Raw genomic sequence first — 72,089 nt, forward strand, 5'->3', positions numbered from 1 at the left:
GAAGTGGTGACTTAAACTTAAAGCAAGGCAGGTGTAGTTTATTTTTCCCCATCCCAACCCCTCTATTTCTCTCCAAGGCAATCTCAGAAATCTCAGTCCTAAAACTGACAATTTAGGAAGAACATGCTGCCAATTAGGCCAGTCACAGGGAATATTAGTAGAGCAACAAGTCTCTATTACAGAAAAAAGGTATGAATACTCATCTCGAAGAAGTTTAAAATCAAGGGGAAAAAAAGAGAAGTATTTCGCTGTAAGCACTAACTTATACCAGGCCTTTTTTTTTTTTTTTTTTTTAAGACAGAGTCTTGCTCTGTCACCCAGGCTGGAGTGCAATGGTACAACCTCGGCTCACTGCAACCTAGGCCTCCCGGGTTCAAGTGATTCTCACTCCTCAGCCATCTGAGTTGCTGGGATTACAGGCTCACGCCACCATGCCCAGCTAATTTTTATATTTTTGTAGAGATGGGGTTTCACCTTGTTGGCCAGGCTGGTCTTGAACTCCTGACCTCAGGTGATCCACCTGCCTCGGCCTCCTAAAGTGCTGGGATTACAGGGGTGAGCCACTGTACCTGGCCTATACCAAGACTTCTAAAGTTTACCTTCTGTAATTAATAAAAAGCTTTTGATATTTATCACTCAATGCAAAAAAAGGACTGATGCCTGTTAAGTCCTTGATGGTACAATCTGTATAAGAAGTACCTTGAGATGAACTAGAACCTTGAAGAATGATTAACATAAACCTAATTTAAACAAATTCTAATACTTCCTACTGCCACAGAGGACAACACCCTCAGATGGAGGAATTTATTTACTAGAGAATGTATTTTATATTTAACTTAATATTCTATGAGGACTAGCTCTATAGGATCTTCAAAAGACTTTACTTTTAACAGTAACTAAAATGTTTCTTCTGCATTTACATGTGTCAGAGAATATTCTAAGCCCTTACATGCACTGACTCATATGATCCCATAGAAGTTTTTTGAAATACGTCTAGTATAATTCCTGTGTGACAAATCAGAGTGATTAAGTGACTTGCCCAAGGTCACAGCTAGTTAAGAGGCAGGGTTGGGATTCAAACTCAAAGATGAAGTATGACACTGGTGGCCAAAACCTGCCAGCAGACATGCTCTGTTCTGTCAGTTTTGAAAACCAACCATTTCATATAAAATTCTGGATTTCCAGAATCCCTTGAAAAACTGGAGGGTCTGGCAACACAGGCCCCTCCAGAGAGAGCACACACTCCTCCTCAGGTCCACACACCCCCCTCTCCCTCTGATGTAATGCGTGGCCTGCTTGAGTCACATTACCTGGCCCTGCCTTAGCCAAACATTTCAGAAAAGAGTCAACTACACACACCCCCAACCTGGAGCCCACATACCTTTCTCTGGTTTTAAACCACAGTCTAATCTGTGTCCTAAATAATGACCCACAGATGCTTGCTGCAAGTATTTACCTTCAGAGCAGCTGTCCCAGCATACTGTCTGCTAATGGAGTCACCATTATTGGCCCACATTATCTGGTAGATGCGATTACATTTCACAGGTAATGGCTGTTCCGGGGGCATCACACCTAATTTTTTCAGCTAAAATGAACACATTGGTGGATTAACTGTATATGGGCCAGAAAACCATAGCAAAAAATGTGTACTGCAAAAAAAGGAAACATATTCACATACAATTCAGGACCCTTAGATACAAGAAACAGTCTTTCCAGACTCGTTGTTAATGAAGTGGGGCTTGAAGGATGGCTTTATACATTGCTACAAGGTGAATACATATAATGAAATATTTATACTGTTTTGGTACAATTTTTAATGTGCAGAATCATACTATTATATTTTGTCTTTGTTTTAAATTTGCCTATGAAGTGAAACTGAATATCAAAAAAGCACACAGAAACAATACTAATAGTGGCAGAATAGTTAAGTGCCTGGTAAGTGTTAACTCTGTGCCAAGGATAGGGTTCTAAGAGTTTTTTTACACTGTTTTTTCACATTCACTAGTCCTAACAACACTATGTAATCACTACTGTTATCACCTACATTTTACAAATGATGAGACTGAGGTTTGGAGAGGTTAAGTTCTTTGTACGGAGTCAAAACCTTGTATGTGGCAGAGTCAGGGCTTGAACTCAAACCTGGCTTAAACACTACGTAAGATAAACAGATTCATGTCCTCAAAGTACAGTCATAAGGTTATTTTATGTATTTTATTTTATTAATTTTTATTTTAAAGATAGAGTCTTACTCTCTCCCCCAAGCTGGAGTGCAGTAGCACGATCTGGGCTCACTACAACCTCCGCCTCCTGGATTCAAGTGATTTTCATGCCTCAGCCTCCCGAGTAGCTGGGATTACAGATGCCTGCCACCATGCCCGGCTAGTAGGGAAGGGGTTTTAGTAGACAGGGGGTTTTGTCATTTTGGCCAGGCTGGTCTCAAACTCCTGATCTCAGGTGATCCACCTGCCTCAGCCTCCCAAAGTGCTCGGATTATAGGCATGGGCCACTGCGCCCAGCCTACACACCACATTTCTGCTTGGCCTGCTGGATCTGCCAATACGAGGCACTCAAGGAAGCCCATGACACAGGAGGAGGAAAAAGACACAGGTTCCTTCACCTGTGTTCCTCCCATCAGCAGCTCCCTCCCCAATAGCCTGGGCAACACAGCAAGACTCCATCTCAAAAAAGAAAAGAAAAAGAAATGCAGTATCAAGACTCCCAGCCCCAAACACAGAAGGGTGGGCTTGGAGGTGAGAAGGAAAAGGTAAATGACCACACAGTGCCACCCAACGGACTTTAAAATGTTGGTTGTCACATTTTTGAAACGAGTGATTAAGAAAATCTCACTTTATTTAACTTATTTCTAGTGCAGGTTGTGCTTTCCAGTTTTTTTTTTTTTTTTTTTTTTTTTTGAGACGGAGTCTCGCTCTGTCGCCCAGGCTGGAGTGCAGTGGCCGGATCTCAGCTCACTGCAAGCTCCGCCTCCCGGGTTTACGCCATTCTCCTGCCTCAGCCTCCCGAGTAGCTGGGACTACAGGCGCCCGCCACCTCGCCCAGCTAGTTTTTTGTATTTTTTAGTAGAGACGGGGTTTCACCGTGTTAGCCAGGATGGTCTCGATCTCCTGACCTCGTGATCCGCCCGTCTCGGCCTCCCAAAGTGCTGGGATTACAGGCTTGAGCCACCGTGCCCGGCCGCTTTCCAGGTTTTAATGCAACAAGGGTGTTTGGATGCTGTAAGCGTTCTATAGAATATTTGACATTTGAAAAATATTTAGCTATTTACTTACTCATGGAAAAAAAGCATTTCAAAATGAGTATATGCAATCCAACAGACTCCAAATTACCTGCTGTTCCATGACCACTCTCGCGATGGCAGCTTGGACCACGTTGGTGCGATCCAGGCAGTCCATACAATTAACACGAAAAATCCCTTCCTGCTTACATATTACCCCAGCTTCATCAACCCTTTTTAAAAATAATACAGAATTATTTTACAATATAAAATAATAGGGTTTTCAAAAGACACAAGTCTTTAAAGTATAACAATAAAACAGCAGCATTGGCTGTAATTTGCTTGGTATATCTTTATATGCTATGCATTATTGAGTCATTTATAGACATCATTGTTAATTTACACAGTAACATGGCAAGGAAGATATTATCCTCATCTTAAGGGAAAAAAAATTGGGGTGCAAAGTGACTTGCCCCAAGTCCTACAACTACTAGGCAGAGCTGACATCATCCCAAGTTATGTTTTCCTACATGTAAAAAACCAGAAGGCACTTTAAAACACCGTTGTTCCTTTAAAGTAGAAATGCATCTAAACTCTCCAAAACAGACGAAGTTATTTTACCACCCAGTGAGGAGTCATGCAGCATGGCTTGCTCATCTCATTTCTCTGGCCACCCGTGTAGTCTTAACATCTAATCGAATGTTCTGTTCTGTCCTTTAAGCCAATTTAAACTTCCTGTATTCAGAACCATTTTCCGTCTCTGATAATTTTGAAATGCCTGAAAACTGAGACCAACTACCTCTAAGCCTTCCTTCCTGTGTTAGGAACAGTAAGAGGAGAAAGAGAAAATGTAGACCATGGGGCATGAGAAGGAATAAATTCATCTCCTTAAAGAACAGTCAGAGTGTTTCACTTCATTTGGCCTGACCATTTCACACCTTCTCCCTGTTCAAAGCTAACACCACCTGCCTAAGGGTCAACAACATTCTCTTGAAAAGAATAGGAACTGGGAAGCAAAACGAACAACAAAAAAATGAGATCTCTGCATACTGTTATCAGTTTAATGCTCAGTGGCACTATGATTTCACAGATCCCAGAGTTTGTAAAAAGAACTTGTAAAATACCTACCAACACCACTTCATATCAAGAATAATGTCATAAATGGCATCTGTTAGGGTCTGAACATTCTCAAACTTCATTCCTCGGCTAAAATCCATGCCAAAAGAAAGAAAAAATCTTTAATTTAATCATAAATTTTTTTTAAAACTTAAGATATGCTATTTAATGCGGTTTGGAAAACACTGCAACTGATCAACGCTATTCTCAGAAAGCCATCTTACCAGTGCTCATGAAAGTCAAAGGAAACGTAAGTGAGGTGTGAGTTGTTGAAAAGCAACACTTGCTTCAGATAAGCATCGCCAATAATCTTCTCTCTTCCTGCCTGGTCTACCAAGTTAATAATAACCTATAAGAGCAAAGAAACAGAAAAAACTAAGTTTAATTAGATGTTAGAATCATAATGTGGTTTTTAACAATTTGGAATTATGTGTTAGAAATACTTTATAGCCATGCTTAGAAATTAATTCACTCAAACATCAATTTTTTTCCAATTTTTTTCATTTGTTACCTACATGTAAGTTCATGAGAACTGACATCAATGACAGTAATAGCTTTTCTATACATTTGCAATAACCAATTAGAATGAAATAATGAAACCAAGGTCCTTTGTAATAGCAAATATTTCAGATATCTAGATTTAAAAAGAAATAGAGAAAGCCTAAGTACTGAACACGATAAAATGCTGCTGAAGTACATAAAGCATATGATAGAAAACCTGAATAAACAGAAACATATACCATGTTGGTAGGCATCAAGGTTCAATACTGTAAGGATTTCAACTCTCCACCAATTAATCTATACCCTGAACCATCCCAATCAAAATTCCATCAGGATCTGTTAATGAACCTGACAACTCAAAAGTTCATCTGGAAGAGTAAATACGTGGAAAAAATTTGGAAACTAATAATAAAAAAGGGACTTGCCCCATTGGAGAGCAAAACATACTCTAAATCTGTAGCAATTAAAACTGTCATACTAATGTAGAAATAGATAAGTGATTCAACAGAACAGGAGTGACGGCCCAAAGGCAGACCTAGGTAAACACTGAAGAATCTAAGATATGCTCACGATACCACTGTGGGGCAAATATGGACTAGTCTGTAAATGATACTGAGATGTCTATGTGTGGGGTAAGGAGAAACTTACATTAGCTCCCTACCTCATTAATTATACACAAATAAATTCTAGATGCATTAATAATCTAAATAGTATTTCTAGTTATAATAGAGCTAGAAGATAACTTGGAATAATGTTCTATAAATGTAGGTTGGGGCATGACTTTCTAAGCATAACATTAAACAATTTTAAGCCTGTGTACCAAATGACAGTATAAGCAAAGGTAAGAAAGCAAAGTGCTACCTAGGAGAATACACCTGCAACATAAAAACCAATAATGCATAAAGACTCCTAAATACAATAAGGAAAAAAATGGGTAAAGGATACAGAGGAAATCCACATGAGAAAATATACAAATAGCTAATAAACATGAAATTACAATTTCTGAGCCTATACTCAATGAAGAGATGACAACTTTAATACTCAAAGAAATGCAATTTAAAACAGAAAATGAATTCTCACCTATACCTAGGCAAATGTGAATACTAAACACAGACTGCACTGGTCAATATGTGAGGAAATGGGCACTAGCTCCTACTGCTGCTTTAAAACAAAAAACAAAACAAAACAAAACAAAAAACTGGTGTGCTCTTTTCAGAAGCAAAAGAGTGGTGAGCATCAAGTTTAAATATACATACTGTCTGATCCAGCAATTTCATTTCCATAAATTCATTCTATAAAACATACAAGTTCCCAAAATATATAAAATGCTTTCTGTTCCTAGTCCATGGAGTTTTTTTAAAAAGATATATTTTCTGGAGAATTTTTATAATATTAACAGCAAAATAACTAGTATATCCTAAAGGTCCACCAAAAGAGATATGGCTAAACAGCAGCCATGAGATCTTAAATGAAAACAGCGGCACAATAGTATATATGGCATAGTTTTGTTTTGACTCGAGTTTTTAATTATGTATATGCGTGTGTCAAGGTGGTTTTTTTGCTGCGTATGACAAATTTGAGTCAACTGACTCATACCTCAGAACAAATCTGGAAGTAGGACAGTTCCAACATGGCTTAACAGTGATTCCCAATACCATTAAGGACACAGGTTCTTTCCATCCCTTTACTGTGACATTCTTCCCATCTTTTTTATTCCGCCGCATATTGGCTGATCCTGAGGCTGGTTCCTTCACAGTCTTGAGAGAGCTGTAGCAGTTCCACATGAAACCCAGACACAGCAACCACAGGGGGACTACTGGTTCCTGTATCTCTTATTAGAGCAGGAAACCTGTTCCCAGAAGCCTCCCAGGGGACTTACAGGTCCACACCTGAACCAGTCACTGGTGAGAGCAATGGGACCACCATGACTGAGTCAGACCGACCATGGGCCCATCGCCCTGGAAAGCAATTACCCAGGAAAAGGTGGCTAAATGAACACTGTTGGGGTACTGTTAGAAATCAGGAAGTGTCTGTTCAATACACACACCTAGAAAATTGATGTGAAAGTCAACAGGGAGCATGGATGTGGGGGGGAAACGGTTATTTCCTCTGCTTACACACCTTAATATTGTGTTATTTTATAATTGCATGTTACATTTAAAATGTGGTTTATTCGTTATTGTATTTTTATTTTTTAATTTTACTTATTTACTTATTTATTTTGGAGACAGAGTCTCACTCCATCACCCAGGCTGGAGTGCAGTGTTACAATCATGGCTCACTGCAGCCTTCACCTCCTGGGCTCAAGTGACCCTCCCACTTTGGCCTTCTGTGTAGCTGGGACTACAGCCATATGCCACCAGGCCTGGCTAATTTTTAATTTTTTTGTAGAGACAGCCTCTATTCTTTATAGCTACTTATAATTATACATATTGCTAATTCATGAATTTATTCACATTGAAAGAAATTCAAATGTAAAATAAGGTCAAATCCTTCCTGACCACAACCCAATCCCATGGCCCTCCCTGGAGGTAACCTCTGTTATCAGTTGGGTGTGTCCCCATTCAGCCCACATAAATGCATTTCTGTACAAATATGCATGTCATATGTGTGTGGATAGAATAGATGGAAGAGAACCGCCTGTATGTAAATGACCTAATTTTGTTTTGTGGGATTTTTTAAATGGCTAACATACCATATGCTGTTAAAGTTTTCTCTTCTTACTCCACAAGGTGATTTTAAGATCTTCCCATGTTAGTACACGTAGATTTACCTCATTCTTTTCCACCATTTATATTCAATACTTTAGATGCACCATGCTTGATTTTCCCACCCACTGTCCTCCTGATGAACAGTTAGGTTGTTTCTACACTGCAATGAGTGTCCGTGTTCATGCCTCCTTGACTGAATATGTTTCTCTCAGACAGATTTAACAATTTTTTCTATTACAGTTCTAGTTGCTCCACGCCCTTGTCAAAATTTGGTATTCCCTCCACCTTCTTTTTTTTTTTTTTTTTTTTTTTTTTTTGGAGACAGAGTCTTGCTCTGTCACCCAGGCTGGAGCACAGTAGTATAACTTTGGCTCACTGCAACCTCCACCTCCTGGGCTCAAGTGATTCTCCCACTTCAGCCTCCTGAGTAGCTGGGACTGCAGGTGCATCCCACTGTGCCCAGCTAATTTTTGTATTTTTGGTAGAGAAAGGATTTCTCCATGTTGCCTAGGCTTCCTGACTTTATGTTAGCCATTCTGGTGTGTTGAGTAGTGGCTTTAATTTGCATTTTCCTGACAGTTAACAAAACGGAGCCCTTTTGCATACATCTGTTGACTTTCTGGATATCCTCTTTTGTTCAGCTCTCTTTTGGGTTGTACATCCTTTTGAATAAATTTATAGGCTTTTTTTTTTTTTTTGAGACGGAGTCTCACTCTTGTCGCCCAGGCTGGAGTGCGGTGGCACAATCTCGGCTCACTGCAACATCTGCCTTCTAGGTTCAAGCAATTCTCCTGCCTCAGTCTCCCGAGTAGCTGGGATTATAGGCACAAGCCACCATGTCCGGTTAATTATTTTATTTTATTTTATTTCATTTTATTTTTATTTTTACTTTAGTAGAGACAGGGTTTCACCATGCTGGCCAGGGTGGTCTCAAACTCCTGACCTCATGATCCGTCCACCTCAGCCTCCCAAAGTGCTGGGATTACAGGCATGAGCCACCGCACCTGGCCGGCATTTTAAAATATACTCTAGATGTGAGACCTTTGTCATACATACACTGAAAAATCTTAAATATCTTCTACCACTTTGTGAACTGCCTTTCCATTCCCGTTTTTTTTTTTTTTTTTTTTATTGAGACAGAGCCTTGCTCTGGCGCCCAGGCTGAAGTGCAGTGGCGTGATCTCAGCTCATTACAAGCTCTGCCTCCTGGGTTCAAGCCATTCTCCTGCCTCAGCCTCCCGAGTAGCTGGGACTACAGGCGCCCACCACCATGCCCGGCTAATTTTTTGTTAGAAACGGGGTTTCACTGTGTTAGCCAGGATGACTCGATCTCCTGACCTCGTGATCCACCTGCCTCGGTCTCCCAAAGTGCTGGGATAACAGGCAAGAGCCACTGCGCCCGGCCTCTCTTATGCCTTAACAAACAGAAGTTTTTTATTTTAATAAAGTCAAATTTACCATTTATTTTTCACTTGGTGTTTTCTAAAGTCATATATAATTTTAATACAATCTGAATAATATTTACAGTAGTATTTTAATATTTATAATTTAGTAAAGTTGTAATAAAAACAAATTTAAAGTCTATTTGTCAATTTTTTCATTAGAGTGTTTTTTTAAAATAAAACTATTTCCTAGATGGGCACTACCTCTTATTAAATAACTAATAAAATATGTGATACATAATAATACATTGAAAACATGGGAAGATAATAGTTAGTGCTTTTAAAGTCCTATTTAAGATACCAGGTCAAAAGATGTTCTGTTTTTTCTTCTAAAAGCTTTATTGCTTAACCTTTCACATTTAGGTTCATAATCCATTTCAACTGATTTTTGTATAGGGTATATAGGATAGATATCAAAAATTAAAATTACTGGGTTAAGCAATGTATTAATTTAATTACTAATTTAATTGCTAATACCTTCAAAATGGCTGTACCAACTTATTTATGCTCCTTCAACCAGTGTGTGACAGTTATTTCAAAACCTAAATACTCACCCCTTTTAACTCTTATCATCAAACCTCATAATTTTTTCAATCTGAGGGTTTGCTATTTCCCTGCTGAGACTTTGTGATTGCCCAGAATTTATATATTAATTTAGGAAGAACTGAAATCTATTTAATATTGAAATTTCCCTTCCAGGAACATGGTATTTTCTCTCCACTTAAGTCAGGTTTTCTGTTGTGTTCTTCAGTAGTTTTTTCTTTTTTTTCTCCATACACATGCTATCTTTTTGTATGTTCTTTTAGGTTGTTCCTTCCTATTTCATTTTTGTTGCTGAAAAAAACGCATTTACCTATTCATTACACATTACACGGCATTACTCATTCACACTGGTCATTGCTAATGGATAATAGCATTACTATTATATATTCGTCTTGTATCAAAATCATTGAACTTGCATCTCACCTACCAGTTTTCAGCTGATTTTGGTTTATACACTTGCATTCCTATATGGGAGTGCATATGAAGGTGAGCAGAGAAAAAAAGTTACTGAAAAATACATAACAAGTTATCTCTAGGAGGTGGAACTGTAGGTGGTACTGAGACATGACTTTCATTCCTTGGTCTAGATGCTTCTTAGATTGTTATAATTAATTGATAGTCTAATCTCTTCACGCTATCCAAACACAGTCTAAAGTAGCGGACTCAGCTGGGCACAGTGGCACGTGACTGTAGTCCCAGCTGCTAGGAAGGCTGAGGAGAGAAGATTGCTTGAGCTCAGGAGTTTGAGTACAGCCTGGGCAACATAGTAAGGCAGAATCTCTTTAAAAAAAAAAAAAAAGGTAGCTGACTCAATGATTATTCTTAAAGAATATTAAGAAAACTCTTAGCTTAAATGTGTTTAACATCATGACAAATGCTTTAATTTTGAATAGTACAATGTTATTTTTATGAAATTTAAAGAAAAGATAGTTATTTCTAAAGATGAAGGAACATTTTACTACTGTAGATCAAAGCCCACCTGTTTTTTGTAAATGTTCAGTTGTTCTTCGAAATGGGCACAGAAATAGGCAACAGTTTCCTTTTCACCTACAAAGAAGTGATACAAAATCTTTTTTTCCTTCCCATGTTTAAGACATATTAGTGTCTACTCCATCTTTATTTCTTACTTTTAAATTAATTATTTGACAGCCCAAATGACTAAGATTGCCTAAAACCATCATTTAAAACTGAATGCCCTAAGTCAAAGATCTGATTCTTTTTTCCAATTACACTATACAAACAATATATCTGAAAGTGCCAAAACTAGACATATAGATTACTCTATATATGCCGCCACTTCTCCAGAAACGCTTCACGTAGTTTAAAAGAGAATAAAAACGCCTCTCAAAACAATATTTTAAAAACCAAAGCTATACATGAATTCTCATGAATATCCAACTAAGTTGTGAGAGAGTAAAATTATACTTTAACAATTCGTTAAAAGATCCTAGGCCTCATTTCTAATAATTTAGATTTATATATGACGTCTATGCTATTCCAGACTCACTAAAGACAACGAACACAAATCGACCCACTGGAAGAACAAACACTACTAAAAATTAAAAAAAAAAACTTTCAGAGAAAATATTGGAGTAAAGGCATCTTACTGATTTTTGGTAGATTCCATCTTAAGCTATTTCCTGCTTCTACAAATATTGGCTAGAATTGCTCCTTTCCAAAGTTAAACATTCAATACAGTACTCTTCAAAGCAATAGCAATTTAAAATCTCTGAAGAAAGCTGTTTTGCTCTACTGTTAGAGAAATTTTGTACTGTTAAATGACTTAGTCAACTATTTTTATTCCTATGATTATTACACCACTTTCTATTACATTTTTCAAATACAAGTTATTGTTTTGAATGAAGTATCTGGCAAAGCAAATCCAAACCTAACAGGTATCTAATTTCTTAAAAACTATTCTCTCTGAAATCATCATTTGCAAACAACATAATTGACCTGCTTACTTTTGTCCAGCCGCGGTCTTGGATTATATCGATACCCAACCTGGCTCCAAAAGACAGGCACAGAGCCTCGTGTTTGAACAAATGACAGGGTATGATTATGAACATGAATTAACTGCTCAGTCTCCACATAATTTGCAACATTTCCATTTTTATCCACTCCTCTTCGTTTATAGCGCATTCCTGAAAGAAAATTAAAACAGAAAACGGCAACGTTTTTAAAAATTTATTTAGTCTGACTAGATTATGCTTCCTAATCAAATGTATATCTTCCCGGATAGTCTTGGGGATTCAGTGTGCAACTGCCAAGAAGAACAGTATCAACTTACCCCAAATCTTAACTGTATGCATCATTGTTTTTAACAAGTTGAAGCTCAGTTCTTCTGAACTGAAAGAGAAAGGTTTTCCCAAAGGCACTAGCACACAGGAAGGATTTATCACGGTGGTACAGGCTGTCAGTGGAGTGCCAGTATTCTGAAGCACATCTCAAGTGACTTTCTCTCTTCTCTCTATATATGTACCTCCTTTTCATCTTGCTAACTCTTATTCACCCCTCTTCAAAAATTTGTCTCCAATTATATCACAGTATTTAGAGTCCCCAAGCACTTTGAAGCCAACTGTTTCCAAATCCATTATTGTCATTAGCATTTCAACACATCTGCAGCTTTTCCATTCTCGCCTGGATTTGATTTGCATGCTATTAGAGCCCTCCACTCACCTGCTCTGTGCCTACTTCGGCGTGAAATGAGAGCCACTAGAAATCGTGGGTGAATATCATCTACACAGGTGGACTCCTGAGCGGGGGTCTCCGGGCTGCTTTTCTCATCATCAGATGATTCGGTATAATTAACCACAAGTTCTTCAATCTGTACAAAACCTTGGATCATGGGGATAATCCAAAAGTTCACATCTGGTGTCTGAAAACAAAATGAACATCATATTGTTTCTATTCTGTACAGCACTGCTACTTTCTTAAACCCAAACAGTAGTCGGCACATATTTCTCAGTTTATTAGAAGCAGAAACCTTCCATTATTCAACTATATTTTCTGCTTATTGAAGAACACCACGGAAGGAAGGGACAGAGGAGGTCTTTCCTTTTCTTTCTGGTGAATGCAGCCTAAGAGCCAGGCTGCCTGGGTACAAATCCAAGCCACCATTTATTAACTCACTGAGGGGAGTCACCCTCACCATCGCTGTCCTTCTCCGTGAAACAGTAACAACTACTTCATGAAAATGTGAAGATTAAATGGATAATACACATAAAGTGTTCAGCACAGTGCCTGCCATATAGGAAGTATTTAACAAATGTTTATGATTATGATTCTCAACTCCCAATTGTATTAAGGCTTTAATAAAATAAAACCAACTCTGATCACTTTATTATGAAACACATAGGTCTACTTTATTTTTTTTTTTTTTTTTTTTTTTTTTGAGATGGAGTCCTTGGCTCTGTCGCCCAGGCTGGAGTGCGGTGGCCGGATCTCAGCTCACTGCAAGCTCCGCCTCCCCAGGTCTTATGCCATTCCTCCTGCCTCAGCCTCCGAGTAGCTGGGACTAAGGCGCCGCCACTCGCTCCGGCTAGTTTTTTTGTATTCTTTTAGTAGAGACGGGGTTTCCCCACCGTATTAGCGCAGGTGGTCTCGATCTCCTGACCTTGTGATCCGCCCGTCTCCGGCCTCCCAAAGTGCTGGGATTACAGGCTTGAGCCACCGCCGCCCGGCCATAGGTCCTACTTATTCTCTGACTTAGAAAAAAAAAATTTTGCTTCCTCAAGCAAATCCTAAGTCACAAATGAAACAAAAAAAAAAAAACCCCATTTCATAAATGTCTTATTTTAAAATGTCATCCAACATAATTAGGACAGTATTGATTAAAGATTTCTTCTTCTGGTCAGTTGCAGTGGATCAACGTTGTAATCCCAGCACTTTAGGAGGCTGAGGCAGGTGATTCACTTGAGGTCAGGAGTTTGAGACCAGCCTGGGCAACATGGTGAAACCTCGTCTCTATTAAAAATACAAAAAATTAGCCGGGCATGGTGGCGCAAGCTATAATCCCAGCTACTTGGGAGGCTGAGGCAGGAGAATCGCTTGAACCTGGGAGGTGGAGGTTGCAGTGAGCTGAGATCATGCCACTGCACTCCAGCCTGGGTGACAGAGCGAGATTCTGTCAAAAAAACAAATAAATAAAAAAGATTTCTTCTTCTGTTCCTTTCAGTTAGACTAAGAAGACAGATTTCTCAACTTATTGTCTGCAGAGACAGTAAAGGATAAAAATGCTCCAGAAAGTTGTTCTTCGTCCTACTTTCTCTCTTATCTCCATAAGTGTACCCAGGCTTAATCTCAGCATCCACTTCAAATCCACCTCTTCTTCCATCACCAAACACTCCAGATCCTATCTCGCGGTTTTGTTTTGTTTTATGGGGCCTGCAGATAGGATGTTAGGAAAGTGGTAAAAATCGAAAATGGTGAGGTAAAGGATCTATCTGCATTCTTATCACCATTCCCATCATTTATATTTCTGTTCTAGCAATAAATGCAAAACTCTTGACAGACATAGAGAAATTTATGCTGCCAAATGTCACCTTTGAATATGACAACTTCAAGTCGTCAGTTTTAAATGGTAATGTAAAAGCATTCTGACAAAAACTCAGCAAAAACAATTAGAGCTCGATCTTGTCAGCACACAGGACAAATGCTCATTACAGATGCCCCTGCTTTTCTCCTCTACCACTGGGTTTTGGTGGTCACAGTTTGATCAGCATTGCAAACAGAGGTAAGAATAATCTCAGGCCTCATTCTCCATAGAGGCAATTGATGGATATCTAGCGAAGACACCATAGAGTATGGGAAAATCACTGATACTAACCACCAGTAAGGGGGATAAACCAAAAGGAAAAGGTCTGAAATTTCTGAAAGGTTAAAAGATAATATATGACTTTATTCACCTATTTGCCTGCTTTGTTTAGTGTTGAAAAGACAAGTGGCACATAACAGGCCTTCCATAAATATTTGTTGATTGAATGAATTGTCTTCAGACAGTCAATTTTCCAACATACATGACCAAGAAAAGGAAGAAAGTAATCATCAAACCAGAGGAACTTCATGCAATAATCTGATCATATTCTGTATTTTCCCTCAATCAAATACCAGTAGTACAGCAATGGCCTTAGAGATTTGTCTATTCCAATTCCCAGATGGGAAAACAGAGGTGCGGCGAAAGTAAAAATAATTGGTACCATTACAGGAAAACTGGGCTTCAACTTTCCCAATAGGTAGAAAGAAAATACCTCTTTTGGCCGGGTGTGGTGGCTCCCATCTGTAATCCCAGCTCTTTGGGAGGCCAAGGTGGGCGGATCACGAGGTCAGGAGATCGAGACCATCCTTGCTAATACAGTGAAACCTGGTCTCTACTAAAAATACAAAAAACTAGCCGGGCGAGGTGGCGGGCACCTGTAGTCCCAGCTACTCAGGAGGCTGAGGCAGGAGAATGGCATGAACCCGGGAGGCGGAGCTTGCAGTGAGCCGAGATCGTGCCACTGCACTCCAGTCTGGGCAACAGAGCAAGACTCCATCTCAAAAAAAAAAAAAAGAAAAGAAAAAAGAAAATACCTCTTTTGCAGGACCTCTACGAACATGAGTTCCACAGCCTTAACTTACCACCATCCTATGGGAATCTGCTAAAAAGACAGGCCTGTGACGAGGCAGTGGAATTGTAAACTGCCTTAAAATAATGCCTTGGTTTTCCTACCTAAATGATTCCCATTCCATAGGAGAAAACATAGTGATCTTTAAAAATGTATCTTAATTAAAAAACATTTGCTTAACAATTATATCCAGATGTTTTAGAAACAAATACACCAATCTCAGTAGGGTTAGAATATTTTAGAAACAACTACTCACACCAATCTCAGTAAGATCTTGTAGCATGTATTTATTCCAAAAAAATCGGTCATCAACCTAGAAAAGGTGCAGAAACAACAGTTCAGAAACACATTATTTCAGTTTTCCTACAAAAGCCAAAACAGGCCATCACTTGTTCCCAAGGGCAAACCCTGCTCTATGAGCTGTGAGTGGTACCTTCTGCCAGAGGGGCCGACTATCCCTCTCCCCAGTGCTCTGCCTCTGCACCGAATTGGTCAGGTCATAGGTCAAGCTATAATAAAAGGATTCCGAGTCCATGAACATCTTCAGCAACTCTTCAAGCAATCTCCTCTCCAACTTCTCCTTCTCTTTACTTTCCTTAACCTATAAGAAATTAATGTACTATTACTACAGAAATTAAATGTAAAGTAGTCTGAGGATAACACATAAATTCCTAAGAGAGAAGTGAAAATAATCCCAAGGACATAAGCAGACAGTGCTTCAATATAACAAATGGTTTGAAAATAAATTTTCTGAGTAGATAATTATCTCTCCATTTAAAAATAATCAAAGATGAATTCAAAGCCCATATCAATTAAACTCTTACTTTCTTTTTATTAGGAGCAGACACATTGGATTTAATATGAGTAAAGGTCTTCAGTAGAAACTTTGAGTCATCAGGAGATGGTATAATCTTCTCTGGTTTGTTAATACCAAAATGATGCTTCTTACAGAGCTAAATAGGAAGAGAAAGATTATTTGTTATTATTAATATCTGCTTGTTAAGTGTTCGAGTGCAAAATTAAATGCTACTGCTCAGGCATTCTGATTAACAGTAAACCTCAAGACTTAGAAAAATTATCAAGTAGACAATTGATGGCACACACAGCTGTGAGTCCCATGATGAGAAAGCTACAGCAGAGGATAAAACACAAAGAATACAGGGCAGGATAGACTTAGGATTTAGAGGTAGAAATTCAGGTTAGGCTCATAATGAGTTCTCCTCTAACGTAACTGAAGAACGAAATGTTCTGGCTGAGGTTATTAATGCTTTGGAAATTAGTATCTAAGAATATAAAAATTGCAAAATGCACATTTGCTATGCTTCAGGATTATGATTTTACAGGTATCCGTGCTAAACACCGATGCTAATTGAGTGTTTTGGCTGAGAAGATGGCTTAAGAGCCTGCTCTAGTGGGAGCCCTAAAAGCTGGACATTTCAACCACTCCCTCTCCTCCTATGCTCACATGCACTAATGAAATCAGCTTAATAACATACGCTTTGGGTCCAGAGATTAGTTAAACTTGAAGAAGCTGTAATTAGGGGCTGCAGGAGAAGTGCTGCACAACTGACAAGGGTAAGGAAGGGCATGGGAGCGTGAATACAGCTGTGTAAAGATAAGAGTAGGCACAGAAGGTTCTAAAGAAGGCTACCTGGTTAAAGTTGAGGGTTTTACATATAATTTCATGTAGCTCAGCAAACAAAGCAAATATTCTGAAATGTACACACAAATTCTGTTAACAATATGCAGACCAATTCCATTTTTTCAACAAACTAGTTTCATTGCTACACTAAGTAGGAGACTCTTAATAAGAACTAATACTTAATAAATGCTTATTATCATCAGTGTGTTACAAAATAACTATTAACATAAAATGAGAAGAAAGGCGAATTTAAACTTTGATTATCTAAGAAAAGGGGGAGAGAGAGAGCGCGTCCCTGTTTTATTAAATTTGGAAGTAGAAACTAATAACCGGACTAAATTTTCATGTGCAATGGAATCTCCAGATGATTTCAAGCCTTTTCAAAATTATGGCTATCAAAAACTGTCCACACGGGTTTCACACCATGATTACAGCTTTAAGCTGCTCCTGCCCTACCATTAAAGACAAGGGAACTAAAGATGAGGCAGAAAAGCTTTATATTCCTTCTGCCAGAACAGCTCACTTTATTTCCCTTCAAATAAAACTAGCAAGAACTCCAGGTGACAGTGAAGGAGAGAAGACAGAACCAAGTGTATGGATATAGCACCCCTCTTTCTGTGATGGTTTCTGTTAGCACACAGGCCCATCCTCCTGTGCCCCTCTGCTCTGCACACGCCCGCTCGACTCCTCTTCCTCAAACACTGCTGTCCTCTCACTCTGCACTCCTCACTGCCTCCAGCTCCAGTCCTCCCATTCTCTCCCCAACCCACCCCTCCACCCCACTTTCACCCCTACCACTCTCCCAAGCTGCTGTCTCCAGCATGATCAATGACCTCCACTTTGCTAAATCCAATGCTCTTGGTTCTTAACCTCTCAGTAGCATCTGAGTCACTCCCTCATCCTACAATACACGGCTTCACCTGGCTCCCACTGGTCACTCCTCCTCTACCGCTTTGACTGGTTCCTTTCCAGCCTCCTGCTTGATGTCTAGGTGCCCCAAGCTTCAGTCCCTGATCCCCTTCTCATCTGCATTCACTCCCTCAGTGATTTCATCCAGACTCATGGATTCCAGTACCATCCACATGCCAACCCAACTTCCCAAATGTTTATTTCCAGCCCAGCTCTCTCCCAAAACTCCAGCCTCACATATCCCAACATTTCCACTGGGATGTCTACCAGACATCTCAAACTTAACACGTCCAAAACCAGACCCTCCCCTCCCCTCCACCAGCTTCACCTCCTAGTCCTCTCTGCCCCCTGCTCACCCCACTCCACCCACATTGGCTTCCTTGCTATTCCTCAACACAGCTGTCCTCTCTGCCCGGACACCCCCTCCCCAGATATCTTACCTCCATCTTCACTCCTGGGCACTCCCTCCACCACACTTACTGTGCTCAACTTTCATTTCCATCAGCGTTTATTACTTTCCAACATACTATAGTTATTGTGCTGATGTTTATCATCTGTCTCCTCCTTCTATAATGTAAGCTCCTTCAAGGCAGGATCTTTGTCTTGTTGACTCCTACCTCTAGTGCCTTAGCAGTGGCTGCCATTGGAGCTTTCAGAGCCATCACTCCCTTCTCCCATGAACATGTCGCACACACCCCACCCTCCTTGATACAGCATCACTGGGGCAGCAGAGCAGCAGTTTTAAACAGATGTTCCCCTTTGGTCTCCAGCTACTGCTTTGCTTGTGGCACCAGGCCACTGTTGGCTAGCAATTTTTATATAAAATGTTAATGATTAGGCCTATGAATAACGCTTAAAAACCTGAAAACATGCTTACTTGCTCAAGACCGAGCTACAGATTGTTACAATTTTAGTATTCAAAACGGGATACACAGACACAGTCATCCTTTTTTTTTTTTTTTTTTGAGACGGAATTTCGCTCTTGTTGCCCAGGCTGGAGTGCAATGGTGCGGTTTCGGCTCACCACAACCTCCACTTCCTGGGTTCAAGCAATTCTCCTGCCTCAGCCTCCCGAGTAGCTGGGATTACAGGCATGCACCACCATGCCCGGCTAATATTGTATTTTTAGTAGAAACGAGGTTTCCCCATGTTGGTCAGGCTGGTCTCAAACTCCCGACCTCATGTGATCTGCCCGCCTCAGCCTCCCAAAGTGCTGGGATTATAGGCGTGAGCCACCACGCCCGGCCAACACAGTCATTCCTTAAGAGCACTCAAGCCAGCAAAATCCTCCCCCTGGGAATCTATCAAAGGTCTGGCTATTTCAAGTAAATGTGCAACAGCACACCTAGTCTGCACCCAGGTTTTCCTCACTCAGGAAGACGGAGTCCATTTTTCTCTTCAAGGTTAGTTTCTGGGATTACGACCTGGGCTCATCATTCACCCCTTTCCTTTGTCCCAACCTCTAACAGCCCCTTTCCTAGCACCTTGGGACATGTTTGTTTACACATGTGAGAATCTTCTTTTAAATCCATTCCTCAAACCTGGAATCCACTCTGAGAGCCAGCAGGGGACAGTGTCCCAGCCACTGGAACTGCCACGACTATAATCTGATTGGGGCAGGTCAAGGAGTAAAGGCTCCAATGACACTGCTTAGGCCTCCTAACTGTCTCTCGGAATGTGGCGCTCATGAACACTCCCTGCTGTCTCTTCCTCTGATCCCCATGACAACAATCTCCCTGGGTCCTTCCCCACCTCTGGCTGTTTCTTCTCAGTCTCCTTTGTGGGTCTATCTTTCTTCTCTAAAACTGATGGTATTCCCAGTGTTCTACCCTTAACTCTCTTCTCAGTCTTCATGCTCCATCTAGAAAATGTCACCCTCTTTCCTCATTTTAACTACTACTACGTTTGCTAACGCCACTCCTTCACCCTAATCTCAAGACTGATACGTGACGTCTCCCCTACACTGAGACACACTGTGACGTCTCCCCTACACTGAGACACACTAGACTCTCAAACTCAGCATCTCTAGAACTGAGCAACATCTGCTCCCCAAATATTGTTCCTTCTCTGGTATGTCCTATTTCAGGTAATGATGGCACCAACCACAGGATCATTTAAGCAAGAAACCTTGGAATCATCTTCCATCATTCTCCTTCTCTAAGTCTCTCCTATCAACCCCAACCACTTCATCCTCATTGCTATGGTGTTGATTCAGATCCCTATCTTTTGTCCAGACCAGTATTTCTTCACGGAAGTGCTACCGGTATGGCACACTGGAGATGCTCTATGCAGGATTGATTATCCAACTCAGTGCAGACACTCTAACAGCTCCCCTCATGATCTAGGGAGTTCCACCTGAGCACCAGGCCTCAAGTGCTAAGCATGGCCCCAGGCTCCCATCTCCCATGAAGCCGGGTTGGTCCTCTTTACTGTGTAGGGGCCAAATTCCCACCTGCTACTGTCTGCTTCTAGATGCAGACCCAGAAAGGCTATGGCTTCAGTCTGATCGACTTTAAAAATTACTTATTCTCTAAGCTTGGCATTTCCTTCCTTACTGCCTGCCTTCCTCCCTCCCTCCTTCCTTCCTCCCCTCCCCTTTCCCCTTCCCTTTCCTTCCTTCCTTCCTTCCTTCCTTCTTCCTTTCCTTCCTCCCTTCTTTCCTTCTTTGAGACAGAGTCTCACTCTGTTGCCCAGGCTAGAGTGCAATGGCGCAATCTCAGCTTGCTGCAACCTCTGCCTCCCAGATCCAAGGGGTTCTCCCACCTCAGCCTCTGGAGTAGCTGGAACTACAGGCACGTGCCACCATGCCTGGCTAAGTTTTGTATTTTTAATAGAGACAGGGTTTCACCATGTTGGCCAGGCTGGTCTTGAACTGCTGACCTCAACTGATCTGCTCGCCTCAGCCTCCCAAAGCGTTGGGATTACAAGCATGAGTCACCACATCTGGTCTCTTCTATTTTTATTTCTTTTATCTACCCTCATCCTGGCCTTGAAACAGAGTTAATATAAGCCCATCATCCCTTAACTTCCTTATGTACAATTCCAAAATCCAAAAAACTCTAAAACCTGAAAGTGTATTTTTTAAGTTAAAAACTCATTTAATGACAAAGCATGCCCTGAACTGATATGAAGATACTGATAATCATCACTTACCTCCCTTAGTATGAATAGTCATACAATTCTTTAAAAAACATTAATGTGTTTTATTGTAGGGTAATGCTTCAGAACCACTTTAGACTGTAGAAAATACATGGAATAACCATTTGAAAACCCCAAAAAAACTTGAATTCTAAAACAAATATGGCCCCAGGAAGTTCAGATAAGGATTGTGGATCTGTATAACAAAGTTCAAACTCACGGAAACACCTTTACTGGAAGGCTTTCTCTGTCTCTTAAAAGTGATTTTTTTCTAAATAAAAATTTTAAATTGCTGGCCAGGTGCTGGGGCTCACACCTATAATCCCAGCACTTTGGGAGGTTAAGGCAGGCGGATCGCTTAAGCCCAGGTATTCAACACCAGCATGGGGAATACAGTGAGACCTCATCTCTTCAAAAAATAGAAAAAAAAAAATTAGCCGAGGGTGGTGGCACATGCCTGTAGTCCCAGCCACTTGGAGGGCTGAAGGCAGGAGGATCGTGCCACTGCATTCCAGCCTGTGTGACAGAGCGAGACCCTGTCTCAAACAAATGAGATTACTATAAATGTAAACATTTCCAATGAGTATGTCAGAATCTTCTACACAGTTACCTTTAGAAAATAAAGTACAGAGCACTACCTTTCTGAAACGGTTAAATTCAGTCCTGACAAAAAACAGGGATAGAGAAAATTACTTAGGATTCCTTCCCAGTCCTAAGGTATTTTGTTTACACAGAGCTCCAGGGATTACAATGCACAGCACTGGCAACAGGGTCACCTTCCCTTTTCCAGAGGCCCAGCCAGTTTTGTGTGGTACATGGTTAGGTCCTTATCACAACTCTGAAACACGAGATTTCAAAAAGAAAGCACCACAGCTACAACTCCCAGCTACTTCTCCACAAGCTCCACGGCACTTCCCTAGTTTTTTAATTGTGCTTGCAACTTACATCTTATGACTGAGATTAAGGGTTGATGTTGCTGCTGCCATTTAAGAAAAGGGACATAAATAATTTTATGTGAAAAGCTGGTATCTATATCCATCTGAAGCTAAAATTTTAAACAGATGTCTGATGGAAACTAAACAGGGAAAATGATGCGGTTATCTATTAAGGCAATGAGATACGCAAATAAGATATGCAGACATAGGACAAAACCTATATAACTTTAAAGGGTATTTTTTCTCTAAAGAAGCAACATCTACATCCTCATTGTTTAAACCATTACAGATTCCTCGTACCCTCATACAGATTTCTAAATTTTCTTTTTTAGAGACAGGGTCTCACTCTACCATCCAGGCTGGAGTGCTGTGGTGCAATCACAGCTCACTGCAGCCTCAAACTCCAGAGCTCAAGCAATCCTCCTGCCTCAGCCTCCTGACTACCTATGACTACAGGTATACACCACTACACCCAGCTAATTTTTTTTTTTTTTTGAGACGGAGTTTCACTCTTGTTGCCCAGGCTGCAGTGCAATGGCATGATCTCTGCTCACCACAACCTCTGCCTCCCAGGTTCAAATGATTCTCCTGCCTCAGCCTCCAGAGTAGCTGGGATTATAGGCATGTGCCACCATGCCCAGTTAATTTTGTATTTTTAGTAGAGACGGGGTTTCTCCATGTTGGTCAGGCTGGTCTTGACCTCAGGTGATCCGCCCACCTCGGTCTCCCAAAGTGCTGGGATTACAGGCGTGAGCCACCACACCCGGCCAACACCCAGCTAACTTTTAAATTTTTTATGGAGACAGGGTCTTGCTATGTTGCCCAGGCTGGTCTCAAACTCCTGGCCTGAAGCAATCCTCCCACCTCGGCCACCCAAAGTGCCGAGATTACAAGCATAAGCCACTGCACTTGACCCCACCTCTCTCTCTCTCTCTTTTTGGAGATAGTGTCTCATTCCATCGCCCAGGTTGGAGTGCAGGGGCACGATCACAGTTCACTGCAGCCTCAAAGTCCCGGGCTAAGGTGATCTCCCAGGTAGCTGGGACTACAGGGATGTACCACCACACATGGCTGTTTTTGTAGAGGCAGAGTCTCACCATGTTACCCGGGCTGGTCTCAATCCCCCTGCCTCGGCCTCCCAAAGTGCTGGGATTATAGGCATAAGCCACTGTGCCTGGCCTCTTTACATCATTTTTGTAAAATAGCACACTGTTTTGAAAATCAGGCACAGTGGCTCACGTCTATAATCCCAGCACTTTGGGAAGCCAAGGCGGGTGGATCACCAGGTCAGTAGATCAAGACCATCTAACCAGGCTGACACAGTGAAAACCCATCTCTGCTAAAAATACAAAAAATTAGTCGGGTGTGGTAGCACATAACTGTAGTCCCAGCTACTCGAGAGGCTGAAGCAGGAGAATCATTTCAACCAAGGGAGGCGGAGGTTGCAGCGAGCCGAGATCACGTCACTGCCCTCCAGCCTGGGGGACAGAGCAAGGCTCTGTTTCAAAAAAAAAAAAAAAAAAGTCAGTCTGGCAGTTCCACAAAAGGTTAGAGTTACCATATGACCCAGCAATTCCATTCCTAGGTACACACCCAAGGGAGATAAAAACAAATATACCACCAAGAACTTGTACGCAAAATGGTTTATGACAGCATTATTCATAATAGCTAAAAGGTGGAAACAATTCAAATGTCCATCAACTGATGAACAAAGAAATAAAATGTGACATACCCATACAAAGGATTATCTGGCAATAAAGAAAAATAAAGTACTGCTACACATTACAACTGGAACGAAACTTAAAAGCTATGCTAGGTGAAAGAAGTCCATCACAAAAGGCCACGTGGCGTATTATTCTGTTTATATGAGATGTCCAGAACAGACAAATATTTATAGAGACAGAAAGGAGATTAGTGGTTGCATGGTGCTGGGGAGCTGGAGTTTGGAAGGAAATGAGGAGTGGCTGCTAACGAAGACGGGGTTTTTTCGGGGGATGATGAAAGGTTCTAAAATTGATTGTGGTGATAACCACATGACTCTGAATACACTAAAAACCATTGACTTATATACTTTAAATGGATGAACTGTATGGTATTTGAATTGTTTTTTTTAATTGGCAAACAAATAAGGCATATATTTGAGATAAAAAGACAACAGAGGCAGAAAACTAGAAATTCTATTAATACCCATCTCTGAAATAAGATTGCTTCTGCTCCAATTACAGAACACAGACTTAGGCTTTAGCAAATCTGGGAACAGTGACCACACTAAAGGATGCTGCTGGAATAAATGCAGCTTATTCAAACTGATACACAGACATCCAAATCAGAAAGCCATACTAAGGAGGAATAAGTAGTTTTGTTTAACCAAGTCTTCCTGTGTTCTTAAAAAAATAATAAGACTAGAGGAAAATATGTAAAAATGCAAAACAGAAAAACTATTCTGAAACATGTGAAAGTAACACTGGTCCTCCAAAGAGCCTAGGTACAAATGGAAACACCCACCAAAACTCAGTAGAATATTGATAACAATTATTTCCAAGTGGGGGAATTGCTTTTCTTCTCTTTTACAATTTACTGTATAATCAAAAAACACAATGTAAAAGGATGAAGCTTCCAAAACTCTTTTAAATTGAGTTACATGGAAATTGAAATAAAGATACCAAGATTTAAATTAACATGTTAAAAGAAAATAAAGTCGTGATTTTCAACATGTGGTTATTTGCCCTTCCTGCTGTTCACTGTTGTAAAGCTCCTTTACCATAAAACAGGATTACAAGGAAAGAAAAAAATGGCGAAAGTGCAAATTGCTAAAATTGTAATCTCTTGAGAAAGGTGTACCAAACTATTCACTGAGATAGGATCTGGAAATACTTTCTCTATTGTTACTTTTACTCCTAATTAGCAGAGTCATTACGTATATTCAGCTCTTAATGTGAAGCACGATCTTGCCACCCCTGAGAAGTGCAGTAGTTTATGCTGTACAACCCAACAGCTGTCAAAATAATTATGTCTATGGAGGAAATCTCACTTTCCTTTTTATTTGAATATAATCTCTTTCCCTTAGATTATCGAGAGAAAGAAAAGGGAAAGTAAGAAGAATAATGAAGTTCTTAAAGCTTTGATAATATTCACACTTTGGGGCTTAAAAACTCCATGTAAATGTTAGTTCCTAAAGCCATCTTGGTTTTTTCCCCATTTATTAGTCAGCTACCAGTCTCAAAAATGTTACAGATTGGTGGCCATGAAGGACATCAGAAAACCTCCCTGAAGGCCTCAACCTTTTCTGAATGAGGTGTGACATTTAATTTCCCCAGAACTAGGAGTGCCAAATATGCAAATCCTGACTGGCGGATGGACAAAGTGCTGGGAGGGCTGGCTCCCGGCTCTAAATCAAACTGCCAGAGACCCCAGGCTTAGTGCTCAAACCCGAATGCCAGGCCAAAGGGTGCCCACCTTCAAGGGAAAGGTCTGTGATAACAAGCCATCCTGATCTTTCAGTGTTTCAGCAAAACCATCCAAAAGACATTGCCAGCAAATTTATTGGCTTAGGAAACTAATACAATTTTTGCTAGTCTGGCTGCTCTTCACCAAAAAAAAAAAAAAAAAAAAACGCAAACAAAACTATAAACATCTGCTTTTAATAAGCCTAATTGCCGCCTAGGCTTTTTGTCTCTCGATCAGCAATAGTGAATAGTGTTCTAGCATAAGTACCAACAAAAGGAGAATAAGAACTCTGAACTTTTTTTGATTCCTGTAACAAATAATAATCAGAGTCCGCTTCAATTCATTTTAATGTTTCTTAAAATTCAACTGTCAAACTTCCAGTGACACTTAAAGCATAAAATAGCTTCATTTTACTTATTCTTAAGGCAATTTAACCCTGTCCCCAAACTTCCTCCCCAAAAACTCTACATGGAAAAACATGTGCTGAGTTGTGGGGCAGTGTGTGCTTTGCTATCATTACCTGCTGTTCAGGTAACAGGGCGGCAGCTCAGCAGAGTTACACAGGACCAGGCAGCCTGAGTCTAGATCCAGGCCCCACCTGTACCAGCTGTGTGACTTAACCCTTGCCAGGCTGCCTTTGTTTTTATTTTATTTTCTGAAATCCACTCATTTTTCCCCCCCCACAAGACAAGGTCTGGCTATGTTACCCAGGCTGGTCTCGAACCCCTCAGCTCAAGCGATCCTCCAGCCTCAGCCTGTCAAAGAAAGGAGCCACCCACCTAGCCTCCTTTCTTTATTTGTAGTAATGCCCACTTCACAGGGTGGTCCTAAGGACTAAATATTATCATCTATGTAATACACAGGGCCCGCCTGGCACAATGAACCAACAGTGAACAAAACAGACTATGGCTACATCAGAGTGAAGACAATTCCTAGGCATGAAATCCCCACACTGAGAGCAAACCGGACATAAATGCTTTCATGGGTTACTTCTACGAGGAGGCAGCACCTTGCGGGAAAAAAACACTAGCCCTAGGCAATCTCATATATTTCGTCCTTAAATCACTCTACTTGTGGACTTGAGCTCTTCTCTGGAAAATATACAGATTACATTAGACGAGTGACTGTCTTCCTTTTAAAAGCCTTTCTTTTTAAACTGTAATAGGGTAATTAGAAAATTTTCAAGAAATGCGGATAAAAGAGGATATAATAAGAGGTCTCCTTTTCTTAACTCACTCCTTTTCCCTAGAAGTTTTCAAACTGTATTGTGGCCCTAGGGCTCCCTGGAAACAGAAGGTGGCTTCCAAGGAGAGATCAAGTGGACAGAGCCCTAGAGATTCCCCCAACACTACTTCAACCACAGTGGCCCTGCTTTTATGTGTCTTCTATACTAGATTTCATGGATTTTCAGACAAGGATTCCACTACTAAAATGAAGTTGGAAAATCATAGGATTAAATTATTTTAAAACATTACCCAGCTCTAAAATGTAAGCCTGTGGTCTACTGAACCAAATCCTCATATTTGCTATTACATTTATATCAGGTTTCCATATAATTTCTCTTTATTTCATCTTACCTCTAGCTCAAGATCCTGAGGTTCCATTTCAGAAAGTGATAGCACAGCAATTTTGGTAACTTTACAGACCTCATGGTCTCCTGGGAGTTTGCCCACCAATGCTTTCTGCCGAATTAGAATAAGCCACCATGGAAGATCTGAAAGAGGAGAGTCATAATAAAGTCTGGCGTTTTTAGAGTGCTACTGTTCTGACAAGTTGAAGGTGAATAACCTAACAACGATAACAAAAAAAAAAAATGTGCATCCAAAATAAACTTTTAAAGTAAAACATGTCACAAAGACATAAAATAACCCTTAAACATGTGAAAAGATGTTCAATCTCACTCATAATCAGAGAAATGTAAATTAAAACCAGTTGTGACACCATGCTCACCCATCAGATTGGGAACAATTAACCAGAATGACAACACATGTGCTGGCGAGGCTGCGAGAAAACTGAAACAGCTGTGCAGGTGAGACTACCAACGACAAATACAACTTTTCTGGAAGGAAATTTAGCAGTACCTAACAATACAACAAATGCACTTACCTTTAATCAGTCCAGTGATCCCACCCTTGGGAATTTACCCTGAGGGTACACCTCAACAACAAAGTATATACACTGAAGCCTATTTTATAATTACAAAACACTGGAAACAGCCTAATGTCCAGATACAGGACAGTGGTTGAATAAACTATGGCACATCCATGCAATGGAGTACTATGCAGCTGTAAAAAAAAAAAAAAGTATTCTATAAATTAATAAGGAAGGATTCCTGGATGCATTAAGTAGATAAACTGAATATATTATTAACATACCGCCATCCCTTGGTATCTGCGGGGGACTGGCTCCAGGACCCCCGTGGATACCAAATTCCACGGATGCTCAAGTCCATCATGTAAAATGGCATAGTATTTGTATATAACCAACGCACATCCTCTCATATACTTGAAATCATCTCTAGATTGCTTACAATACCTGATATAATCTAAATGCTATGGTAAACAGTTTTTAAACTGTATTGTTTAAGGAATAATGATGAGAAAAAATGTCTATACATGTCCAGTACAGATGTAACCATCCTTTTTTTTTTCCAAAAATTTTCCATCCATGGTTAGTTAGAGCCACAGATAGAGAACTCAATGGATACACAGGGCCGACTGTACATAATAAGGCTATGTTACAATAACATAATAAATACAGTTTTTGTTTTTGTTTTGAGACTGGATCTCACTCTGTCACCCAGGCTAGAGTGCAGTGGTGCAATCTCAGCTCATGGCAGCCTCTGCCTCCTGGGCTCAAGCAATCCTCCCACCTCAGCCTCTAAGGTAGCTGGGACCACAGGCATGCACCACCATGCCCAGCTAATTTTTGTACTTTTTTTTAGAGATGGGGTTTTGCCATGTTGCCCAGGCTAGTCTCAAACTGCTGGGCTCAAGCAATCTGCCAGCCTTGACCTCCCAAAGTGCTGGGATTATAGAAGTGAGCCAGCCAATAAAATATATTATCAAATCAAAGCATAAAAGAATACCTAGATTGTACTACCCTTCATGTAAGAAAGAAAATATGAGGTGATACATATCTATACATACAGTCACGTACCACATAATGATGTTTCAGTCAATGATGGGCTACATATGCAGTAGTGGTCCCTTAAAATTATAATGGAGCTGAAAAATTCCTGTCACTTAGTGACATCGTAACGTAGCATGACATATTACGTGTGTGTGTGATTCTGGTATAAACCTACTGCACTGCTAGTGATAGAAAAGTATACAACATACAATTACATATGTACATAAGACTTGATAATGATAATAAATGACTGTTACTGGTTTATGTATTTGCTATACTATACTTTTTATCATTATTTTAGGTGTACTATTTATAAATAAGGGTAAAAGAAAATGTTTTGCACAGTTGTACAATGTGTTTGTGTTTTAACCTGTTATTACAGAAGAGTCAAAAGTTTTAAAACATTAAAGAGTTTATAAAGTAAAAAAGTTACGGTAAGCTAAGGTTAATTTAGTATTGAAGAAAGAAAAAAATTTTGGCAGGGCATGGAGGCTCATTCATGCCTGTAATTCCAGCACTTTGAGAGACCCAAGTAGGAGGATTGCTTGAGCCCAGGACTTCAAGACCAGCCTGGATAACATATGGAGACCTCGTTTCTACAAAAAATTTAAAAATTAGCCAGGAGTTGGGACACGCACCTGTAGTCCCAGCTACTCAGGAGGCTGAGGTAGGAGGATCGCTTAAGCCTGGGAGGTTGACGCAGCAGTGAGCCATGGTCATGCCACCGCACTCCGGCTTGGGTGACAGGGAAAGATCCCATCTCATAAAAAATAAAAAATAAAACAAACAAAAAAATAAAAACCAAAAAAAATTTAAAAAAAAGAAAGGAGAAATTTTAAAATAAAGTCAGTGTCGCCTACACGTATGGTGTATATAAAGTCTACAGTAGTGTACGATAATGTCCTAGGCCTTCACATTCACTCACTGACTCATCCAGAGCAACTTCTGGTTCCGCAAGTTCCATTCATAGTTAAGTACCCAATGCAGGTGCACCATTTTTATCTTTTACACCATATCTTTTATACAGTATTTTTACTGTACCATTTCTATGTTTAGATGAAATTGCCCAACAATGCATTTCTCATTAAGTGACGCATAACTATATGTATCCATGCATTTGTACAAAAACAAGAGGAGAGAGAAGTCAGTGAGATTAGTTATCTCCACAGAGTAGGTGGAAATGAGGTAGAAAGAAGAGGGGATGGGAATAGGATAAAAGAGATGAGGGGGAAATGACAGTTCTCTGAGTATGCCCTGGCAAATGACTGACCGGTCTCTCAGTAGAATTCTGACTCTTAGAACAATGGTAATGTTTCACATATCCCTTCAAATAAATAGTTCAAATCAACCAGAATGTGGGAGAACCTCAAACTGCAAACCCAACTCTATTAAAAATTAAGTCTAGGCCGGGCATGGTGGTTCAAGCCTGTAATCCCAGCACTTTGGGAGGCCGAGACGGGCGGATCACGAGGTCAGGAGATCGAGACCATCCTGGCTAACACGGTGAAACCCCGTCTCTTCTAAAAAATACAAACAATTAGCCAGGCGTGGTGGCAGGCACCTGTAGTCCCAGCTACTCAGGAGGCTGAGGCAAAAGAATGGCGCGAACCCGGGAGATAGAGCTTGCAGCGAGCCAAGATCGCGCCACTGCACTCCAGCCTGGGCGACAGTGCGAGACTGTCTCAAAAAGTAAATAAATAAATAAACAAATAAATAAGAATAGAACTAAACTGTAGGAGATAGAAAAAGAAAAAATTAACCAAAGTAACTTCAGAAAACTATTTGGTAAAGATAAAGACAAAAAAAACCGTATGCACTATTGTACTCTGGTTACTAAATTTATTTTTCAGAAGAGTATGGGTTGGTAATTCTCCAACTACTTTGTGTGTACACTAGGACTGAACAGAGAACTAAATATATTGAGGAGAATGGAGGGAAAATGATAAAACAACCTAAAGAAACCTTTAATAAATACAAGACAGAAAGAAGCAAACACCCAATCTTTCCAATCCAAATTTCTACTTCTCACGAGACTTTTAATTAAACGAAAAATAGTCTAAGAAAGACAGCGTGCAAAAGCAATTTTTCAGTTTATGAGAGTACACCATTAAAAAAAACACTCCCCAATTAGACCCCAACCAAAATTATTGAAATGGTGCTTCAGGAATTTATTATAGAAAAATAACACCATGTATTTCCCATATAAAAGAATTTTTATAAAGGATATACAGGCTGGGCACAGTGGTTCACACCTATAATCCTAGCACTTTGGGAGGCCAAGGTGGGCAGATCACATGAGGCCAGGAGCTCAAAACCAGCCTGGCCAACATTTCAAAACTCTATCTCTACTAAAAATACAAAAATTAGCCAGGCATGGTGGTGCACATATGTAATCCCAGCTACTCGGAGAGCTGAGGCATGAGAATCGCTTAAACTCGGGAGGCAGAGGTTGCAGTGAGCCAAGATGGCACCACTGAACTCCAGCCTGGGCGAAACAGTGAGACTCTGCCTCAAAAACAAATTTTTTAAAATAAGTAAATAAAAATAAAAAGGATATGTAATATCTTCATTTCCCCCATTTATTCCCCAAGTATTGATCAACTCTCATTTTAGAAATGGTGCTTTTGGAGATATGCTTTAAGCATTTCATAAATGCAAAAGTTTGGAAACATTTCATAATTCCTTATAAAACAGGGTGGAAATTTACTTCAAAGTTTTAAGGCTTTTATAGGCCATTTCCCTATTATCATTAAACATTAACTGAAGACCCACCATGTGCTAGGAAATTAATCAGGCATGAATAGACATTACCAAGCATCTTGTAGGGGTTATGTGAAACATTACCTGTTAGCTGCTTGGCAACAAACCTAACATGTAAATCTTCCTAAAAAGCATATAACAGATAACAAACCGTTCAATGTCAATAAATTTTGTTGAATAAAAAGAAATTCTTACAATAGGTCTCTTAACCTCACAGGAATAATTTCTATCTTATTTTATCTTATTTATTTATTTTTCTTTTCTGAGATGGAGTCTCGTGCCGTTGTGAGGCTGGAGAGCAGTGGCGCAATCTCAGCTCACTGCAACCTCCACCTCCCGGGTTTAAGCAATTCTCCCGCCTCAGCCTCTTGGGTAGCTGGGACTACGGGCGCCCACCACCACACCTGGCTAATTTTTGTAGTTTTTTTTTATGTGTGTTTTTTTTTGTTTTTTAGTAGAGACGGGGTTTCACCCTATTGGCCAGGCTGGTCTCAAACGCCTGACCTTGCGATCCGCCCGACTCGGCCTCCCAAAGTGCCAGGATTACAGGCGTGAGCCACCGCGCCCGACCATTTCTATCTTATAGTGAACAATTTACAGTTGGGCCAGGCATGGTGGGTCATCCCTGTAATCCCAGCACTTTGGGAGGCTGAGGAGGGAGGATTACTCAAGGCCAGGGGTTCAAAAACAGCCTGGCCAGCATAGCAAGACTCCAGCCCTATAAAAATTGTTTTTAAAAATTAGGCCAGGCATGGTGGCTCAAGCCTGTAATCCCAGCACTTTGGGAGGACGAGACGGGTGGATCACGAGGTCAGGAGATCGAGACCATCCTGGCTAACACGGTGAAACCCCGTCTCTACTAAAAAAAACAAAAAACTAGCCGGGCGAGGTGGTGGGTGCCTGTAGTCCCAGCTACTCGGGAGGCTGAGGCAGGAGAATGACATAAACCTGGGAGGCGGAGCTTGCAGTGAGCTGCGATCGGCCACTGCACTCCAGCCTGGGCGACAGAGCGAGACTCCGTCTCAAAAAATTAAAAAAAAAAAATTAGCCAAGGCCAGGTGCAGTGGCTCATGCCTGTAATCCCAGCATTCTGGGAAGCTGAGGTGAGTGGATCACTTGAGTCCAGAAGTTTCAAACCAGCCTGGGCAACACAGCAAAACCCCATCCCTGCAAAAGATACAAAAGTTATCTGGGCATGGTGGTACATGCCTGTAGTCTCAACTATTCAGGAGGCTGAGCGGGGAAGATCATTTCAGCCCAGGAGTTCAAGGCTGCAGTGAGCTATGACTGCATCACTGTACTCCAGCCTGAATGACAGAGCAAGACCATGTCTCTAAAAAAATAAATAATAAATCTTTATGACTCAAAGACCTCTCTCTCTCTCACACACACACACACACACACACACACACACACACACACACACACACACAGGTCCTTCCTAGTTTACATCTTCTTGCCCTGATTTGCTCTGGATTCATTTCACATCAACATTACAAATTATGATTTTAATAAATTCAATAACAAAACCACAATGTACATTATCAAATAGAGTATCTTTCCAATAAACCATCTAATGGTATAGTGCCAAAAATATAAAATTTTTAACTTTCAAACACAGGTTTTATTTCACATACAAACTCACTTGGAAAACCAAGAGGCATCTTTTTTCCCACAAAAACACTGGTATTGCCAATACTTAAACTCAACTTACACATTCAAATACATTTTAAAATAAAATATACATTTTTTTAGCGTTAACTACTCATATACAAAATGTGAAAATCTATGTGCTTTTAAAAGGTTACAGATATTCAATATGCCTTGCAGTTATGATGAAGATTAAATCTGAGAAAATATAATGTAACAGAAACAAAGCCTTCTCAATAGTAGCCTTCCTTTTTCAAGGAGGCTTCAAATGTCCTAGACTATGAGGTCAGAACTTGGACTCAAGTTTTAGCTCCATCATTTACTTCTTGTACACTTCAAAGCATAATACTTAGCTGCTCCGATTCTGTTTTCTCATATAAAAACTGGGATAAAACTGCCTACTTCAGAGAATGGCTATGAGGATTAACAATTTGTATAATTCATGATGTTATTCCTAAAATGTTTATTGAACATCTACTGTAAGTATCACAAGGCAATTTATGTCTTTTTTTTTTTTTTTGAGACAGAGTGTCACTCTCTCTCCCAGTGCAGTGGCGCGATCTTGGCTCACTGCAAGCTCCGCCTCCAGGGTTCACGCCATTCTCCTGCCTCAGCCTCCCCGAGTAGCTGGGACTACAGGCGCCCACCACCACACCCAGCTAATTGTTTGTATTTTTTAGTAGAGTCGGGGTTTCACCATGTTAGCCAGGATGGTCTCGATCTCCTGACCTTGTGATCCGCCCGCCTCGGCCTCCCAAAGAGCTGGGATTATAGGCGTGAGCCACCGCGCCCAGCCTTGTGTCTATTTTTATTACCACTACACCCTGCTAATAGACTCCATTTCCAACCTATAGTTGAAAAACTAAAAAACATTCAAATAATGTGCCCCAGGCTTGCAACTGGCCAATAGGATTTTTTTAAAACTTCCCTTTTAGACATCTTCAAACATACATAAAAGTAGAGAGAGCAATATAATCAAACCAAATCCACCCACCACCTAGACCCAGCAGTTATCAATCCATGACTCAGTCTTCTATGACGTCCAACTTTTTTTTTCCCAATGACTCTGTACCTGTCTTTTAATTTTAAAGAATTCCAAATCTAGAAAGTAAAAAAGAAACCCCATGGGCTTTGGGTTAAAAACCTGAGTTCTATTCTATTTGAGGCTGGGCACGGTGGCCCACGCTTGTAATCCCAGCACTTTGGGAGGCCAAGGCAGGAGGATTGCTTCAGCCCAGGAGACCAGCCTGGGCAACATGGGGAAACTCTGTCTCTACAAAAAAAATTTTAAAAATTAGCCAAGCATGATGGAGCAATCCTGTAGTTCCAGCTGCTCAGGAGGCTGAGAGTGGAAGGATCACCTGAACCCAGGGAGGTCAAGGCTGCAGTGAGCCATGATCACGCCACTGCAGTCCAGCCTGGGCAACAAGAATGAGAGACACAGAAGGAAAGGGAAAGGAAAGAGAGAAAGAGAGAAAGAGAAAGAGAGAGAGAGAAACAAAGAGAGAGAGAAAGAGAGAGAGAGAGAAAGAAAGAAAGAAAGAAAGAAAGAAAGAAAGAAAGAAAGAAAGAAAGAAAGAAAGAAAAAAGGAATTATATTTGATAATCCAGTTTCTTCCAGAAATAAATGGCAAAAAAAAATTTTAGATTCTAGCATAATCAAATATATAAAATTTTCTTTGACTGATTTTTCCCCGTAAGGAAACCTAAAGAGAATGTGAGTGAAGAAAACTTCCAACCACTTATCATACCATTTTCCAAAGAAGAGAGAAATTAAGGTAGATAACTTAGATTATAACATGTAGGTATCTATTTCCTTACAAATTTTACTTAGTTTAGTTTTTTTTATTTTGATCTATTTGTAAGAATGAAACAGTGAGGAAAAAAACTAACATCAAGCTTTACTATGTGCTGTATATTTTTCATTTGCTAAACCTCAGCCTTGTGGAAAAAGCATGGACTCTAGATGTAATATAAAAGGTTATAAACTAACTATACATGTTGTAAAGAAATGGAATATTATATATTTAGCAAAGTTTTTCAGACATTGAGAAACCAATAATATATTAATAGATGGGAGTCCACTGATGTGGCCACATATAAATATATACATACACAAAAGCATTAATATAGGCCACTTCCATATGTAATAGAAAAAAGGTGTCAGAACATTAGCAACAGGAGCAATAAGGTTTCTGGGACTAATTCCAATTAAGAAATGTCTAGGTTGGAAGTGGTACTCCCAGCACTTTGGGAGGCCAAGGCAGAGGGATGGCTTGGGCCCAGGGGTTCAAGACCAGCCTGGACAAAATAGCCAGACCCAGTCTCAAGAAAGAAAGAAAAAAAGAAAAAACGAACGAACGAACTAAAGAAAGGTCTAATATCTACATGAAAAGCACCACAGGACTTTCATTTAGAGCATACAGAAAATAAATACGTGAAAGCACCATGCGCCTAGATGCACAGGTTCAGTATTTCAAGCTTGTTGGTATCTCTCAAATTAATATAGAAATGTAATGCAATTTCAATCAAAATTCTAATGGGACTTCTAGGGAACTTTTTTTTTTTTTTTGGAGACGGAGTCTCACTCTGTCGTCCAGGCTGGAGTGCACTGATGCGATCTTGACTCACTGCAAATTCCGCCTCCTGGGTTCAAGCAATTCTCCTGCCTCAGCCTTCCGAGTAGCTGGGACTACAGGCGCCCGCAACCACGTCCAGCTAATTTTTGTATTTTTAGTAGAGATGGGGTTTCATCATGTAGCCAGGATGGTCTCGATCTTTTGACCTTGTGATCCACCCACCTTGGCCTCCCAAAGTGCTGGGATTACAGGCGTGAGCCACTGAGCCCAGATGGGAAATTTAAATATATTTTAAATTTCACTTGAAACACTACATGTGTAAAACATCCAGTAAAACTTAGAAAAAGAATTGAGACTATTTGTCTTCCTAGGCAGAATTATGGTAACGTCAGGCGTGGTGGCTCGCACCTGTAATTCCAGCTACTTCGGAGGCTGAGGCAAGAGGACTGCTTGAGCTCAGGAGTTGAAGAAGTTGGCAGTAGGCTATGATTGCATCACTGTACTCCAGCATGGGGGAAAGAGTGAAACCCAACATGGGAGACAGAGCAAGCGCAGGAGGAAAAAAGCATAGGAATTAAAACTTGATACTAATAAAGGAATAAATGAATCACTAGAATAGAGAAGCCAGACATGACTTATGTAAAAATGAACATCTCATAAATGATGATAAAGAAAGGAAAAGAATGGTGTCTCAATAAATTGAAACGACAGACACTGGAGATTCCGAAACGGGGGATGGTGGGAAGGCAGCAAGGGTTGGAAAACCAGCTATTGGGTAGTATGTTCACCTATTTGAGTGACAGGATCAACAGAAGACCAAAACTCAGCATCATGCAATATACTCGTGTAACAAACCCGCACATGTTCCCCCTGAAACTAAAATTTAAGGTTTTTACTTAATTTTAAAATAAAAAACAGGCTGGGAGAGGTGGCTTATGTCTGTAATCCTAGCACTTTGGGAGGCCAGGGTGGGTGGATTGCTTGAGTCCAGGAGTTTGAGACTAGCCCGTGCAACACAGCGAGACCCTGTCTCTACAAAAAATACAAAAATTAGCCGGGCATGGTGGCAGACGTCTGTAGTTCCAGCTATTCAGGAGGCTGACGTGGGAGGATCGCTTGACCCCAAGAGGCGAAGGTTGCAGTAAGACGAGTTCCAACCATTGCACTCTATCCTGGGCAACAGAGCAAGACCTTGTCTCAAAAAAGATAATAATTTTTAAAAATTAGGCTGGGCACAGTGGCTCACACCTGTAATCCCGGCACTTTGAGAAGCTGAGGCAAGCGGATCACGAGGTCATGTGTTCAAGACCATCCTGGCCAACACGGTGAAACCCCATCTCTATTAAAAATACAAAAATTAGCTGGGCATGGTGGCACGTGCCTATAATCCCAGCTACTCAGGAGGCTGAGGCAGGAGAACTGCTTGAACCAGGACCCAGGAGGTGGAGGTTGCAGTGAGTCAAGATCTCACCACTGCACTCAAGCCTGGGCTACAGAGCGAGATTCCATCTCAAAAAAAAAAAAAAAATTAAAACGATGTTGAAATAATTGGTTCTCCATACAAAAAAAAAGTTAAATTCCCACTGCAGGCCATGCCCAAAAATTAATTGTAGATGAGCTAATTGCTAAAAATGTAAGCAAAGCAAAATATAGCAGATTCTTTATCATCTCAGAGCAGAAGGACCTTTGGAAGCATGATACATAATCCAGAAGTCATAAAATGAACAGGTTTGATTACATTAAAAATGAAACATATCTTGGTGGTAAATCACACTATAAACAAAATGAAAAGCAAATGACAAACAGGAAAGTATTTGCGACACATGGCATCCTAAAGGTAAGTATTTATGAAATATAAAGAGCTGTATCAACCAACAAGAAAAACGTAGTAGGTTTCCTCTCAGTAATTTTCCATCCACAGATTCCTACCTACCACACTCTTTTGCTGTATATTCTTACCCACCACACTCTTTTCCTTACTATATTTGGAATTGAGTACAATCCTAGACTGAGGTTTCTTTTCCCCTTCTGCAACAGTTCCTCAATAAAACCTGTAGAAAAGGAAAAGATAATGTCCCCAAAGCAAAAAAAGATATAAATCCGCACTTGATGGAGGGAGTACAGATGATAAACATTAAAAATATAATTAAGTTCAGCAATAATCAAATAAATATAAATTAAAATAGGAAGATCACTTTTTCTCCATCAGATTGTCAAAAAGAAATCTCTTTGTGAAAGGTAACAAAATTGGAGATGCATCAAAATTCAAACTGTGTATATGCTTCATTCAATCTGTTCCTCTCCTAGCAATGTATTCTATAGACTTGAGAAGGTTGGGAAAATGAAGACTGTAAGCATAATAATTGTATTTTTTTTGTAAACGCATAAAGAAACTGGGAGGATTCACAAGAAACCAATAATGATGGTGCTACGTTGGATGAAGTAGTGGAAATAGGGCAGATAGGGACGGGGAGTGAGGGAGGCTTCACTGAATACCTTTTACTACTATTTACATTGTTAAACCATGCACTTATACTACCTAAAAATTTAAATTAAAAAAAAAAAAGTCCTTCTGCGGAAACAACCCAAACATCCATCAAGGGATGAAGGAACAGACAAAACGTGGTCTATCCATACAAGGGAATATTATTCAGCTATAAAGGAAGGAAGTGCCGATACATGCTTCAACATGGACAATCCTTAAAAACATTGTGCTAAGTGAAAAAAGTCAATCACAAAGGTCCACACATGTGTATGATTTTGTTTATGTGAAATATTGAGAACAGGAAAATCCCTAGAGACAGGTAGATTAGGTTAGTGGTTGCCAGGAGCTGGGTGAAGGGGTAATGAGAAATAACTGGCCATCTGAGAGGTTTCATTCTTGGATGCTGAAAATGTTCTGGAATTAGAGAGTGATAAATGTTGCATAACCTTGCAAATCTACTAAAAACCACTTAACTGTACACTTTAAAAGGGTCAATTTTATGGTATGTAAATTAAATTTCAAGTTTTTTTGTTTTTTGGTTTTTTAAAAAGCTCCTTCTGAAGAACAAAAGAACTTGTTAGGAGCCTTAAGAAGATGATAAAAAACTAAAAGTATACTTTCTACCAAAATGGAGGTTAGGATAGGACAGCCTATTAACTCTTGAAATGTATCAACACTAGTGAAAAGATGTAGCTGCCTGGAATAGTGTTCAAGGGAATAATCAAAATTATCACAAAAAGAAAAATTATGAACTGAACACTGAGCTATTTCCAAGCAAAAACAACACTCACTCTAGAAAATAAAACAAACAAACAAAACCTCACAAAAAATAACAGTAATCTCTATTCCTGTAATTATTTTGCCTTAGGTGAAACAAAACACAACACTACTGCCACATAAGAGCCTGAGATGTCCGGCAGGAATGTGCGTATTGAGCTACAGGGTTAAATGATCTCTACTTTTTATACTTAGAATTAAAACAAGACAAATGTAAAGGTACAGCATCACTACTCTTTGGTAATCCTATTATCCATCAGGTATCATTTTACAATAAAATTTTTAAAAGCACCAAAGTAGGCTATGTATTTATTTGTCATCCACCAGGAAAAGAAATTTGGTTCAATTAAAGTGCCATTTTGAGATTCGGATATACACAGTATAACAAGGAAAAAAAAATAGAATCTAGCAAGGCCTGACAGCATAAAGATTTTTTTTCCAACTTTTAAACATATTACAATAAGGGGAAAAGTCAATTTTGTAACCTTGCCTCTTCCAGGAAAAAAGAGACAAGGAAACCTGACTTCCCCAGCAAGATAACAAAAACAGATTAGGAAGTGATTATCTTGAAAAGCATGACCTGGAGGGCAAGCTAAAACAATACTCCTGGAAAACATTCAATTGCTTGACTTAGAAAGTGACTCACTCAAAAGGAGATGAGCAATTGTAGGATAACATTCAATTGCTTGACTTAGAAAGTGACTCACTCAAAAGGAGATGAACAATTGTAGGATAAAGATTTTCATACCACTTTACAAAAAAAAATTTTCTCCTGCATTATGGTTCTCTGGAGAAACAGAACCAAGAGGATATATAAATAAAAGGAGATTTATTATTGGAATTGCTCATATGACTACAGAAGCCAAAAAGTCCCAACAATCTGCCATCTGCAAGCTGGAGAACCAGAAAAGCCTGTGGTATAATTCAGTCCAAGTCCAAGGGAGTCAACGGTCAAAGTCCCAGTCCAAGTCCGAAGGGCCGACAACTGGGAGGCTGAGGTTTTAAGTCCCAATCTGAGTTTGAAAGCTTGAGATCCAGGAGCTCTGACGTCCAAGAGCAGGAGAAGATAGATGCCCAGGCTCAAACACAGTGAATCCATACTTCCTTTTTGGTTCTGTTCCGGCCCTCAGCAGATGGGATGATGCTCACCTCCACTGGTGAGGATGGGTCTTCTTTACTCAGTCCACCAACTCAAACCCAAGTCTCTTCTGGAAACACCCTCACACACATGACCAGAAATCATTTTGTACCAGCTTTCTGGGCATCCTTTCCCAGTCAAGTTGACGCAAAAAATTAAACATCATTGCCAGATCCAGTGGCGTGTGCCTGTAGTCCCAGCTACTCAGGAGGCTGAGGCAGGAGCATCACTGGAGCCCGGTAGCATAGTGAGATATTGTCTTAAAAAGTAAATAAACACAAATAAAAATTTTTAAATTAACCGACTCCCTACTCATGACCTTACCTCTAAGGGGTACTGCAACTACATATTTCTAGACATTGCTAACCATCCTATTGACATACAGAAAAGATATACATTTAATCCACCAATGCATGTCCAGCATTTTTATTTTTATTAACATTATATAGGGAATATATGAATATATCCCATTTTTTGAAAGTTTAAACACTACAGATAAATCTGAAGTTCTCTTTGACCACTATTCCCTACTCCATGGAAATTCTTTAAACCTAATCCAAACCCTGCTTTCTTAGTTCTCTCACGTAAGGAAAACAGGAGAAATGGAAAGTAACCAGTTACTTTGGCACTAATCCTTTTAATTTTACTTAAGAACTTAAAATGACTTATGTTCACAGCATACAACCATAATTTATTTTGTAGGCTCTATTTTCACTGCTCTTTTGAACACTTTGCAATTTATCTCTATAAACATTCATGTGAGGAACAAAGGCAAAAAGGAAGAGAAAGTGCATTTACTAAGGAGTCTCAGGTGTTTACTTCCTTTAGTATGCTCTAATACTGCACACTACATTCCTGAAGCCAAGATTACCTTTCCTAATCCACTGGAACAGTCACAGAGAGGCTGGGAAATGGTCAGAGAGCACCCATCAGCCTGAACACTCACACGGTTGTGCAATTATGACTTGAGGAGCTAGCACAGGAGAATTTGTAATTTTTTTATTTTCTTTCTCTCCCTTTTAAGAGACAGGATTCTCATTATATTGGCCAGGCTGGAGAGCAGTGGCTATTCACAGGCTTGACCCCACTACTGATCACAGCATGGGAATTCTGACCTGCTCCATTTCTGATCTGGGCCAGTTCACTCCTCCTTAGGCAACCTGGTAGTCTCCCCTCCCAAGAGGCTGCCATGTTTGATGCCAAACTTAGTGCAGACACCCAATCAGCATAGCTCACCCCAGCCCAGAACTCCTGGGCCCAAGTGATCCTCCCACCTTAGCCCTCTAGTAGCTAGGACTATAGGTGTGTGCTACCACACTTGACAAGAATTTATAATTATACTGACCCATCAACAAATACTAACCCAAAGACAGACGTGCATACTATATACTCCAAAGTCTTTTGTAGCATAATATTCAAATACAAATATTTCTTGAAGGGCTTCTGCAGATTATGCTCAAAGCGCCACAGAAGAGTCTATATTTGCACTGGATACATCAGAGGATGGAGACATGTTGGTAAAGAAGGAAAAAACATAATCTGAAAAGGGGAAAAGTCTGCTCGCCTTTCCTTTCTTTTCTGTCACATTGCTAACAGGAATACTCACGTTCCTCTGTCATTTCAAACTGACAGTCTAAACTAAAAAACGTAAGCCAAATTACTCACTGCTTTATATATATATATATATATATAGCTGGTTTTAAGGTTATGCTTAGGTGCATACAAATTTCAAACTGTTCTTTCTGGTGACTTGAAAATTTTGTTATTTTTGAAATGATTCTCTCTCTCTACTTCTTGCCTTAAATTCTACTTTGATATTAGCACAGTGACACCAGTTTTCGTTAGGCTAATGTTCACAGTTTCTATGCTTTTACTTTCTGTATTCATATATCCAAGGCATTTGTCTTGAAAGCAAGCATGTAGATGGATTTTATTGTTTTTCTAGTATAAATATCTTTGGTTTTTAATAGAAGCATTAAGTCTACTCATTTGTTATGTAATGACTATCATATTTAGGAATCAAACTATCATCTTACTATTTGTCCCACTTGTTCCATACATACCTTTTCTTGCCTTCTTTTAGATTAAGTTTTTAAATAATTATGATTCTGCTTTTCCCCTTTATGAGCTTTTTACAATATTATTCTGTTAGTGGTTACACTGTAGGGGATAACACAAACCCTAATTTACAAAAGCCTAATGTAAATTCATATTTTTTCCAGCTGCTGGACAGTGAAAGGACTTAGATACCAACTCCTTTTAATTCCCCACTGTTACTATTATTGTTGTGTATTTTAATTCTACATTTAAAGTTAAGCCCCATACATGATGACAAATTCACTTAAATTTACTATTTCCCCTTTCCATTGATCTTCATTTCTTCCTACCCCTCCATGCTCCCATCTGGAATCATTTTCCTTTTGCCTGAAAATCTATTTTTGTTTTGGGCGGGGGGAGGAGGACAGAGTCTCGCTCTGTTGCCCAGGCTGGAGTACAGTGGCACAATCTTGGCTCACTGCAACCTCTGCCTCCCAGATCCAAGCAATTCTCCTGCCTCAGCCTCCCGAGTAGCTGGGATTGCAGGCGCCCACCACCACGCCTGGCTAATTTTCATATTTTCAGTACAGACAGGGTATTACCATGTTGGACCAGGCTGGTCTTGAACTCCTGACCTCAAGTGATCCGCCCGCCTTGGCCTCCCAAAATCCTGGGATTACAGGTATGAGCCACTGCGCCCAGTCCTCTCTAGTATTTCTTTTAATGCAGAGACTCCTGGTGACAAATTCTCTCAGTTTTTGTTTGTCTCAAAATGTCTTTATTTTTCTTAATTTCTGAAGGTATAAAATTCTGGACAGGCACTTTGACGACATCATTCCATTGTCTTCTGGCTTCCATTGTTTCTATCAATGCTTATGCCTTTGAATTTAATGTGTATTTTTTTCTTTGGCTGCTTTTAGGATATCCTCTAAATGGTTTTATGTTTTTTCCCCTTGGATTCAAAGTACTTCTTGAATCTGTGGCTTGTATTTATAGTTGGTTTTAGAAAATTCTTGGCCATTATCTCATCAAATACTGCTGCTGTCAGAAACAAAACCTCTGACTAGTTTTCTTGATCTCATTTTTAAAGTGTAGGAAATATCTGTAAATGACCCTGTGATGGTTAATTTTGTGGGTCAACTTGACTGGGAAGGGACACCCAGATTGCTGGTAAAACATTATTTCTGGGTTTGCGTGTGAGGGTATTTCCAGAAAAGATTTGCATTTGAATTGGTAAACTGAATAAAGACTGCCCTCACCAATACAGATGGGCATCATCTGATCCACTGAGTGCCAGAATAGAACAAAAAGGCAGAGGATGGGCTACCTTGCTCTCTGAGCTGGGACATCATCTTTTCCTGCCTGCAGACATCAGTGCTCCTGGCCGTCAGGCCCTTGGATTCCAACTGAGACTTACATCATTGACTCCCCTGGTTCTCAGTTATTTGGGTTTGGACTAGAATTATACCACCAGCTTTCCTGGTTCTCCAGATTGCAGATGGCAGCCTCCATAATCACATAAGCCAATCCCTTATAATAATTATCCTTAAATAACAAATCTCTGTATATAATAATCTCTGTATAGATGTTAAATCTCTCTCTACACACACACACACACACACACACACACACACACACACACACAGAGTTTACCCCTGAACAATGCAGGAGTTAGGGATGCTGACTCCCCATGCACATACAACTTTCTCAGGTGGATAACCTGAGCTCAGGAGTTTGAAACCAGACTGGGCAACATAGCAAAACCCCATCTCTACCAAAAAAAGACAAAAATTAGCCGCGTACCATGACGTGCACCTGTAGTCCCAGCTACTCAAGAGACTGAAGCATGAGAACTGCTTGAACCTAGGCAGTCGAGGCTGTAGTGAGCTGAGATCGCTCCATTTCACTCCAGCCTGGGCAACAGAGCAAGATCCTGTCTCAAAAACAAAAACAAAATCCACATACAGCTTTTAACTCCCCCAAAACTTAACTATGAAAAGTCTACTATTGATCAGAAGCCTAACATAAATAGTTGATTAACACATACTTTGTATGCTATATTATATATTGTATTCTTACAATAAAGTAAGCTGGGCTGGGCACGGTAGTGGCTCATACCTGTAATCCCAACACTTTGGGAAGCCAAGGCAAGTGGATCACCTGAGGTCTGGGGTTTGAGACCAGCCTGGCCAACATGGTGAAACTCCATCTCTATGAAAAATACAAAAGATTAGCTGGGCACGGTGGCAGGCACCTGTAATCCCAGCTACTTGGGAGGCTGAGGCAGGAGAATCACTTGAATCCAGGAGGCAGAGGTTGCAGTGAGCTGAGATCGCGCCACTGTACTCCAGCCTGGGCGACAAGAGGGAAACTCTGTCTCAAAAAAAATGAACATATGAATAAAGTAAGCTAGAGAAAAGAAAATGCTATTAAGAAAACCACAAGGGGCCAGGTTTGGTGGTTCACACCTGTAAACACAGCACTTTGCAAGGCCAAGACAGGCGGATCAGCTGAGGTCAGGAGTTCAAGACCAACCTGGCCTACATGGTGAAACTCCCATCTCTACAAAAAATTAGCCAGGCATGGTGGTGCATGCCTGCAATCCCAGCTACTTGGGAGGCTGAGGTAGGAGCATTGCTTGAACCTGGGAGGCGGAGGTTGCAGTGAGCTGAGGCCGCACTATTGCATTCCAGCCTGGGCAACAAGAACGAAACTCAGTCTCAAAAAAAAAAAAAAAGAAAGAAAACCATAAAGAAGAGAAAATGTATTTACTACTCATTAAGTGGAAGCGGATCATTACAAAGATTTTCATCCTTATCTTCATGTTGAGTAGGCTGAGGAAGAGGAAAGAAGAGAAGGGGTAGGTCTTGAGGTCTCAGGCGTGGCAGAGTCAAAAGAAAATACACTATACATGAACCCACACAGTTTAAACTTGTGTCGTCCAAGGGTCAACTCTGTGTGTGTGTGTGTGCACATGTGTGTGTGGATGCATGTGCACACATATACACTACTAGTTCTGGGAAGCCCTAATAAAGATTTTGGTACCAAGCAGCAGGGGTGCTGCTATAACAAACATCTAAAGATGTGGAAGCAGCTTTGGAACTGGGTAATGGGTAGAGGCTGGAAGAGTTTGGAGGTGCATGCTATTAGAAAAAGCCTATGCTGCCCTGCATGAACCTTTAAAGGTGATGCTGGTGAGGACTCAGAAAGAAGAGAGATGAGCTGTAGAAAAAGCCTCAATCTTCTCAGAGAATTCCTAAGTAATCCTGAGCAGAATGTCAGTAGAAAACATGAACAGTAAAGAGCATTCTGATGAAGTCTCAGATTAAAATAAGGAATGTGTTACTGGACAATATGGAGATGATCCTTGTTATAAAGTGGCAAAGAACTTGGTTGAAGTGTGTGCATGTTCTAGTATTTCGTGGAAGGGAGGACTTTAGAGTGCAATTGGATATTTACCTGAAGCAATTTCTAAGCAAAATGTCAAAGGTGCAGTTTGCCTCCTGCCTGATTATAGTAAAATGCAAGAAGAGAGCTATGACTTAAAGACAGAATTGCTAAGCAAAAATGAAGTAGAACTTAAAGATTTGAAAAGTTCTACCCAGACTACAGAAGTTTTAAAAAAGGCCTGTTCAGGCCGGGCGTGGTGGCTCAAGCCTGTAATCCCAGCACTTTGGGAGGCCGAGACGGGCGGATCACGAGGTCAGGAGATCAAGACCATCCTGGCTAACACAGTGAAACCCCGTCTCTACTAAAAAATACAAAAAACGAGCCAGGCGAGGTGGCGGGCGCCTTTAGTCCCAGCTACTTGGGAGGCTGAGGCAGGAGAATGGCATAAACCCGGGGGGCGGAGCTTGCAGTGAGCTGAGATCCGGCCACTGCACTCCAGCCTGGGCGACAGAGCGAGACTCCGTCTCAAAAAAAAAAAAAGGCCTGTTCAGGGGAAAACACTACAGGTGTGCCCAAGTCCCTCTGATAAGGAGAGCAATATGGGTATGAACCATGGACTTGATAAGCCACTTCAGCAGGAGAACAGCCAGTGTGAGATGAAAGGGAATGAACTGGGAAGGAATGAAGGATGGCTGTCGGTCTTCCTGGGTTTTACAGGCCAGAACCACAGAGCTTTTTGGCAGAGAATGTGCACTATTCTTCAAGACAAGGGCAGAACAAGTCCAAAGGTGATTAAGAGATCATCAGGGCTGCTTCTTTGGTTTCAAAGAAGTAGGCGGGGACTGCCCTATTCAACAGGCAAGATGGTCTCTGCCAGACACCGTGGGGATAGGAACAACCAGCGGGGCCCTAGGGGCACAACCCTTCCTGGGTAGAGCTGTGGAGGCAGGCCCCCCACCTCAGCAGGTCTGGAAGGTAGAACCTCTACCGCAGTGGGCCTGGAGTGCAGAACAAGGACTCAGTGAAGATTATTCTCGAGCCTTCAGATCTCAAGGAGTTTGCCTTATAGTTTGGACTTACTAGGGCTCCATTGCCCCTTTCTTCTTTCCTATTTCTCTTTTGAAAATGGAAATGTCTAGCCCAAGTATGTCCCACCATTGTATTTTCTAAGTACATAACTTGTTTGGTTTCACAGGCTTGCAGCTGAAGAGCAATTTGCCTCAGGATGAATCATACCATGAGCCTCACCCACATCTGAGTTAGATGATATTTAAACGAGACTTTGGATTTTTTACTTTAAGAGTTGATGCTGGAATGAGTTAAGAGTTTGGGAATGTTGGGATTATAATGAATGTATTTTGTATATGAGAAGAGCATACATTTGGGGGGACAGGGCAGAATATTATAAGCTAAATGTTTATGTCCCCCCAAATTCATACAGTCACCCCTCAGTATCTGCAGGGGATTGGTTCTAGAACCCCCTATAGGTACCAAAATCCTCAAATGTTCAAGTCCCTTATGTAAAATGGCATAGTATTAATACTTCCATATACCTATGCACATCCTCCTGTATACTTCAAATCATCTCTAGATTACTTATAATACCTAATACCATATAAATGCTGTTTAAATAGTTGTTATATTATTTTTATTGGCTTTTTTTTCCTAAGTATTTTCGATCTGCAGATGTGGAACCTACAGATAGGGAGGACCATGACTATGTTGAAATCCTAATCCCCCATGTTATGGTATTTGGAGGTGGGGCTTTTGGTAGATGATGAGGTTATTAGGGCTCTACCATCACAAATGGGATTAGTACCCTTATAAATGAGACCCAGGAGAGCTCCCTCACACCTCCTGCCATATGAGGACTCAGTGAGAAGAGGCCATCCATGAATAAAAGGCAGCTCCTCACCAGACATCAAATCTGCTGGGGCTTTGATTTTAGGCTGCCCAGCCTCCAGAGCCATCAGAAATACATTTCTGCTGTTTATAAGCCACCTAGTCCATGACATTCTGTTATAGCAGCCAGAACAGACAAAGAGAGAAATATTACACACAGCTGACCCTTGAATAACACAAGTTTGAACCGCAAGGGTCCGCCTACATGGAGATTTTTTCCAATCAAATACAGATTGAAGACAGTATTCGTGGAATGAGAAACCCACATAAACAGAGTCAACTTTTCATATATGGAAGTTCGACGGAGCCAACTTCGGGACTTGAGCATGCATGGATTTTGGTATACGTGGGTGGTCCTGGAACCAATCCCTCCTCCTCATACCAAGAGACAACTGAACTATAATATTAACATGCTAAGAGAAATAATTAGGAAAATATCTTAGTAGTTTATCCCAAGGCATATTATGCTCCAATTTTATTTACAAATCTTTGGTAGGAATGTAAATTGAGTCCTAAGTGTGCATAAAACCTACTTCATTGATACCTGCTACATAAGTTATTAACTGCCTATTTAGCATTTTCAAGTGAATAGAACGTGAGTCTATAAAGTAGGTTTTATGCACACTTATGCATGAATTTAAGTTTCAACTAAAAATATGAATTCACAGTACGTTTAGTGAGTTTTTCTGTTTTATATTTGAAGTCATGTCTTTAAAAAAAAAAAAAAAAAAGAAAAAACTACATTAAGAGAAATGTTTCATCCCCCTAGTGAAAGCAGAGCACCATTTATCCCTGATTATATTTCAGGGAACAACATACATCAAGTAAATGGAATAACAAGTAATGCCACCACCACGCCAGTGCTGGCTTGTTCAACGTCAGGTACCTAATAGCTAAAAGTACATCACATTAGGCTTCTAATGCTCTCAGTGACTAAAGAGCTACCTATTAATTTGTTCATCTTCTAAACATAGCAGCTATTCCATGGTTCCTGACTGGTTGTTCTGTTCCTTACTAAAGTTTCCTCAGTCTAGGTTTATAGAAAACTGACAATGACTCACAAGAGACATTTTTAATAGGCTCTATTTCAAAAGTACCAAATGGTGCCATTAGATGTATATTCTGCTTAGCCTGTAAAGCTTAAGACTGTAGTTAAATTCCTAAATAAATCTTCCATAAAATGAAATAATCTTGAAATAATCTATTATACTCTATAAAAAATATAAACTCTTGTATCTATAAGAAATAGAAAAGTCTTAGAAAACTAGAAAAGCTAACTTATTAAGTACTGTTAGGCAAAATGATTTTCTATATAAAATGTATTTTCCAGATTATCCCCCTAAAACACTAAAATGTTTTCCTGTATGTTGAAAGCTTTAATACTTTCCTACCCATTAAACTCCAGCATACTAAAGACAATCAGGATTTTTACTCATGATGCAAGTTAATCATCATAAAGATAAATTAATGCTTTGAAAAATGACATAAAAATGCTTCAAGGGGCCGGGCGCGGTGGCTCAAGCCTGTAATCCCAGCACTATGGGAGGCCGAGACGGGCGGATCACGAGGTCAGGAGATCAAGACCATCCTGGCTAACATGGTGAAACCCCGTCTCTACTAAAATACAAAAAACTAGCCGGGCGACCTGGCGGGCGCCTGTAATCCCAGCTACTAGGGAGGCTGAGGCAGGAGAATGGCGTGAACCCGGGAGGCGGAGCTTGCAGTGAGCTGAGATCCGGCCACTGCACTCCAGCCTGGGTGACAGAGTGAGATTCCGTCTCAAAAAAAAAAAAAAAAAAAAAAAAAATGCTTCAAGGTTGGAGGTGATTGGTCCGTACACAAAGGGAATCAGACCCACGGGTTGTAACAAACCTGCTATCCAAGTCAATTAAATAACCTTCATTTTTTGCTGTCAATTGTTGTTACTGGCCAAGCCTAAGTAAGCGAGAACTTAACATATTTGTCGAGAATCTCCTTTCTTAAACACAATTAGCTTTGACAATAATTTGACTGGAATTACTTTTAAATGTTCAGTAAGATAAAAAGTCCAAAAAGTAATACAAAGGAGGAAATAAATACAGAAAGCACCTGTATAGGTGGCCCACGTAATCATTTTACCTTAATAATCCTCCTTTTCTTATTTTGTTTTGTTTTGTTTTTTTTTTTGAGACAGAGTCTCGCTCTATTGCCCAGGCTGGAGTGCAGTGGTGCAATCTCGGCTCACTGCAAGCTCCACTTCCTGGGTTCATGCCATTCTCCTGCCTCAGCCTCCCGAGTAACTGGGACTACAGGTGCCAGCCACCATGCTCAGCTAATTTTTTTTTTTTTTTTTTTTTGTATTTTTAGTAGATACGGGGTTTCACTGTGTTGACTAGGATGGTCTCGATCTCCTGACCTCGTGATCTGCCTGCCTCAGCCTCCCAAAGAGAAGGGATTACAGGCATGAGCCACCGCGCCCCGCCTCTTAGTTTTATTTTTTAAGAGATGGGGTCTCACTAGGTTGCCCAGGCTGGAGTGCATGGCTATTCACAGGCATGATCATAGCGCACAGCAGCCTCGAGCTCCTGGCCTCAAGCAGTCCTCTTACCCTCAGCCTCCCAAGTAGCTGGGACTACAGGCACATGCCACTGCACCCAGCTTTCCTCCCCTCTTTCTGAGGCTAAAAACTAAACCTTTAACATCGCTGCTATTGAAATCACTGAGGAAAACTGGAGTGTAAGAACAAATGGGCCGGGCGCGGTAGCTCACGCCTGTAGTAATGCCAGCACTTTGGGAGGCCGAGGCGGGCGGATCACGAGGTCAGGATATCAAGACCATCCTGGCTAACACGGTGAAACCCCGTCTCTACTAAAATACAAAAAAATCAGCCGGGCGTGGGGGCGGGCGCCTGTAGTCCCAGCTACGCGGGAGGCTGAGGCAGGAGAATGGCGTGAACCCGGGAGGCAGAGCTTGCGGTGAGCCGAGAGAGCGCCAGTGCACTCCTACGGAGCAAGACTCCGTCTCAAAAAAAAAAAAAAAGAAAAGAAAAGAAAAGAAAAAATGGGTTTATGACTAGAAAAAGGAATGACAGTGGAATAGCACATGAGGCACGCCGGCCTGCCTCTCAAGTATCTCTCTGCCTGAAAATATAAAAATCTGCCATGCCACTTAGAGATATGCTCAAGAGTAAGAAGCATACTTGTGTAACTACGCTCTGGGGAGCTCAGAACTGTGGGTCACATTCATGTGACTTGTTCAAGCATCACTTCTACCATGGAGGTGGAACCATCCGCACCAAGCAGACCGGCTCAAGACTAGGAACAAGGGAGGTGGGAAATTGTGAAGCATAAAATGTAGGGACAAGCTGAGAGGAGCAAAGAGAGAAGGATGAAGCACTCAGCATCTAGGTACCTGAGAGGAAAGGAAAAGGAACAGGAGAGAAGCAAAAACAAGATGAATGAGAAGATACCAGCGAATGTAATCCTCTAACACCATTTAGCTGCCCGCGTCTAAGACTCAAGTCTGTTAAGAGAATGGGTCGGCTAAATTATAGTTAAAGAATCTTCTAAGGGTTAACTAGGAATCTGGTCGCCGATGAAAATCTTACTTCTAGGCCAGGCGTGGTGACTCAGGCCTGTAATCCCAGGACTTTGGGAGGCCGAAGCAGGCAGATCACTTGCGAGACCAGCCTGGCCAACATGATGAAACCCTGTTTCTACTGAAAATACAAAAATTAGCCACCTTAGGGTGAGGCACGAGAATCACTTGAACCAAGGAGGCAGAGGCTGCAGTGAGCCGAGATTGTGCCACTGCACTCCAGCCTGGGCTACAGGAGCAAGACTCTGTCTCAAAAAAAAAAAAAAAAAAAAAAAAAAGGTAAATCTTACCTCTGAAAGTCAGTAACTCTGAGATCCTCGTAAATGAGAAAATGAATATAAAATGACTGTATCTGAGGCTGGGCACAGTGCTCATGCCTGTAATCCCAGCACTTTGAAAGGCCAAGACAGGCAGATTGCTTGAGCCCAGGAGTTCAAGACCAGCCTGAGCAACGTGGCAAAACCCTGTCGCTATTAAAAAATACAAAAATTAGCTGGGCACGGTGGCATGTGCCTGCATTCCCAGCTACTTGAGAAAGAGATGGGAGGATCACTGGAGCCCAGTTAGGTCAAGGCTGCAGTCTTGTCATGTCACTTGCCATGATCATGTCACTGCACTCCAGCCTGGGTAACAGAGTGAGACTCTGTCTCCAAAACAAAAACAAAACAAAAAAGACTGTATTTGGTTTTGTTTTGTTTTCGAGATGGAGCTTCGCTCTTGTCGCCCAGGCTGGAGTGCAATGGCATGATCTTGGCTCACTGCAACCTCTGCCTCCCGGGTTCAAGGGATTCTCCTGTCTCAGCCTCCCAAGTAGCTTGGATTACTAGCTACTAGGGAGGCTAGTAATGTTGGTCAGGCTAGTCTCAAACTACCAACCTCAGGTGATCCACGTGCCTCGGCCTCCCACAGTACTGGGGTTACAGGCGTAAGCCATTGCATGCGGCCAAAGAAGACTATATTTGATTTATATTTTAGATCACTTATATTTTGATAGAAATATTATGTTACAAGATTTAAATTGTACCTCAAGATATATTTATATATAATTTACATATTATAAATTTCATCCATTGTAAGGAAACAAGTCAATGATTTTAATACATGTATAGAGTTAGGTAACCAGCATCACAATACCTACATGTTTTTAATTATGTGAGTTGTCAGTAGACAATAAAACAACCTGCTTCTCCCACATATAGCTGTACACAGGCAAACTCATATCTAAACAGAAGCAATAACTAAAAGGTTTGTGCCATGACCCAGGCCTGCAGCAGAGGATGAAAGCTCTGCAGGGACCTTGTCAGACCCTCTTGTTTCTCTCCAATGTCCTTAAGGAGTGAGGTTTCCAACGGCTTTTAAGGCATGCACTAAAACAATGCATGCACTAAAACATTCACCACTAGAATATATAAAAATTCCATGTCACTAGTGCCATAGCAAAGTCTCCATAGACAGCAGAAGACTAAAATCAGTATTAAAATCATATGCATAATACACTTTACCATCTTAATGATTGAGACATCGTCACCACTTCAAAAGTGAAAGAACAGCAGATGGCGAGTACTATTTTAATGAATGAGACCTACTTGAGTGAATTTTTGTCTAGGGTTGTTCAGTACTATCAGTAGTAATTCAGTTAATTACTAAACAAAGAGCCTCTATTGCCACATTAATCAAGACTCCTGACAATTTTCTCTTCATGTAGTCCTGAATATATCGTGGGATATATTCCTTTACTAATGAATCTTTTTGCTTTTTATCTTTACTTCTTACCCTAATTGAGCTTATCCTCTTCTCAATCTTGAAAACACATTTTAACTTGAAGAGCTTTTGTGATCTATTTTAAATCTCCAGCCTAAAGCAGTCTTTTCCTGGATATCTGTGTGAAGATATGACTATACCCAGACAGTACACAGAAAATGAAGAGAAGAAACACATCAATCATGTGGGCCTTTTGCACAGCTGCATACTCTGCCAAGAACCACCTCTCCTCTCAATGCCTCCCCTCCCACCCCTGGCCCTGTCCGTATGAGATGCTTTCCATCCTAGAACCCCAGCTCCACCCATATGAGATGCCTTCCAACCAGGAGCACCAGCTCCACCCATATGAGATGCTTTCCATCCAGAAGCCCCAGCTCCACCCAGTTGGGCTCTTCTGTCATACACACCACAGCACCCCACACTTGTCTTCAGACAATTATGTTTGTAATGGTAAAACTGTGTGACTGGTAATTAACATCTATCACTCAGATTCTGAGTCTAGGTTTCTAGAAGCTTCGACCTACAGCCCCAGCTTGTTCAACCTGCAGTCCCAGCACTGAGTACAGGCCATGGGGCACAGTAGGTACTCCATAGATACTTGTTAAATCCATAAGTACTCGCTGAGTGTTTCTGAATTGCCCTGTAGTGGGCCAGCACAGAGAGACACAGCAGGTAAGCAGAATAGACATGGCCCTAACTGCTGTCTTCTTGGAGGTTATTTCCATGAGCAGACAGACAAAAAAGAAAAAGAAAAAATTAATATGTAATTGCAATTGTGATATGAAATTGACTACCATTCTTTTTTTTTTTGAGATGGACTCTCACTCTGTCACCCAGGGTGGAGTGCAGTGGTAAGATCTCAGCTCACTGCAGCATCCACCTCCTGGGTTCAAGCAATTCTCATGCCTCAGGCTCCCGAGTGGCTGGGATTACAGGCACATGCCACCGTGCCCGGCTAATTTTCATATTTTTAGTAGAGATGGGGTTTCACCGTGTGGTCAGGCTGGTCTCAAATCCCTGACCTCAAGTGACCTGCCTGCCTCGGCCCCTCCAAAGTGCTAGGATTACAGGTGTGAGCCACTGTGCACCCGGCCTTGACTACCATTTTGATTTCCTCCTGGATACTACAATGAATTTTTTTAATGTTGATTTTTCACAGATCCACACTTTTCTTTCACCTATTTGATACATTACACATCCCTCCTACTTTCTGTTCCTCATATTAGAAAATCTTGGCCAGGTGCAGTGGCTCATGCCTGTAATCCCAGCACTTTGGGAGGCCGAGGCAGATCGATCACCTGAGGTCAGGAGTTCAAGACCAGGCTGGCCAACGTGGGGAAACCCCCCCTCTCCACTACAAATACAAAAATAGGCTGGGCGTGGTGACACGTGCCTATAATCCCAGCTACTCAGGAGGCTGAGGCAGGAGAATCGCTTGAACCCGGGGGGCTGAGGTTGCGGTAAGCCGAGATCGCGTGACTGCACTCCAGCCTGGGCGACAGGGCAAGACTCCGTCTCAAAAATAAATTAAATAAATAAATAAATAAATCTCAACTGGTCAGACCAAAGTCAGATACGTTTGAGTTGTCAGAAGACAGACTACATTACACCCTGGCTGAAGTCCACCTGCCTGCAAATGTCTGAGGAAGAGGTCTTGCAACCCAGAAACAGGCTAATGGTTCTAAATAGATATTTTCTAGGCATTAGGGTACACAGAACCTTTTTTTTGGCAGAGCTTACTAAAAGGGCAGGCAATTGTCAACAAAGGATAACACAAACAAAAACAGTTTGAAATTCTTCTATCATATTTTTTAAAAGAAACATGTGGATTACAAAATAACTTTCACTAATGCTACTAATCTGTTATTACCAAAATACTACTTTTATACATTTTCACAATGTAGTCTTTAGTGACTTGTTCTGTTCTGTTTTTCATTTCTTGTTTTTTTGTCTTTTAAGACAGAGTCTTGCTCTCTAGCCCAGGCTGGAGTGCAGTGGTGCGATCTTGGCTGACTGCAACATCCACCCCCTGGGTTCAAACGATTCTCCTGCCTCAACCTCCCGGGTAGCTGGGATTATAGGCGGGGTTGAGACAGGGTTTCACCATGTTGGCCAGGCTGGTCTCAAACTCCTGACCTCAAGTGATCCACCTGCCTTGGTCTCCCAAAGTGCCAGGATTACAGGCTGAGTCACCACATCTGGCCTGTGGCTTGTTCTTATTACAGTTTTAGCAAAAATTAACACTAGAAAAATAGTCCATATTTAAAATTTGTTCAAAATTGTATAGCCACAATGTAAGTGGTTCTTGAGTAGAATATCTGATACCCATAAGGATCTTTAAGAGGGAAAAAAAATAGTAATCAGCATATACTGAATGGTTTTTTTGTTTTGTTTTTTTGTTTTTCTTGAGACAGAGTCCTGCTCTGTCACCCAGACTGGAGTGCAGTGGCATGATCCCGCCTCACTGCAACCTCTGCCTCCCAGGTTCAAGCAATTCTCCTGCCTCAGCCTCCAGAGTAGCTGGGATTCCAAGCGTGTGCCATCACACCCAGCTAATTTTTGTATTTGTAGCAGATACGGGGTTTCACCATGTTGGTCAGGCTGACCTCGATCTCCTGACCTTGTGATCTGCCTACCTCAGCCTCCCAAAGTGCTGAGATTACAGGTGTGAGCCACCACGTCTGGCTGAATGCATATTATTACCAAGAACTCACTTTATGTGAGTTTTATTAAATCTTCGCAGTAACTGTATCAAGAAACTATAATCAGTTTTGTCTTATAGATGGCAACTGAGGCTTAGATGAGGTCACCTGACTCAAGGCAATTGTGTGATCTTGCAGAATTAGTCCACATCTGGAGTGGGTTCCTAGTCAATGATATTCAAGGACTGGCCTATCACACTGAAATAAGGGCAAGCAGCAGGAAACAGCAACACCAGACTAGAAGGAATTCTTTTTGACATGCTTTTGTAATGAAGCATTTTGGTGGATATTATGTTCCTGTTATGGGCTAAACTGTGTCCCCTTAAAATTCATATGCTGAAGTCCTAACTCCTAGGACCTCAGAATATGATTATATTTAGAGACAGGGTCTTCAAAGGGGTAATTAGGTTAAAATGAGTTTGAGTGGGCCTTAATCCAAAATGACTGGTGTCATTACAAGATGAGGAAATTTAGACAGACACACAGTTACAGAGGGAAGACCACATGAAGACACAAGGGGACAGTGGCCATGTACAAGATTAGGACAGAGGCCTCGGGAGGAACCAACACAGCCAACACCTTGATTTCAGACTTGTGTTCCAGAATTGTGAGAAAATACGATTCCATTGTTTAAGCCACCCAGCTGGTGGCACTTCGCTATGGCAGCAAACTAATACAGTTCCTAAGTCACGAGCACTTGCTTCATTCCACAGAGCTCAGAGTTCAGTGACAGTCAGGAACAGCGGCATGGCTCACCCACGCCACTTTAAGACTGTCAATGACATCTGTTCAAATAAATTTATGTTCCCATCTCCCTAGGCAAGAAGAAAAATTTGTGCATTAATATGTGGAGAATAAGTAGGAGGGAAACAGGAGAGAGTTTCAGTACAGACATTTTATTCCCCTCAACCACTATCCTCCAAAGATAAGATGTTCCCAGGGAAAATGCCCGTCAAGTAATTTTCTCAATTCTTTCTCACACACAGCAGGCACATACCTCCCTTCTAGCCAATCTGACCCAGGGCAAGAGCTTTAATAGGGGGCAGGGAGAGGAGAGGAGGAGGCATCCCTGAGGACAGATAAGGAGAGTAAGTAAGATGGGTGCTCACAGGCAAGGGGCTGGGGGTGGAATGACATGGAGAGGGTTGGGAGGGAGGGAAAAGCAGCAGGGGCCCAGCAAAGAGTTTCCTTTGCTGCCTCCCCACTCTCTTTCTTTTTTTCTTTTTTTTTTTGAGACGGAGTCTGGCTCTGTCGCCCGGGCTGGAGTGCAGTGGCCGGATCTCAGCTCACTGCAAGCTCCGCCTCCCGGGTTTACGCCATTCTCCTGCCTCAGCCTCCCGAGTAGCTGGGACTACAGGCGCCCGCCACCTCGCCCGGCTAGTTTTTTGTATTTTAGTAGAGACGGGGTTTCACCATGTTAGCCAGGATGGTCTCGATCTCCTGACCTCGTGATCCGCCCGTCTTGGCCTCCCAAAGTGCTGGGATTACAGGTTTGAGCCACCGCGCCCGGCCCCCACTCTCTTTCTTAAGAGCCAAACCTTTCAAGTGATGTGACAAGAAGAAGGGGAAAAAAAGGTCCAAGGATTAGGAGAATGAAAAATTAAGAAAATTTCCCTGCCCTTTTTTCCTTTTTTATACTTTCTCCAGTTCACTCTACTCTCCACCTCTCCCTCTTTCAAAATATCCTACATCACAGGTATTCTCACTGCCTATCAACCATCTATTCTGGGACCAAAGAACAGAAAGGAGGAGCAGTACATATAAAGGGGGCTGACCACAGATGGCCATACCTTCACCACCTCCTAAATGACCATACTGTGACTGTATCACCAACTCATCAGCCATCAACTAACTTAATTTGCACATTAGTTGTAGGAGATAGCTTCTGAGCTGTCTGCCAAGTCCAAACCCTCCTGCTCTGACTTCCACCTAGAGGATTGGGACTCTGGAGCATATCTGACCTACGTGACCCTGGCCAGGAGTCCCATGGCCCAAGATGGGCAAATAAGTCTCTTACCTAGAAGTCTAACGTGGACTCACTACTCAATCTTTTCTGATTGCTGGTCAGTTTCCAGTCATTACAGGGAATATCAGTTGTCAGTTGGTTTGAGGTTAGGGGTGTCATTTTGAAGGCAGATATTTGTCCTACGTCATACAAACAGAGAAAGTCAAAAAGAGAGAAGAATAAAAGAGACATAGGAGGAGAGGCAGTTGTCAGAGACCAGCTGCCCCAATAAAGTAATCCTGGATCCTGTACAACATCCGTTTCTGTCTTGTTTTTGGTCCCTTGAGTTCTTCATAAAAAAGTGTGTGTTCTTGCATAAGCTGATAGGTTTGTATTTGCAACCAAAGAGCCTTGATAAAATAGTGATTTACAATTTACTAAACACTTGCAGGTACGATAGTTAGCTCATTTGGGACTCACAATATCCTATGGAAATGAAGAGAGCAGTTTCTTTTACCTTGTGTAACAACTTAAGATATACAGGCCCTTGAACACTGGTAGCTGTCTTCTCAGCACCCAGTCACTACCCTGAAAGGACATCCAGGTTATCCAGGAGAGAGAGGAGGACTCAAGGAGAGGCTTTGTGAGACGAGAGACATGGAGAAAGGGGCCAGGTGAAGGAGAACTAAGGCCACCCAGGCAAACTCCCAGTGAATGTTGCTACGTGAGTGACCCCAGCCAACACAACAGAGGAGAGCAGAGCGGCTCTGTCAACCCATAGAATCATGAGAAATTATAGACTGTTGTTGTTTTAAGCCATTAACTTTTGGGACTGGCTTGTTACATAACAAGAGATACATGAAATAGATGTTAGGCAGCTTCTCCTATATCTCAAAGCTAAATAAATACAGCTTGTCTTCAGGTCTCCTAACTGATTGCAGTGATTTATTCACTGTGCTAAGATGTGACTGAAAATGAGGAAAAATAACTCAAAAGTTTTATACATGTCATTTAAATAACAGAAAACGAATTTTAGCTCAGAACACCCAGCTGTGAAATTATCCTGTCAGCATGTAAATGAATTAAAAATATATGTATGTAAATGTGGACAGGTAGGAGAGTGTTATTAAAATACTTGGTTACATGGTTACACAATGACTAAATGCTTTTCTTCTCTGTGTTGAAAGAATTTTTTTAAAAAACCTACCAAATACAGAATATACAACAATGCTCATAGCAGTATTAGTTCTAATAGCAAAACAAAAAAAGAAATAACTCAATTACCCAGTGAGAGGAAAAAGAACAAATCATGATATATTCATAAATAGTGAAAATAAGGAACTACAGTTTCATGCATGAATAAATCTCAAAATATAAATAAAATAAGTGAAAGAACAAAACAACTTAATATCACTTATATAAAATCCCCAAAATACAACCCTTAGCAACATCTGTAGGAATACATATCTAATAAAAGCAAAAACGAAAACCCAGGAAATACAAAATTCAAAGTAGCAGGTTCCTTTAAGGGGAAGGAAATAGGAAACATTTGGGGAAAGGCACAGAGATGGCTCCAAACACATTGGTCATATTTCCTTCCTTTTATTTATTTATTTATTTATTTATTTATTTATTTATTTTTGAGATGGAGTTTCGCTCTTGTTGCCCAGGCTGGAGTGCAATGGCACAATCTTGGCTCACTGCAACCACCATCTCCCGGGTTCAAGCAATTCTCCAACCTCAGCCTCCCGAGTAGCTGGGATTACAGGTATGCGTCACCACGCCCACATAATTTTGGTACTTTTAGTAGAGACAGGGTTTCTCCATGTTGGTCAGGTCGGTCTCGAACTCCCAACCTCAGATGATCCGCCTGCCTTGGCCTCCCAAAGTTCTGGGATTATAGGTGTGAGTCACTGCGCCTGGCTCATATTTTAAAACAACCAAAGAATCTAGCAAAGGAAAATTAGCTTGTTCCAGATATATGTGCTTATTTCTGATACACAAAAATCAATCTAGCTCCCATATGCTTAATATTATTTTAAATAAAAGGACACACTATAGAGATATATACTCGCAATTACACAGAAATAATGGCAAAGCCTCCTATAATTCATAACTCATCAAAATCGATACCAAAGGAAAAATATTTATTTAAATGTAGTGCTTAAAATATTTCATTTAGGCCAGGCATGGTGGCTCATGCCTGTAATCCCAGGACGTTGGAAGCCCATGGCAGGAGGATCGCTGGAGGCCAGGAGTTTGAGACCAGCCTGGGCAACATAGCAAGAACCCATCTCTAATTTTAAAAAGCTCCCTGAAGCGCAAGGCACCAAAAAAGAAAAAATAAAATTTCATTTGGCCCCTTTTCGTTAGCTTTTTGGGACCTGCCTGTATAATACCTGTTATACTTTCCAACGAACAAAATTCCCTTTAAGCTCAGGACACAGGTGCCTGTCATTCCAAGTGAGGGCCTGGTGAGTGACCCGGACTTCCCATCAATCTGCCTGTCCTGGACAGGGTTCTCTGATAGGACCACACCGTGTGCTAAGAGACCCATACTCCTCTGGCAGAGCTGACTGCATCAGGAACAGACAGCCGACATAAAGCCAATCAGTCATGGTCTGCCACCTGCTTGCCTCTCCAGCTTTATTCCTACTGCTCTCCTTTGAGATCGATGCATTTGCTATATCTTTCCGTCACAGCACCTTCCACAATTATCAAATAATCATACGTTTATTTCCGTGACTACTCTTTGATACCTGTCTTTCCTCCTAAACTGTAAGCTCCATAAGGGTAGAAACAGGTCGGTCGGTCTTTGCTCATTATTGTGTTCTACCAACAAGCACGATTCCTGACACACAGCAGGTGTTCAGTAAGTTTTGTAACAGGAAGAAGTGTAATATTATGTCACCTTTTTTCTAAAGTTTTCTTTTTTATTTCATTAAACTTATATGGAAATACAGCCACTTTGAGCAGACCCAAAATTAAGACAAAGGAATCAAAGCTGTAAGAGAATCTCATGTATCCTCAAAGAGGAAAACACCAAAAAATACCACAATAAATCTGACAAGTTTAAGGAGTTTACAGAAACATACCTGAATGAAGCTGAATTTTTCCAATAACACCTTCTACCAACCCCAAACAAATGGGATTCCAGGCAAGAAGTAGATCAGTAGCTAAAAGGAAATAGGAAGCAGTGATGAGAAAATATTCACTAGAAAATATATTAAAACAATATCTTTAGCAGTGTATTAAAAAAAAAATCAATGTCCCAAAAAAGTAGTATGAATATCCAAATGGAATACATTACCATAAAGCAATTTGTGACAAAGTATTAAATGTGAGGCCTGAATAAGGCTTTGGATATAGTAAGGCTTCTGATAGTTAAGGGGAGAGCAGTAACAATCAGAAAATCTTCCCAGATAGGAAGCAGTACCTTGGCGCCCTACAGTGGAGGAACGGGGCCATTACACTACAAGAAGGCAAATGGAGGAGCTGCCTGTGGTCCTACAGCATAGAGCCAGTTCCGGATCCAAAGACAGGGCCTAAGAAATTGCCACAGAGCTGTCCACTTACTGGATCATACTCTGGAAAATACCTTTTCCCAAAGATGCTTATACCAAACAAAGAAATCCGGAAAGCAACTGCTCTTTTATATGACTTCCAGGACGAATACAATAGGAACTGTTTCCGTTTGAGTGCCTTCTATGTGCCAGGCATCTCAATCAGTGTTCCTCATCTAAACCACAGAACAGTGATTTGGGTGACAGTTTTCTCACTTCTTCCATATGAGAAATTAGATGACACAAGCTGGTTCCATTCTAGACACACAAGAGAGAAGCAAATTCATTACATGAAACAGATGCCTAAGGACAGGGTTTATTCTCTTGTGTGACCCAGACTGCAAAAGGTTATATACATGGTAATACATGTAACATTTGTGGTAGTTCAACAGATGAAGATTAGCAAGAAGGAAAACAATATTTGTCTTGGCAGAAAATTAAAACTACATTTTCATTATTATCATTTGCAGTTTATTTTAGTGAAACTTACACTTAATCTGTAACTCGCAGAGTAATTATACACTTAATAGTTTAGCCCCACAAATTCGAGTTTTGACTATTGTATCTTGAATGTCTTTGTTATGATACATTCAACGGAAGGCAAAAAAAGCTAACTTGTCTTTGGCTGGATGCGATGGCTCATGCCTGTAATCCCAGCACTTTGGGAGGCTGAGGGTGGATAGCCTGAGGTCAGGAGTTCGAGACCAGAGGGCCCACATGGTGAAACCTCATCTCTACAAAAATTAGCCAGGCATGGTGGCATGTGCCTGTAGTCCCAGCTACTCAGGAGGCTGAGGTGGGAGAATGGCTTGAACCCAGGAGGTAGAGGTTGCAGTGAGCCAAGATCACACCACTGCACTCCAGCCTGGGGAACAGAGCAAGATTCTGTCTCAAAAAATAATAATAATAATTTTGAGTTAAAAATTTAGAATTTATCTAATTTTGCTAATTTGATGGCATCTGGCATCTATTGTCTAACATGATGTTTATTTCTTTTCTGTTGCTGATAAGATTAAACACTTAATTATAAAATTGGCTACTTATGGCCAGGCATGGTGGCTCATGCCTGTAATCCCAGCACTTTGGAAGGCCGAGGCGGGAGGATCACCTGAGGTCAGGAGTTCAAGACCAGCCTGGCCAACATGGAGAAACCCCATCTCTACTAAAAATACAAAAATTAGCTGGGTGTGTTGGCTCACATCTGTAATCCCAGCTACTTGGGAGGCTCAGGCACAAGAATCGCTTGAATTCGGGAAGTGGAGGTTGCTGTGAGCCAAGATTACATCACTGCACTCAACTACAGCCTGGACAACGGAGCAAGACTCTGTCTCAAAAAAAAAAAAAAAAATGGCTGCTTATATGTCATGTCATCTTCTATGATTTTCTTGTTCATGCCTCCTAACGATTTTTCTTTATATCCCTCATTGACCTACGAGTTCCTTTCATATTAAGGACTTCAACTCTTTGACATGTTTGCAAACATTTTCAGTTTTTAATTTTTGTATCTTTTGGCTTACAAAGTTGTTCCTTAGTATCAGTTACTGTATTTACTGATTTCATCTCTGTTAGTTGTTAACTATTTAACCCTAATGCCAGTGGAATAAAGATAACCCTGATTTCTTTCCAAATAGTGAGGCAGAATCCTGTATCAGGCAGGCCATGTCTCAACATCTGCCAACACAGATGCCCCTGCTAAGGAAAGAGCTCCGGCTACCCAGAACTCTGCTACCTTGACCTCAGATGAACAGACCACAGTTGTAGGACTCTATCCCTTGGGTACCAAATAAGCTTTAGGAATACAGAAGAGGAAGGCAAAAACAGAGTTAAAGCAGTCAGGGAGAGCCATGTAGAAGAAGTGGTGCATCAAGCATAAGGACAGCAGCAAGAAAAAATAATACAGCGGATAAAAAAAAGTACAAGATTTGTTCTGGTATGTGCCCCATCATTGGAAAAACACATACCAAGTACTTGCCAGGAACCAGACACTGTATCACGTTAAGATGATATAAAAATAATGAAGCAAACAGTGTAGATAACAGAAGACCAGTAGGTACACCAGAGATATGAACTGATAATGCTGGAAAAGTAAACTAAGGCCAACTGTGGAAAAACTTGAATAAACAGTAATGAGCCTGGCCAGGCACGGTGGCTCACACATGTAATCCCAGTACTTTGGGACGCCAAGGCGGGTGGATCACAGGTCAGGAGTCCGAGACCAGCCTGACCAACATGGTGAAACCCTGTCTCTACTAAAAATACAAAAATTAGCCAGGCATGGTGGTGCATGCCTGTAATCCCAGTTACTCAGGAGGCTGAGGCAGGAGAATCACTTGAACCTGGGAGGCGGAGGTTGCAGTGAGCCGAGATCACGACACTGCACTCCAGCCTGAGTGACACAGCAAGACTTCATCTCAAAAAACAAAACAAACAAACAAAAAAAACAGTAATGAGCCTGAGCTTCCTAGAGACCATGGAAAGCAGATAATAAATAAAATAGGTAAAACAAGATTACAGTCAGGGATTACATCACAAGGTTGATGTAACTAAGGAAACCTTACCCAAAAGTTAAACTGTGTTTTCAATCATTTAGAAGGTCCATCGTAAGAGATACTTTTACATCAAGAACTAGTGAACACATAGACATGTGTAGGTACCAGAAACAAAAGTTTCATGAAATAGTATTTGAAAAGAGGTGGAGATTGGGAGTAAGAAACCCACTTGGATTACTGCAAAAGTCTTGGCCTGAAATGACATGAAAGGTCATGGAGAAAAGAGCTCGAGAAAAAAAAAAAAAGAAAAAATAACAAAAAAAAGATTTAAAAAGAAAGAAAAAGAAAAGAGCTTAGGGAGTAAGCTGGTAGTGGGTGAAGAATCCACAGGAGAAGATGAACATGAAAGTCCTCAAAAGAAGCCATGTGGAGGACAGGGAGAGGGCAAATCAAAGATGACACTGAGACACCTATTCTCTCCTGAGTGGGAATGGATGAGGATATGAGTGAGAAGAGCAAGAGGAAGCATGGCAGAAAGGATACGGCATACTGCAGCTGAGAGGAAGGGCTGATGAGAACCTCCTCATTCAATACCCTTTTCCATCTTTGGCACTGTGAACCATGTAAATGCATCATCCAGTCAAGAAAATAAGATTTCAACTTAAAAAAAAAACTATAAAAAAAGTCTGTGTTGTAGTCTAATTACTAAAAACAATAGTCATTAGTAGTCCAGAATGAAAACCAGTTAAACCCATAAGACTGAGTTCATGATGAGATGATCAAGAAGAAACAACTGGATTTAACAACAAGAGGAGGGACTAGGCTCAGTGGCTCATGCCTATAATCCCAGCATTTTAGGAGGCTGAGGCAGGAGGATTACTTGAGGTCAGGGGTTTGAGACCAGCTTGGGCAACACAGCAATATCCCCTCTCTCTACAAAATATTAGCCAGGTGTGGTGGCATGCACCTGTAGTCCCAGCTACTCAGGAGGCTGAGGCAGGAGGATCACTTGAGCCCAGGAATTTGAGGCTGCAGGGAGCTCTGATGGTGCCACTGCACTCTAGCCTGGGGGACAGAGCGAGACTCCATCTCAAAAAAACAAAAAAACAAAAACAAGAAAGAGATAAAATGTTGAATAAGGAAAAGAAGACAGGTGGACAAAAAAAAGCTATAGGTATAAAAGTTAACCTTGGAAAGGAAAGAAGATACTATCTGTTTCTTCTAAGTCTGGAAGAAAAGATGAAAGTCTAAACATAGAAATGGAGAAGAGAAGCAGATGAGTGTATCCTGTGCCCTTGACTCAGTAAAAACAGGAGTCAAAGTCGAAGGACGGAGGAGTAATGGGGCACTGGAGGCTAGGTGTGGGAAAGGAATTTGGAAAGTCAATTTGCAAGTGTTCTATGTGCGCTTAAAATGTATGTATATTTTTAAATTCAGTGTTGTCAAGAAAAAGGGGGGGAGTCAATCCATTAGTGGGTCATCAAATCAATTTCGTATAAAGAGATCAGCATTAATAGCACTAAAACAGAATAGAAGAGAAAACAAAACCACAGTGTTAAGGAGAAATATTTAATGAAACTTTGGTTTCTGGCACAACCTTGTGAATTTTGTCCAACTCCTCTACGTACTTGCTAATTTTTCTGACTGCTTCACCTGTTAGTTTTTCAGAGAGGTCTTACTTTTAAGATCTCACGCTTTATTTTCTTCCTTATTTGTATATCTTTCAGGATTATTATATTTTCCTGGTGAACTGCTCTGCTTATCAGGATGTAATAACTGGTTTTATTTCAAATAATACTTTTTGCCCTAAAGTCTAGTTGGTATAACATTAATATTGTGAAAGAAACACATTAGGCATTAAAAAAGGGATAAATATGAATATTGCTAACTACCAGTCCAACTCCCACAGCCTTGGGAATAAAGTCCAAATTCCTTGGAAAGGCTTGTGAGACCCTGCATGGGCTAGTCCTCTCCATCCCCCTCCTGCCCCCCACCCCCAGCAACCTAGCCTTCAGTCATCCTGAACTATGTGCAGCCTGGGCCTGGAATGTGACTCCCCACCCACTTCTGCCTGCCCTTCATTCCAGACTTAGAACAAGGGTCAGTCCTCTTCCCGGACACATTCCCCACTCCACCCACACCCAGCAGAGCTGACCAGACTCTCTCATGTGGATCCCCTAAACCCTGCGCATATTCCCATCACGGCACCTTACTTTGGTTTAGTCCATATGTCATTACTGACTTGCCTGTCTCCTTGACTGAACAGCAATTCATCAGGAAGAGGAAGCTCATTTAGACCTTGTCTCCTCGAGCTTCTGTTCCCAGCACATGGTACACAGAAAGCTCCCAAATGGGTGGGTAAACATATGATGTAGAAAGTGGAGGCAAGTTTAAATGAGATAATTTGCACAGAATCATGCTGGAAGGATTTACTACTTAAAGTGGCAAAAGATAAAAGTCATCACAGAATCAAGTTGGAAGGATTTACTATTTATGGTGGCAAAAGTAAAGTCATCTCATCTGGGTTATTTGAGACAAAGACATTAAGGCTGGCATAGGTAAAGTAACTGCCCAACACTGCACAGCTTGTTAACATCAAAACACTTTCCCACTCTCAGACTAGGGCTCTTTTTTTTTTTTTTTTTTCCAGATGGAGTTTTGTTCTTGTCGCCCAGGCTGGAGTGTAATGGCGCAATCTCAGCTCACTGCAACCTCCACCTCCCAGGTTCAAGCAATTCTCTTGCCTCAATCTCCCAAGTAGCTGGGATTACAGGCATGCGCCACCAGTTTGGTCATATTGGTCAGACTGGTCTCAAACTCCCAGGCTCAGGTGACCCACCCACCTCGGCCTCTCAAAGTGCTGGGATTACAGGCGTGAGCTACCACACCCAGTCAGACCAGAGTTCTTTCTAACACTATAAGTTTCCCTACCAAATTCTCTCTGGTGCAATCCTCTCATATTTGTATGGGGCTTTCAGCTCAGGACTATTATCCCAAGTACTCCAAAATGCCTTTTTTTTTCACCAAGTCCTATTGGTTGTATCTCCCCAATAACTGATGAATCTTTCACTTCTCTTGACCCCTACTGCTACTATCCTTGCCCAGGGACAAGACCTTCACCATCTGAATCATTTAAAAAGCTGCTGTCTGGCCAGGCGCAGTGGCTCATGCCTGTAATCCCAGCACTTTGGGAGGCCAAGGCAGGTGGATCATGAGGTCAGGAGTTCAAGACCAGCCTGGCCAAGATGGTGAAACCCTGTCTCTATTAAAAATACAAAAAAAAATTCACCAGGCGTGGTGGTGAGCACCTGTAATCCCAGCTACTCGGGAGACTGAAGCAGAGAATTGCTTGAATCCAGGAGGCAGAGGTTGCAGTGAGCTGAGATCACGCCACTGCACTCCAGCCTGGGCAACAGAGCGAAACTCTGTCTCAAAAAATAAATACACAAAATAAAAAATAAAAAGCTGTTGTCAGGCCAGGCGCGGTGGCTCATGCCTATAATCCCAGCACTTTGGGAGGCTAAGGAGGACAGATCACTTGAGGTCAGGAGTTCGAGACCAGTCTGGTCAACACGGTAAAACCCCATCTCTACTAAAAATACAAAAATTAGCCGGCCGTGGTGGCGGGCACCTATACTCCCAGCTACTTGGGAGGCCCAGGTGGGAGAATCGCTTGAACCTGAGAGGCAGAGGTTGCAGTGAGCTGAGATCTCACTAATGCACTCCAGCCTGGGCAACATAGTGAGACTCCGTCTCAAAAAATAATAATAATAAATAAAAACAAAAAGCTGTTGTTGGCCTCTAGCAGGCTGCTTAACATATAACAGACACTCAAATGTCTACTGAAGGCAAAGAAGACTCTAAATAGTTTGGTACTGCTGGCCATGCAGAATAAGACAGGGAGCAGGAAGAATGAGGCTGAAGAACTAAACAGGAACCCACTCAGTGGGACAACAGGTAGTAAAATCAGGAGCCGCCTCCTCCAGCAGGGCAGATTTGGATTTGAGATAGAACACAGGACAAATGTGTAGAGGATGAACCTGAAGGGGCCTGAAGCCAGAGAGTCAGGTTACAGGTAAGAATGTGCAAGGACTGGGGCTGACTGTAGAACTGGAAAGCTGGACAGAATTCAGCTACTTGGATGTGCTATAGATGCAGTCTGCATTTGGTGTGCTGGGTGAAGAATCCTCACTCTACTACAGTCTTTGAATCCCTCTCACCTTCAGTTTCCTCCTTTGTAAACAGAGTTTCATCTAACTTAGCCGGACACCTGTAGTCCCAGGTTTTCATGAGGATTACACGCATTATGTGAAAAGTGCCCAGCATCTGTCACATAATAAATGTTAATAACGTTCACCTCAAGTTGAGAAACGTGTATGTATTTAAAACTCCGGGCTCCTACCATTCAGTAACCTCTCCATAATTTTTTTTAGGGTCTTCATATGGCTTAAAATAAAAACGTATGGGGCCAGGCACAGTGGCTCATGCCTATAATCCCAGCACTTTGGGAGGCCGAGGCAGGTGGATGATGAGGTCATGAGTTCAAGACCAGCCTGGCCAACATGGTGAAACCCTGTCTCTATTAAAAACACAAAAATTGGCCGGGCGCGGTGGCTCAAGCCTGTAATCCCAGCACTTTGGGAGGCCGAGACGGGCGGATCACGAGGTCAGGAGATCGAGACCATCCTGGCTAACACGGTGAAACCCCGTCTCTACTAAAAAAAAAACTACAAAAAAAAACTAGCCGGGCGACGTGGCGGCGCCTGTAGTCCCAGCTACTCGGGAGGCTGAGACAGGAGAATGGCGTGAACCCGGGAGGCGGAGCTTGCAGTGAGCTGAAATCCGGCCACAGCACTCCAGCCTGGGTGACAGAGCAAGACTCCGTCTCAAAAAAATAAAAATAAATAAATAAATAAATAAATAAATGAAAATTAGCTGGGTGTTGTGGCGCGCGCCTGTAATCCCAGCTACTCATGAGGCTGTGGCAGGAGAATCGCTTGAACCTGGGAGGCAGAGGTTGCAGTGAGCCAAGATCGTGCCACTGCACCCCAGCCTGGGGGAAAGAGAAAAACTTTTTCCCAAAAAAAAAAAAAAAAAAAGCCTCACATTTAAACCCTGTTTTTACTGGAGGATCCACTTTTGATGTGGTAACCTAGCAGAGAAGAGCAGAACCAGTGTGAAAACAAAGGCAAAATAATGCAGAGTTCAAGTCACATTTGTGTTCTAGCAAGGCAAAAGCCTCTGTATTGGCTTTTTAGCCAGCTGAAAACGTATTTTTTGGAATGTTTTCCCACCGCCATTATCTGTACAACCTAGAGCCTGAACATTTTGGGGAATACAAATTCCAGACAGAGAAAACTTGAGGAAGGGAGTTGTCCTTGAGAGAAAACACTGGCTTAGAATTCTTCTCAATTGAGGATTTTAAAAAACAGGATGACCTTGAATTGAACGTCTTACAATCAGTGCAGGCCACTCTGATTCGCTCCAAACTTGGAGGTCTCATTCACAGCAGTCTCTTGGTGGGGCACATTGCAAAAATATTATAACAGCGGTTGTTGCTATAACATCCCCCTAGAGACTGTTTGGGTCTTAATTAGATCATAACATATTATTTCCAAACTCTAAAGAGAACAAATAGCTTTTCTCCACATTCTTGCCAACTTTCATCTTTTTGATATTAGCCATTCTAACAGGATGAGGGGTCGTCTCATTGTGTGGTTGTGTGGTGTTTTTTTTTCCTAATTGACATAGTGTTCCTGTCTTTTTTCCCCGCAATTGTTATTGTACTTTTAATTTGCATTTCCCTAATAATTAGTGATGCTGAGCAGTTTTGCATGAACCTGTTGGCCATTTGTATGTCCTTTTGTGAAATATCTGTTCAGGTCCTTCGCCCATTGTAAAAATCAGGTTTTCTTGCTATTGAGTTGCTTGAGTTCCTTTAGGGGTTAATATACAAAATGTTTACCAGATGTGTGGTTTGCAAATATTTTTCCTACTCTGTGGAGTATCTTTTCACTTCATTAATTGTTTATTTTGCTGTACAAAAGATTTTAGTTTTATGCAACCCCATTTGCCTATTTTGCTTTTGTTGTTTGAGCATTCAAGGTCATAGTCAAAAAAGAAGAAGAAGAAAAATCCTTGACTAGATTGTAGAGCAAGCTTATCCAACTTGTGGCCCACAGGTCACATGCGGCCCAGGACGGCTTTGAATGAGGCTCAACACAAGTATGTAAACATTCTTAAAACATTACGAGATTTTTTAGGCCAGGCATGGTGGCTCATGTACTTTGGCAGGCCGAGGTAGGCAGATCACCGGAGGTCAGGAGTTTGAGACCAGCCTGGCCAACATGGTGAAACCCTGTCTCTACTAAAAATACAAAAATTAGCCAGGTGTGGTGGTGTACACCTGTAGTCCCAAATAATTGGTAGGGGCGAGATCACGCCACTGCACTCCAGCCTGGGCAACAGAGCAAGACTCTGTCTCAAAACAAACAAACAAACAAACAAAAAACAAACTGAGGTTTCTTTTTTTTTTCTTTTTTCTTTTTTAGCTCATCAGCTATCATTGGTGTTAGTGTATTGTATGTGTGGCTCAAGACAATTCTTCTTCCAATGTGGCCCAGAGAAGCCAAAAGATGGGACAGAGTTTTTCCACTAGTTTTTCTTCTAGCAGTTTTACAGTTTCAGGTCTTACTTTTTAAGTCTTTGACCTATTTTAAGATTTTTTTTTTTCCACGGTATAAGATAAGGGAGCTATACTTCTGATATTGTCACCTTGTTCCTGACTAGCGGCTGTAAGCGCCAAACAATAACAGAGGGCCAGACAGAAATGGAGTGCCCTGGCCGGGCGCAGTGGCTCACACCTGTAATCCCAGCACTTTGGGAGGCCGAGGTGGGTGGATCATGCGGTCAGGATTTCGAGACCAGCCTGGCCAAGATGGTGAAACCCCGTTTCTACTAAAAATACAAAAATTAGCCAGGCACGGTGGCAGGTGCCTGCAATCCCAACTACTCGGGAGGCTAAGCCAGGAGAATCACTTGAACCTGGGAGGCAGAGGGAGGGGAAGGGAAAGGGACAGGAAGGGGAAGGGAAAGGGAAAGAAAGGGAAGGGAAGGTGCGTCCTTGGAAGCCACACACACCTCCCTAGGACTCAGGCTCGGAACTTTTCCCAGGGAGCTAAGGCAGCCTCTTGATATTTTAATAAAGCTGAATATGCATCAGCCTGTAGTGTTCCTAAACTCATTAGCTACACTTCTCAGAATTTCTTTGCAGTTTGGGTTTGTGAAACCACCAGGCAGACAGGAGAATTGATTGGCTGTAACTGATTGGGAATGAATGTCTATTGTCAGATGCTTTCCTGAGGTGTGACCAAAAAGTTTGGAGTAGTAAAAGCCAAGGTCAAAGTTCCAGCTTGACCTGCTGTGTGAGGTGTCCCCTCACCTCCCTAGGTGGAATTAATCACTCTCACCTGCCTTCCCAGATCTTGGGGATCCCTACTGTGGTGGAAATGTTCCTTCAAGGGACTTGCCCCCAAACCACAAGCTCCCCAAGACGCACTGGCAGAGGAGGCAGGCTTTGTTTCTTTCGCCCAGCCCTCCAGAGTTCAGCAGCCAGAGGTTCTCCTCACCTGTTACTCACAATGACTCAAATCTCACAATAATCCCAAAATGGAGGAACCTTATAAAACTGGGATAAGAAAATGAAAAGCAGAAGTTTTACTGGATTGTCAGCAGAGCTGATCAAAAGAAATTGGAGGCCCTTTAGAAATCAAGTTTTGGCAGAAAGAAAACCACCCAAGGTCTTGTCTTATGACACAGTGGGGAGTGGGGCTGTGCCGTACCTGTGAATCAGTGTTTACTATCACAGTTCAGCTCTGGGGACAAAACACTTCACAGGCTGTGGTAGATATGGCAATAGAAACCCATGGACTTCTCCGGGGGTTCACGCCATCACTGTGGGATTCCCCTGGCCTGGAACATCATCCCACAGCACCTCCAAGTTGCATCTCTTTAGGGGTTTCCATTCCCCCCAAGTCCATTGTAAAAGGGGCCGCCTGAAGTTGGCTAATTTGGGGCCCTGTAATCCACTCTCCTTAACGCTGCCTCAAGACCCAGGTCTGTTCAAATAGCACCTCTCTGCAGAGACTTTTCCAGCTGTGGGGGAGGATTGCTGCTGTGTACCACAGCACATGGGCTCTCCTCTTTCAAACACAATTACACGGTATTGATGACATTTAACCATTATCTCTCCTACTCTATGGGAGCTCCCTGGGTACAGTTACTATGTTTTGTTTATTTATTTATTTAGAGATGGAGTTTTGCCCTTGTTGCCCAGGCCGGAATTCTATGATGCGATCTCAGCTCACTGCAACCTCCGCCTCCCGGGTTCAAGTGTTTCTCCTGCCTCAACCTCTTGAGTAGCTGGGATTACAGGCACCCACCACCATACCTGGCTAATTTTTTGTATTTTTAGTGTCGGCCAGGCTGGTCTCGAACTCCTGACCTCAAGTGATCCACCCACCTCAGCCTCCCAAGGTGCTGGGATTATAGGTGTGATCCACCGCGCCCGGCTGAGACAATGTTTTATTCACCTTTCCTCTCGCTGGCCTTAGCCCAGTGCCTGGCACAGAATGTTTGTTCGCTTGAACCTTGGTGAGGCACCTTGGGAGAGTGGATCACAAGTCTACGCAGAGTGACCCACGACCTGCAAAGCCCACCTACCAACATTGGGGTGACGAGAGGGGAGTGCAAGTGGGGCTGGTGGGTCTGTGGGTCCCTACCAATTCCTAAGGCTGTGGGAAAAACAAGTCTGGCTCTGTGACAGGGCCCAGTAATCCAAGCGGCCAATGTGAGTGTTTAGAGGCACAGCTTCAGAACAAACAACGGCTGTGAAAGCTGAGGAAACGATGCTGCAAGGGATGGGAGTCACAGCCTGCACTTTGGTTCCACAAATAGAGTGGAGAAATGGTGGAGGAGGGGCC

General features: G+C 41.4%; 1 protein-coding gene across 1 annotated transcript; it reads right to left on the reverse strand.

Annotated features, from left to right (window-relative positions):
* Window positions 1–4,365: 4,365 nt before the first annotated feature.
* LOC108529777 (phosphatidylinositide phosphatase SAC2-like) lies at window positions 4,366–60,228 on the reverse strand. The gene is made up of 10 exons (XM_017872292.1): window positions 60,152–60,228; window positions 26,800–26,936; window positions 15,976–16,104; window positions 15,585–15,752; window positions 15,410–15,464; window positions 12,225–12,423; window positions 11,510–11,689; window positions 10,525–10,592; window positions 4,573–4,697; window positions 4,366–4,438 (listed from the first exon to the last, which is right to left on the reverse strand). The coding sequence occupies exons 2-6, from the start codon at window positions 26,824–26,826 to the stop codon at window positions 12,368–12,370; spliced, it is 435 nt and encodes a 144-aa protein (XP_017727781.1). The 5' UTR covers window positions 26,827–26,936; window positions 60,152–60,228; the 3' UTR covers window positions 4,366–4,438; window positions 4,573–4,697; window positions 10,525–10,592; window positions 11,510–11,689; window positions 12,225–12,367.
* Between the last annotated feature and the right edge of the window lie 11,861 nt (window positions 60,229–72,089).

This window comes from Rhinopithecus bieti, unplaced genomic scaffold (assembly GCF_001698545.2).
Source record: "Rhinopithecus bieti isolate Rb0 unplaced genomic scaffold, ASM169854v2 scaffold_6710, whole genome shotgun sequence".
Classification (NCBI taxonomy): Eukaryota; Metazoa; Chordata; class Mammalia; order Primates; family Cercopithecidae; genus Rhinopithecus; species Rhinopithecus bieti.

Coding starts and splice junctions, on each gene's coding strand:
- LOC108529777 (XM_017872292.1), bottom strand. CDS start 26,826: ATGGAACCTCAGGATCTTGAGCTAGAG. Junction 15,465..15,584: donor GTCGGCCCCTCTGGCAGAAG/GTACCACTCACA, acceptor CACCTTTTCTAG/GTTGATGACCGATTTTTTTG. Junction 12,424..15,409: donor ACAAGATCTTACTGAGATTG/GTGTGAGTAGTT, acceptor TTTTGTTTTCAG/ACACCAGATGTGAACTTTTG.